Source organism: Zea mays, chromosome 10 (genome assembly GCF_902167145.1).
Source record: "Zea mays cultivar B73 chromosome 10, Zm-B73-REFERENCE-NAM-5.0, whole genome shotgun sequence".
Lineage (NCBI taxonomy): Eukaryota > Viridiplantae > Streptophyta > Magnoliopsida > Poales > Poaceae > Zea > Zea mays.
Window position 1 is genome coordinate 103,924,254 of NC_050105.1, and position 72,089 is coordinate 103,996,342.

At 49.8% G+C, this 72,089-nt stretch overlaps 2 protein-coding genes across 2 annotated transcripts; both read right to left on the reverse strand.

The window, feature by feature from the left end:
* Positions 1-10,082: 10,082 nt before the first annotated feature.
* Positions 10,083-13,184, reverse strand: LOC100284136 (peptidyl-prolyl cis-trans isomerase 1). The gene is made up of 2 exons (NM_001157033.2): positions 12,855-13,184; positions 10,083-10,416 (listed from the first exon to the last, which is right to left on the reverse strand). Exons 1-2 carry the CDS (start codon positions 13,102-13,104, stop codon positions 10,292-10,294), a joined length of 375 nt encoding a protein of 124 aa, NP_001150505.1. The 5' UTR covers positions 13,105-13,184; the 3' UTR covers positions 10,083-10,291.
* A 4,379-nt stretch (positions 13,185-17,563) lies between these two features.
* On the reverse strand, positions 17,564-21,802 carry LOC542174 (arginine/serine-rich splicing factor 1). Its single transcript, NM_001348686.2, has 6 exons — positions 21,649-21,802; positions 21,382-21,533; positions 20,182-20,294; positions 19,808-20,037; positions 18,587-18,805; positions 17,564-17,882 (listed from the first exon to the last, which is right to left on the reverse strand). Exons 2-6 carry the CDS (start codon positions 21,485-21,487, stop codon positions 17,828-17,830), a joined length of 723 nt encoding a protein of 240 aa, NP_001335615.2. The 5' UTR covers positions 21,488-21,533; positions 21,649-21,802; the 3' UTR covers positions 17,564-17,827.
* Between the last annotated feature and the right edge of the window lie 50,287 nt (positions 21,803-72,089).

Sequence of the window (72,089 nt, forward strand, 5' to 3'; positions counted from 1 at the left end):
CATCACTAGCATTATCATCACTAGAAGACTCATACTTAGTGGAGGAGTTGGATTTAACCTTCTTCCGTTTGCCGTCCTTTGCCATGAGGCACTTGTGGCCGACGTTGGGGAAGAGGAGTCCTTTGGTGATGGCGATGTTGGCGGCGTCCTCGTCGTCGGAGGAGTCGCTTGAGCTTTCGTCGGAGTCCCACTCCCGACAAACATGGGCATCGCCGCCCTTCTTCTTGTAGTACCTCTTCTTCTCCTTTCTTCTCCCCTTCTTGTCGTCGCCTCGGTCACTGTCACTAGATATAGGACATTTAGCAATAAAATGACCAGGCTTACCACACTTGTAGCAAACCTTCTTGGAGCGGGACTTGTAGTCTTTCCCCCTCCTTTGCTTGAGGATTTGGCGGAAGCTCTTGATGACGAGTGCCATTTCCTCATTGTCGAGCTTGGAGGCGTCTATTGGTTGTCTACTTGGTGTAGACTCCTCCTTCTTTTCCTCCGTCGCCTTGAATGCGACGGGTTGAGCTTCGGATGTGGAGGGATCATCAAGCTCGTTGATCTTCCTCGAGCCTTCGATCATGCACTCAAAACTTACAAAATTCCCGATAACTTCCTCGGGGGTCATTTTAGTATATCTAGGATTACCACGAATTAATTGAACTTGAGTGGGGTTAAGGAAAATGAGAGATCTTAGAATAACCTTAACCATTTCGTGGTCGTCCCACTTCTTACTCCCGAGGTTGCGCACTTGGTTCACCAAGGTCTTGAGCCGGTTGTACATGTGTTGTGGCTCTTCCCCTTTGCGAAGCCGGAACCGACCGAGCTCCCCCTCGATCGTTTCCCGCTTGGTGATCTTTGTGAGCTCATCTCCCTCGTGCGCGGTTTTGAGCACATCCCAAACCTCCTTGGCGCTCTTCAACCCTTGAACTTTGTTATACTCCTCTCTACTTAAAGAGGCGAGGAGTATTGTTGTCGCTTGAGAGTTGAAGTGCTCGATTTGGGCCACCTCATCCTCATCATAGTCTTTATCCCCTACCGACGGTACCTGTGCACCAAACTCAACAACATCCCATATACTTTTGTGGAGTGAGGTTAGATGAAATCGCATTAAATCACTCCACCTAGCATAATCTTCACCATCAAAAGTTGGTGGTTTGCCTAATGGGACGGAAAGTAAAGGTGCATGTTTAGAAATGCGAGGGTAGTGTAGGGGGATCTTACTAAACTTCTTACGCTCTTGGCATTTAGAAGTTACGGAGGGTGCATCGGAGCCGGAGGTCGATGTTGATGAAGTGTCGGTCTCGTGGTAGACCACCTTCCTCATCCTCTTTTGCTTGTCCCCACTCCGATGCGGTTTGTGGGAAGAAGATTTTTCCTTCTTCTCTTTGTGGTGAGAAGAAGATTTCTTCTCCTTCCCTTTGTTGGAGGAGCTCTTCTTCTTCTCCCTCCTCTTGGTGCGGGACTCTTCCGATGAAGTGCTCCCGTGGCTTGTAGTGGGCTTTTCGCCGGTCTCCATCTCCTTCTTGGCGTGATCTCCCGACATCACTTCGAGCGGTTAGGCTCTAATGAAGCACCGGGCTCTGATACCAATTGATAGTCGCCTAGAGGGGGGTGAATAGGGCGAGACTGAAATTTACAAAAATTAATCACAACTACAAGCCGGGTTAGCGTTAGAAATATAATCGAGTCCGCGAGAGAGGGGCAAAACAAATCGCAAGCAAATAAGAAATGTGACACACGGATTTGTTTTACCGAGGTTCGGTTCTCGCAAACCTACTCCCCGTTGAGGAGGCCACAAAGGCCGGGTCTCTTTCAACCCTTCCCTCTCTCAAACGGTCCCTCGGACCGAGTGAGCTTTCTCTTCTCAATCAAACGGGAACAAACTTCCCCACAAGGACCACCACACAATTGGTGTCTCTTGCCTTGGTTACAATTGAGTTGAACGTAAGAAAGATTGAAAGAAAGCACGATTGCAAAAGCCAAGCGACAAGAGCGACAAATAACACACGGATCACTTTCTCTCTCAAGTCACTAATCACTAATGATCTCTTTTCTCAATTGTGAAACTTGGAGAGATGGAGGCTTTGAATGTGTCTTGGAATGGATTGCTAGCTCTTGTATTGAATGTTGAAGGCTGGAATGCTTGGGTGTAGTGAATGGAGGTGGTTGGGGTTGTATTTATAGCCACCAACCACTTCCTAGTCGTTGCTCCATTCTGCCGACCGCGGACGGTCCGCCCGCCTGGCCCGGACGGTCCGCGCCTGTAGATCAACGGCTGAAAACGCAACGGTCAGCAGTAACGGCTATATCAACGGCTATATTGCATTTAATGTGACGTCAGATGTCAGATAAAGCCAGTCGCGGACGGTCCGGTCGTGCACCCCGGACGGTCCGCGAGGCCGCTATAATTCATTTTTCCGAACCCGTCACCTTCGGGTATTTCGGTTTCTCACCTACCGGACGGTCCGCGCCTGAGGCCGGACGGTCCGCGCGAGGGCTCGGACGGTCCGCGCTTGGCCTTGTTTTTCCAAAAAGCTTCTCCTGTCCGGAATAATCTACGGTATTCCGGACAGTCGATTTAGTATAGTTATAGATGAACCTTTGGCACCTGTAGAACATATAATCTAGAGCAAACTAGTTAGTCCAATTGTTTGTGTTGGGCGATTCAACCACCAAAATTAATTAGGGACTATGTGTAGGCCTAATTCCCTTTCAGTTTTTCTCATAGGAGGAGAACATTTTCTTCTCCCCTGTCATGTGGTTTGTGCACCCGCTATCGATGATCCAACTTGAGCCCCCGGATGCATAAACCTACAAAACAATTTTAGTTCTTGACTTTAGGTACCCAAATGGTTTTGGGTCCTTTGGCATTAGACACAAGAACTTTGGGTATCCAAACACAAGTCTTTGACCCCTTGTGCTTGCCCCCAACATACTTGGCAACTATCTTGCCGGATTTGTTAGTTAACACATAATATGCATCAAAAGTTTTAAATGAAATGCTATGTTCATTTGATGCACTAGGAGTTTTCTTCTTAGGCAACTTGGCACGGGTTGGTTGCCTAGAACTAGATGTCTCACCCTTATACATAAAAGCATGGTTAGGGCCAGAGTGAGACTTCCTAGAATGAATTCTCCTACTTTTGCTCTCGGGATAACCGGCAGGGTATAAAATGTAGCCCTCGTTATCCTGAGGCATGGGAGCCTTGCCCTTAACAAAGTTGGACAATTTCTTAGGAGGGGCATCAAGTTTGACATTGTCCCCCTTTTAGAAGCCAATGCCATCCTTAATGCCAGGGCGTCTCCCACTATAAACCATACTACGAGCAAATTTAAAATTTTCATTTTCAAGTTCATGCTCAGCAATTTTAGCATCTAATTTTGCTATATGATCATTTTGTTGCTTAATTAATACCATATGATCATGAATAGCATCAATATCAACATCTCTACATCTAGTGCAAATAGAAGTATGTTCAACGATAGATGTAGAGGGTTTGCAAGTTTTTAATTCTACAACCTTAGCATGCAATATATCATTTTCACTTCTAAGGTTGGAAATTGTAACATTGCAAACATCTAGTTCTTTAGCCTTAGCAATTAATTTCTCATTCTCAATCCTAAGGCTAGCAAGAGTAACATTTAATTCTTCAATCTTAACAAGTAAATCAACATTATCATCTTTAAGATTGGGAATTGAAACATTATAAGCATTTGAATCAACCTTAGCCACTAAACTAGCATTTTCATTTCTAAGGTTGTTGATAACATCATGGCATGTGCTTAGCTCACTAGTTAATTTCTCACATTTTTCAACTTCTAGAGCATAAACATGCTTTTTGTTTTCCTTGATTAGGAAGTCCTCTTGGGTGTCCAAGAGGTCATCCTTCTCATGGATGGCACTAATTAATTCATTTAACTTTTCCTTTTGTTGCGTGTTTAGGTTGGCAAAAAGGGTACGTAAATTATCTTCCTCATCACTAGCATTATCATCACTAGATGACTCATATTTAGTGGAGGATTTAGATTTAACCTTCTTCTTTTTGATGTCCTTTGCCATGAGGCACTTGTGACCGACGTTGGGGAAGAGAAGGCCTTTGTTGATGGCGATGTTGGCGGCGTCCTCGTCGGAGGAGGAGTCGGAGGAGCTCTCGTCCGAGTCCCACTCGCGGCATACATGGGCGTCGCCACCCTTCTTCTTGTAGTATTTCTTCTTCTCCTTTCTTCTCCCCTTCTTGTCGTCGCCCCTGTCACTGTCACTAGAAATAAGACATTTTGCTATAAAGTGACCGGGCTTACCACACTTGTAGCAAATCTTCTTGGAGCGGGGCTTGTAATCTTTCCCCCTCCTTTGCTTAAGGATTTGGCGGAAGCTCTTGATGACGAGCACCATTTCCTCGTTGTCGAGCTTGGAGGTGTCGATGGGTGTTCTACTCGGTGTAGACTCCTCTTTCTTCTCCTCCGTCGCTTTGAATGCGACCGGTTGTGCTTCGGACATGGAGGGGCCGTCAAGCTCGTTGATCTTGTTTGAGCCCTTGATCATGAACTCAAAGCTTACAAAATTCTCGATTACTTCCTCGGGAGTCATTAGTGTATATCTAGGATTGCCACGAATTAATTGAACTTGAGTAGGGTTAAGGAAAATGAGTGATCTTAGAATAACCTTAACCATTTCGTGGTCATCCCATTTTTTGCTCCCGAGGTTGCGCACTTGATTCACCAAGGTTTTGAGCCGGTTGTACATGTCTTGTGGCTCCTCCCCTTGGCGAAGACGGAAGCGACCGAGCTCCCCCTCGATCGTCTCCCGCTTGGTGATCTTGGTTAGCTCATCTCCCTCGTGCGCGGTTTTGAGCACGTCCCAAACTTCCTTGGCGCTCTTTAATCCTTGCACCTTGTTATACTCCTCTCTACTTAAAGAAGCGAAGAGTATAGTTGTCGCTTGGGAGTTGAAGTGCTCGATTTGGGCCACTTCATCCTCATCATAATCTTCATCCCCTACGGATGGTACCTGTACACCAAACTCAACAACATCCCATATACTTTTGTGGAGTGAGGTTAGATGAAATCGCATTAAATCACTCCACCTAGCATAATATTCACCATCAAATGTTGGTGGTTTGCCTAATGGGACGGAAAGTAAAGGTGTATGTCTAGGAGTGCGAGGATAGCGTAAGGGGATCTTACTAAACTTCTTGCGCTCATGGCACTTAGAAGTAATGGATGGCGCGTCGGAGCCGGAGGTGGAAGGTGATGAAGTGTCGGTTTCGTAGTAGACCACCTTCCTCATCTTCTTTTTCTTGTCGCCACTCCGATGCGACTTGTGGGAAGAGGATTTCTTCTCTTTCCCCTTCCCTTTGTTGCGGGACTCTTCCGATGAAGCTTTCCCGTGGCTTGTAGTGGGCTTGTCACCGGTCCCCATCTCCTTCTTGGCGTGATCTCCTGACATCACTTCGAGCGGTTAGGCTCTAATGAAGCACCGGGCTTCGATACCAATTGAAAGTCGCCTAGAGGGGGGTGAATAGGGCGAATCTGAAATTTACAAACTTAATCACAACTACAAGTCGGGTTAGCGTTAGAAATATAATCGAGTCTGAGAGAGAGGGTGCAAAACAAATCGCAAGCGAATAAAGAGTGTGACACGCGGATTTGTTTTACCGAGGTTTGGTTTTCGCAAACCTACACCCGTTGAGGTGGTCACAAAGACCGGGTCTCTTTCAACCCTTTCCCTCTCTCAAACGGTCACTTAGACCGAGTGAGCTTCTCTTCTCAATCAATTGGAACACGAAGTTCCCGCAAGGACCACCACACGATTGGTGTCTCTTGCCTCAATTTACAAGTGAGTTTGATCTCAAGAAAGAATGAGAAAGAAAAGAAGTGATCCAAGAGCAAGAGCTCAAATGAACACAACAAATCACTCTCTAATCACTAAAGCTTTGTGTGGAGTTGGGAGAGGATTTGATCTCTTTAGTGTGCCTTGTATTGAATGCTAGCTCTTGTAATGTAGTTGGAAGGTGGGAAACTTGGATGACTTGAATGTGGGGTGGTTGGGGGTATTTATAACCCCAACCACCAAACTAGCCGTTTGGTGGAGGCTGTTGTCGCATGGCGCACCGGACTGGTATTTATAACCCCAACCACCAAACTAGCCGTTTGGTGGAGGCTGCTGTCGCATGGCGCACCGGACAAGCCGGTGCGCCAGCCACGTCACCAGGTCGTTGGGTTCCGACCGTTGGAGCTCTGACTTGTGGGCCCGCCTAGCTGTCCCGTGGTGCACCGGACAAGTCCTGTAGACTGTCCGGTGTGCCACCCGCGCGTGCACTGCTCCTCTGCGCGCGCTGGCACGCATTTAATGCGTTGCAGTCGACCGTTGGCGCGAAGTAGTCGTTGCTCCGCTGGCTCACCGGACAGTCTGGTGTGCACCAGACATGTCCGGTGAATTATAGCAGAGCGGAAATCCGAAGCTGGCGAGTTCAGAGTCGCTCTCCTCTGGGGCACCAGACACTGTCCGGTGGTACACCGGACAGTCTGGTGAATTATAGCGAAGCGCCTCTGAAAATTCCCGAAGGTGCAAAGTTTAGCTTGGAGTCCCCTGGTGCACCGGACACTGTCCGGTGGCACACCGGACAGTCCCGCACACCGGACAGTCCGGTGCGCCAGACCAGGGCAGCCTTCGGTTATCCCTTGCTCTTTTTGTTGAACCCTTTTCTTAGTCTTTTTATTGGCTTAGTGTGAACCTTTGGCACCTGTATAACTTATAGACTAGAGCAAACTAGTTAGTCCAATTATTTGTGTTGGGCAATTCAACCACCAAAATCAATTAGGAAATAGGTGTAAGCCTAATTCCCTTTCATGGGCGTCGCCGCGTGTGTGCTCGGGTGGAGGAAGACGGGTGCCGACCGTTGGATCCTTGGCCGACGTATGGGATCAGACCTGTGCGTACCCCTTTGCGCACCTAATCCAAACCGTAGATCTAGGATGGACGGTTGAGGGCGATTTGGCGCTTAATGAAATTAGGACGTGGATCTGGGATCCTGCGGTCGTCGTAGGGTACCGGTTCGTCAAACGGATTGATCTAATTCTCACCGTGAATCTCTAATCCAACGACTTGGATCAGCCCATACCCCTTCGGCTGGGCGATTTTATATAAGAGACCCTAATCTTTTAATAAAACAACCCGCAGTACACCATAGTGTGAGTTCCATTACAGATTAGTCCAGCTTTTCACAGTTTTAACCCTGAGCTCTCGGGTATTTGATACCGCAGTCCATGCCCTTGTTTTAAGTAAATAAGAATCTAGAAAATGATTTATAATACAAAAAATAAATCCAACAATCCTAGAAAATTCATAGCTCGCTCATTTTAACTCTGTTTTAGTCCAATTGCGTCAGCTTTGTAATAAAATTTCCTATGCAGCAATAACAATATTTGTGTCATATCACAGACTTTTATAATGAGATATTCATTTTACCTATGTTCTAACCTTTCTAGATCAAATTTAATCTGTCGATAATTATAACCTGACTAAAATATGCTCTCTAATTAAGATATAACTTGGGTTAGAGATGAATTAAGGTGTTTATTTAGAATATCTTTCTCACATGATTTACGTTAATCCACATAGAATATAATCTTCATATCTATTCACATAGATATTCCGAAAACCATCTCTCTTCAACCATAACTCAGAATTTAGTGGTTCTCGAATCTGCGCTCTCATAGCATCGCGTAGAATATTTTTACGTTGTTTGTTTTCATGTTTGGTGTACTGTTATTTTTATGTACTTCTTGTCTATTTGTATGTATTGCTACAAATAGCGGTGAGGCCACGAGAGTCTGAAGACCAATTTGGTACCTGGGATCTCAAGTCACAGGCAAGTTGTGCCATTGATCACTCTTCTTTACCTAATAATGTTCTTGTTAATCACTGTGACATGCTCAGGTTAATTTGATGGGGCCTAATAGGTTTCCCTAGCATTGTTTATCCCACACCTTGCAAACAAAAGAACTATTTGGGAGATTTTCTATTGCTCTACCTAGTTTTGATCGTGTTCTAATTTTGTTGTTGTTTTAATTATTGTTCATGATAAGATCATTATGTTAATTGGAACATGGAGAACCACCTAGGAAAATAGTGCTACCACAAGGGTGGTATGGGACACCCTTGGCTGACTAATTAGAAAAGCTAGTGGAGGACTACCTTACCCGAAAGGGACAAGGGCGGTAGAGAAGCTGCATATAGGGAGGTTCTCGGGTTGATCATGTTGCGATGGCTTTTTGGACGAGGGATTCCTATATTGCCTATCTCAGAAACCGTATCGGGTTTTCTGAAGCTAGTGAAACTTTGTAAAGGCCTCATAGTGCTACCCTACCTCGTCTCCTCGGCAAAGATGAATGAAAAGTCGTGATCCCTTGGCAAATGGGTAACACGACTTGTGGGTAAAGATGTATAACCTCCGCAGAGTGTAAAACTGGTATATCAGCCGTACTCACGGTCATGAGCGACTCAGATACTCACATGATTAAATTATGGAATTAAACTTAATCTGTCATTTGCATTGCATTGTGGGTGTTATTATTTATTGTGATATCTTATTTAATTGGGTTGGTATCTACTAATACTTAGTAACTATTAATAAAATTTTGACCAACTCTAAAGCAATGCTCAGCTTTAATCATCTCCTTTGGTAAGCCTTACACTTCACATGAGCCCCACTGTAAGTGAGATCATGCACATTATTCCCCACAACTTATTGAGCGATGAACGTATGTGAGCTCACTCATGTTGTACCCACATCCCCCAAGGTCAAGGACAGGTACCACAGGATGAAGAGCATAAAGGACGCCACGATGAGTTCGTGAAAGGTCTAGATCGTCGTCTCCTAGTCAACTATGATTGTTGGATCATTGTCTTCGTATGATGTAACTATTTATTTATTTTGTACATAACTTCTATTATATAGTAAAGATGTGACATTCGTTTCTGTAACATGAGTTATCATATGTGTGAGACTTGATCCCAGCATACATGTGAGTCGCGCCCGGGTTTGGCCCCCTAAATCCGGGTGTGAAAGTAAAATTAATACCAGTTAATTTCTCCAAAAAATACTAAGGGCATGTACAACCCTATTTAAATGGGGTTTCTTAGGAGTCTCTAAGGGGGCTAAGGGAAAAAAATACAAGAGACACGATCTTTGCGAAGAGTTCGTCTCTTCATGCCTCTATATGCATGTTGTCTTTTAGCTGCATTTACAATTTAGAGTCTCAATGTTGTATCATATAGTATTTTAATTGTCCTTTTGTACTTAGAAAACCGAACTAGAGTCTTAGGGTTATACATGCCCTAATGTTATCGATTGAAGACACCCATTGCTATTATTTATTAGTATTGGTTAGTGTCTTTAATCGATACAAATTACTTAACATTAATATCGGTTAAATACACTAATCATTACTAATGCATTGTACGAGGTTAAACCCGATATTGACGCATCTCCTTGGACGAAAGCCTTGTTTTCTAGTAGTGTTACCAAGTGAATGCAAAATTAAAAGAAGCCAACATTTCCTTTAACTGCAAAATTGGCTAATCTCAACAACATAGATGAAACTACTAATCTCAACAAGATCGGCAAAACTGGTAAGCATAAGCTGAATTCACACATACATTTCATAAAATCTTAACATCATGTCTACCGTTTAGCTTTCTACGCATGATCAGCTGGTAAGCTATACTCATTGAAAATTTCATGGGCATCAAATACTATGTCAGCATTTTTTATGATATATGACATTAAATATGAGAGATGTGAAATAAGTTTTTGGAGATAAAATTTTATACATACCATTTTCAAGATATCTGTCTTACATGTGGCCTAGAAAACAACAAAAAATAAAACTATATATTATGTGAGACTATTTTATCATCGTTTCAAACCCTCCTTAGACGATGTGTCAATCGCGCAATAGAAATATTTTTTTTATATTGAGAATAGCCTCAGGTAATATCAAATGTAATTAGCTTTTATTAGGTTGATAAAGACTGATACACAAAGGAACAATCGTCGAGGCCAGGAATTATAATCAGAAGCAGACAAATATACTGTCGCCAGAAAAACTAGGCATTCAGGAGCTCAACGCATCATCATTAATGCAGTTTAAGCATAAATGCTGTTGCAAACGTGTCGTCACACATGATTTATCTTTGCACGGAATGGAACTCAGGCTCCCAGCAGGAATACAAATACAGGTTCTAACAGAACGCCATAAGCACTAACTGAAAGCCTGAGAGGACAGTGTGATCCCCTCCTCAGGCAGTCCGCAGGATGATGTGAACCCCACTGTCAGTGTCCACGATGTCGCTGAGCTCACCAACCTTGAGGGCATATGTGGCGTCCTCGAAGGGTTTCTGCATCTGCCTCCTCCCAAAGGTACCTGTGGTTGAAACATCATGGTTGGAAACATGACATCTTCAATCAGGACTGACTGACCGAACGCAAGCTGACAGTAAATAACAATGGTTGCATGCCGCGGAGCTACTACTGTAAATTGTTTAATGTCTATCCAATTGATATTTTTCTTCCCTCACAAAACCCATGTAACCATCAACATGTGTTCTTTCCATGTATTAATACCAACACACAAAAGAGATGCACACGGATATCATCATTCCATGCAGCACGTTTGCATTTGAACTATTATGCTCATGGTGAACTTGTGAATTAGCTTGACAAAATTTCTTGTTCTTGCGAGTTAAAAAAAAAGAATTTCACCTTCACACATCTTCAATCTGAAGAGTTGTTGCATATCAACTAAACTCTGATTCTCATTAGCCACTACATAATTACTTGTATTACTCCAAACTCTAAAGAATCATCTGTTATTAATCAACAAACTCTTTTGAACGAAAGTGCACAAGAGTAAGGACTCAGGAGGGGAATGCAACACAACCTCACGCACTGTAATTTAATGAAGAAAACAAGCTTTCCCTATGCCTGAGATATATAAAACATATATTACAGCAGCTGAAAGCTATAGCAAAATGAACTTGCATTATGGAACATCAAAATGAGAAAAGAACAATGATGCACAACATGCACAGGCAAATACACAGGGTACACACAAAAGATAATGAAACTAATAATATGAAAGAATTATACTTAAAGGTGTACCAACCAAATGGAATGCCTTTGGAAACTAACCAAAAAATTGGGAAACTTTTAAGTGCTTCTGTATGATTACAGCCATTATCATACTCATTTCGTCTAGCCCTAAGCCCCTAACTAAAGATCCATAGATTGCTATATGCAACAAAACATGGACTGGCAAAGAGCTGCCTTGAATCGCATGAACATATCTTCTAAAAGTTACTCATACTTCTGTTCTCCACAACTAGGTTGAACCAACAACAAGAATGGACAATCTTTTGTGGTAGATAGACCGTGACCAGAAGGCAATGTGATCACTGGTCAAGAAATGATAATTGACAATTTTAATCCGACAGAAAAAAAAGGGTAGTGCCATGAAAACTCAAAATATGCTACAGAAGTAACACTCCATTTGATTATTTATACTTCTTCCATAATATTTATTGAACGGGAACCTATGATAGGCAGTAACTACTACATACATTGTCACCTATGATAGGCGGTAACTACTACATACATTGTCAGATTATCAGTAACTACTACATACATTAGCAGAAAGATATTGATCCATGCAGGAGACACATTGCACAACCACAAGTTTTACCTCCATGCATTGTCAGCTTATCAGCAAATGAGCTTAAACAGTGTATAGTCCATCTCAATGTTTATGTTTAAATTTCTTGAATCAGTGGATGATAAGTTCAGTGAATTGAAAATGTAATCATAACATTAGAAATGCACTAATTACATGACTTCAAATATCATAAACAGTGTTTTCAAATTTTCTTAAAGATAAAAGGGACCACCCCTGTTTTTTCATTACTGAGAACAAAGTAATAAAAGATAATATTGTTTCCAGTTTCAGCATCACCACCATGTGTAGTTTAAACACTAAAATGTGCAGTTGTATCTCCTATATTCTCAGTTGTGGATAATATGTTTCCAGTTTCAGCATCACCACCAACCTATAAACTGTTTAGACTAGAAATATACAAATAATTTCCACAATCTCAATTTGTACCTATGTTGAAATGGACCAGGAGGCCAGGTCGAATTTCCCAAATAATTTCCACAATCCATACTAATATTTTGTACCTACCGAATTTCAAAAGGCTTTGAACTGAGGCACGTTTTTTTCTCACAATCAGTTGACACATCTGAAATTTACTGATGCAACGACAGCAACAAACATGTACCTATTAAATTTTAGCATTGGATAAAACCAACAGAGCTATACTTGCAGCAGCTAGTATCCATTGTAAACACGTTTTACATGGATGCCCTCACCCAGACAGTTTATATCAGCTATGAATTGAATCAGAGTACAATCCGCCTCGCAGTCAAATTACACAGGTGCACACTGCACAGTAAGCTATTCTAGAGCATGCGCAGAATTCAGCAGATTGAAAAGCTAATCAGGCAGCTGTGAGGCTACTCGTTACCAACGCAAAGATTACACAAATCGATGGTTGTATAACTTGTTTTGTTTCTCTATAATGAGAGCAGGTCATAATAGTTTTCTCCGTGAGATGCAAATCATACTTCCATTCAGAGAAATTTTTGTAGTTCTCATCTATCGTTGTATCCCATTCGATAATAATACAATAATCAACAAAGAGACGAAGAAGCTGGATACACGGACGGATCGATTCGAGTAGCCACCAGATCTATCTGGGCACGACAAGAGCGGATAACTGAAAGAGCGGGGGAAGGGATGGATCGTACCTAAGTCCCCACCGCGTCGCGCGGACGAGCAGTCGGAGTGCCGAGCGGCGAGGTCGGCGAAGTTGGCCTGGCCGGAGAGAATCTGGTTGCGGAGGTCCAGGAGGCGCGCTGCGGCGTCGCCGCGCGTGGTGGCGGAGATGATGCGGCCGTCAGGGTCCTTCCAGGAGGCCTTGCGGCGGGAACCCTCGTGCTTGATGAGGATGTGCGACGCCCGCACCGTCTCCTCCACTCCTCCAGCCGCCGACGACATGGTGCGCTCGGTTCGGTGTGTGAGGGAGGACTGAGGGCTTCGTACTAGTGGCGGCTACACAACAAACAAGAACAGCACGGAGATCTGGGGATATATCCGTATTCATGTACCCCGTGCGCAGAATATGCTACCACTAGATTTGTCAGTCATATTCTAAATTAATTTAAAGCAACTTCAAGAGATTAGCCAAAAATTAATCAGTTATACTAATTTAGCTACTCTACAAATACATTTAAAAACAAAGTAGAGTAGTCTAACAGACTAACTCAAAAATCTATATAGCGAGTGAAGTAGCTTATCAAAAAATACAGAGCCAGATGGAAAACTACTAAGTTTAAAGAGACATTTATAGAGTCTATTAGAGCATCTCTAAGTGTTTTTCAAATTTCACTTTAAATTATCATATGGAGAGTCTTTTATATAAAAAGCACTTTCTATATCTTTTCAATATCCAACAACTTTTCTATATCGTGTTTGTTTGCACTCTAGAGATTCATTCATGTTTTCTATCTTTGGCTAGCGAGAAATTCAGGATAGAAGATGACTATATTTAAATAATCATTAAAATAAGTTGTTGCAAGGTATTTTTTATAAAACAATCTCTATTGATAGAAAGAATATAAAAAGTCTTTTCGAGTTGCTCTTAGATACGTTTTTCTTCTAATAATAGCCAAATTTACCTTTACAAAACGATTTACACAGTCTCTTGGAATTGCTCTTAGTATTAATATTTAGATATCTACAAGATTTGTCTTCAACCACCCACATAGTTGTTATCGTTGTCTGCACACTCGCGGACGGCATGTGTCCTATCCGGATGGTCCACCCCTGCAAGATCAATGATCTATGGTTATTTGCAATAGCTATATCAACAAGCTATAAGAGCATTATATGTGTCGCTAGATGTCAGATAAAGAACATCGCAGACAGCCTTCCTTTGATCGTGGTCGGTCCGCGCTTGGCGCTAAAATTCATTTTATTGAACATGTCACCTTCAGGTTGATTAGTTTTGAATAGGCAGACGATCTAAGATTTATAGTCGAACGATCCGTGCAAGGTGCCGGACGGTACTTGATTTAGCTCCAAACAGTTCGTAGTTCATTTTCTCAATTTGACACAGTTCATGCCCGAATTTGATTTCGATGCTTCGGACGATGCACATTAAGGCTCGGATTCACGTATGCTGAAATGTTGAGTTGATCTTGAAGTATTTTCTTATGGACTTGTGATCATATACTCAGTAAACTAGTTAGCTCAAATCGTTGTGGTAGTCATTAAGTACCAAAACTAATATAGAAATGGATTAATACTCATTTCTCTTTCAATGCAATCTTCCCTTTTCGTTGATTGATGCTAACACAAATCAAAGAAATATAACACTTCAGAATTGTAACTAGTTTACAACCTTAAGAGTTCATAAAATACTTAGATTAAGATCAATCTTAAGAGAACATGAGTGTTTTAATTATTTTGGACCACATTTAAACCACTTAATTTTTTATTATGCAAATTTTTGAAATATTTTGAAGAGTTTTCTTACTTTTGACCAAAAGATAATAATTTCATTTTCTTAAGCATTTCTCAAACTTGAAAAATTCTCCCCTTTTTTAAAATGCTTTTGCTTTGGTCAGACACCCTTGTAAATTTCTCCCCCATTTTAGTAAGAGTTCTCCTCTTAGCTGTCAAGAGATTTTTTTTCTCAGAATGAAAAGATACCAAATTTAATATACGAAAAAATTTAAAAACATGGTGGTGGTGCGGTCCTTTTGCTATGCCTAATAATTTCTCCCTTTTGGCATTAAGCACCAAAAACGAAGATAATTTGTATGGCCTTTTCAACATGAATATAGCAATTTAAAACATGAGTTTGAGTAAGGGATCTTTGTACCGATCGAGTGTGCAGTGGAAAACACTTTCCTTGCCCGAAACCTCATTTCATTTTAATTTGAGATTAAGCACAAAATAGATTTGAAATGGCATTAGTCTCAAGGATGCATACGAGTGATGTATACTTGCCAGAGTAATGCACTTAAACTTGTGAGGCCCGAGGAGACAAGTTGTCATACCCAGATTTAAGGGCAAACTCGAGCGCTTCTCAAATATATGCTAGGATCAAGTCTCACACATATGATGACTCAGGGTACAAAAAAACAATGTCATATCTTTATTACATAATAGGGGTTCTATACAAAGTAACTAAATAATTACATCATATGACAACAATTATCCCCCACAACCATAGTGACTGGGAGACGACGTCATAGACCTCTCCGTACTCATCGTAGCATCCTTCATGTTCCTTCGACGGTACCTATTCTTATCTAGTGTAAATATAGCAAGAGTGAGCTCACACATGTTCATCGCTCAACAAGTATGGGAAATAATGTGCATGAGCTCACTTACGATGGGGCCTCATGTGAAGTGTTAGTCTTACCAAGGAAAATGGTTAAAGCTTAGCATTGCTTTTAATAAGTTGGTCAAAATTTTAATTAGCAATTGCTAAGTATAAGTACATACCAATAAGATATCACAATTAATAATAAATCCCACAATGCAATGCAAATGATAAGTTAAGTGTAATTCCATAAGTTAAAAATGTGAGAGTCCCGAGTCGCTCTTGACCGTGAGCACTGCTGATATACCAGTTTTACACTCTGCAGAGATTGTACCCTTTACCCACAAGTCATGTTACTCATTTGCCAAGGGATTGTGACTTCCCATTCATCTCTACCAAGGAGACGAGGTGGGATAGCACTAAGAGATCTTTACAAAGTTCCACTAGTATGAAAAAAACCCTACAGATTTAGGCAGAGGGGGTATATGAATCCCTTGTCTGATAAGCTATCACAACAGTTCGACCCGAAAACCTCCCTATACTTGCACAACTCCTTCCCACTTGCTCCTTTCGAGTAAGGTTCTCATATATCAGCTTTCCTAATTAATCAGTCAAGGGTGTCCCATACCACACTTGTGGTAGCACTTTTGTCTCAGGTTAAGCTCCATGTTCCAATTAACAAAATGATATTATCATGAACAATGATAAATAATCCATCAATATATAATAAAACATGACCATAATTCATAAGTAACATTAACCAAAAAACCAGGTAGAGTAATAACAAGACTATCCAATAATTTATTTGTTTTCAAGGCGTAGGGTAGACAAAACTAGGTAAATTATTAAGTCTCATCAGTTTAATCTAACAGTGTCATGGTGATTAACATAACATTATTGGGTCAAAGAATGTGATCAAGGACACGACTTGGCTTATACTTGCGATTCCAGGTATTCGGGTGCTTCCACAACAATTGGGCTTTAGATTCCTCATCACCTCGCTTCTATGTGTAGCAATATATATAGACAAACATGTAATAGGTGGAAATAACATTACACTAAAGATGGAAAACAAACCACACGATAATATTCTATGCGTCGCTACGAGATCGTAGGTTGAAGGACCATAAAATTCAGAGTTAAAACGTGAAAGATTTGAATTTCCTAAGTTTCTAGGTTTATTTTTTTGTTAAAAATCAATTACCATCTTTTATTTTATATAAATAACTAAATTGTTGGGTTGCGACTAGTATTTTTTGGAAGTTCAAGGTCTGATTCGCAAGAATTCAGGACCTAACTAAAATACTTTACTACTATACCTGGACTACGAGTTGTTTTATTGTTTCGTGAGGTACTCTTTTAGATAAAAGCCACGGCTGAAGTGTTACGAACTCATCTGAGCCGTTGGATCCTAGGTCTTCGGTCAGATTGGATTTCTATGTATTATGAACCGGTACCGATCTGTGGCCGCAAAATCTGAGTTCAATGGCATGGCCGCTCTCCCATTAATCTCGGTTATCCGATCCGAGATCAGTGACCACGATTTAAAACGACAAAGGGGCATCATAGCTCTAATCTCAACCGTTCAAATTGAAATCGTCGGCCCCGGGTTCTTCTTCCTCCTCCCGACCTGGACCGAGCGGTGCATCCTGCCCCATCGTGATGCACACCAACGGGCATGCACAGGCTCCCCCAACGCATCACTCCGAATGCTACCGGGCCCAAAAGAAAGCGAAAGAGATATATAACTCGGAGGGGGTACCTCTCCACCGGTGACGGTGAGTACAGAACTGCCCACGACGGTGCAGACGGTGTCGGCATATGAAGAACTCGGTGACGAAATCCTCTCGCTTTTGATGCTCCTCGGCGCTCGAAAACGGTGCACGCGCATTCCACGCATCCAGCAGATCTCCTTCAGCTAGTCCTTGTGGGCGAAACCCAGGTACTATAAGGACACGGTGTCGGTGATCGCTCTCTCCCCTATTCTGCTCGACCCGACAAGTGCTCTCACCGTGGATATTTCATACCATGGCAAGGTGGCACGGGCGTTTGCTATTTATGCTCCAGAACGACCCAGATGACAACGGAAATCGGGCTAAGCACGGGATCCTTGGCGACATAGCAGCAACGACAAAGGACGGTAAAAGATGTAAAACGAACTCGAGAGCGTCTCAAGAAAAACAAAATGCCAGCATGCATGTGACGATATTGCATGTACTAAACTCCGACAGTCGCATAACATAACATGCCATTTTAAAGACAGGAGTTTAAAGCAATTAAGGTGACACTCCGGTACAGGCACAGTAAGTTCTTCCCGCTGGCTGCAGCCCTGAAAAAGCCCGACACGAGTTGCCGCTAGCATTTATAGCATCATAATATAGTTCTTGATTAGTCATATGCTCTTCGGTTGGCAGGTGGGGATCTTGATCGGTAAGCAGGAGATCTGCAGAATAAACAATTGTGTTCTCATTAGATGAAAGACAAGCCCTAATAAGTAAAAATACTAAAAGAATGCAGCCAGCTGAAAACTGCAAGATAAACAAAAAAGATGAAATGGTTATTCCATAGGATTACCAACCAGGCTTGCTCAAAGAAACCTTAAAAGCTTAAATTGGATACTAAAAATATTCCAGGACTGCACTAGAGCATGTTTGTTTCATCTTTTTGTTAGCTATTGTTAACAAGAAGCTCAAACAAACAGACTAGCTGTTGAGCTACCTTTTAAACTGGAAAGTTGGCTTCTGAGGAAATAAACAAAAGCTGAAAACACCAAGGAGCTTTTCTAGCTTTTGGTATGCTGAGAAGTTAAAAATTTATTACACAAGTCAATAGCAAAATGCTAACGGCCAGAAGCCTAAAGCCAGCTTTTGAACCGGCAAGCCAGAAAGCTGAACAAACATGCCCTAAGCTTGATATCAAAAGTAAATTATGAACCATGATGGAAGTAGGTAACAAAAAAGAAAAATCAAACAAATTTACAAACAAAAACAAAGTGCAAGAGCTAATCACTTAACTTGATGGTACAACAGGAAACTATCAAAGTGTCGTATTAAGAATGTGAAGAGGGCTCCAGAAGCCCTACTATGATCATATGACATGGACAACAAGACAACATGCAAACCAATGAAAATAATCCTAGGGCATTACCTCCGATAGCGGTCACGAACAGGACTTCTGCTCCTGCCATACGAACCATATACAGGACTTGCTGGGCGACCATAGTCTGGACTAGGACGTGATCTGTACGCTGGGCTATCCCCCCGCCTACCATATCCACCACCTCTTCTTGGGCTGTCGTACCTATCACTCCGTTCATCATCATCCCTAAAGGCATACTCAACAGAAATCACCCTATCCAAAAGCATGCTGCAGAAGGGTTGGACACATTAGCATCGTTATTACATATGAGCAGTGCAAACAAGCAAGAAGAAATTTCTACCAACAGTGCAAAAGTGGTATACAACAAAGCTAATGCCATGATTTTAGTGTCTACAATTAAATTAAATGCCATAGACGCATGCAACTTTACATAAAAATTGAATGCCAACTTCTCAACGAGTATAATTCCAGAAAACTCACACACTTCAACAATTACTACAACACCTAAGGGCATGTTCGGAAGCAAAGTATTTCAAAACTATGGTTTTGGAATACTACGGTTTTAAGATGTCATGACACAACCATAGTATTTTTTACATCGCTCTTAGCAATATCTGTTTGGAGAAGTATCTCAAACCATGGTATTTAGTATACATGTGCAAGGCTAGTCATAGACAAAAACTTTGGGTTGTAGTGGAGTTTCAAATACTCCAAAAATACCATGGTATCTACAAAATCATGGTATTCAAAACAGAGTTTTTTACAATGTAGCCAAACACCTCTTGGCAAAAAAATACTAGGTATTCTCCAATACCATAGTTTTTTTTCGAACAACGCAGGAGAGCTGCGTGTCATTTCATTAAGAAGAAACGGAAGTACAAACAAACCTGAGACGCAAAAGAAGCCCCTCACGGAACAACCCGACACAAAGATTACATTTTAAACGCACAAAAACACAACCTCCTGTCTAACAGGGCAAAAGTCAGGACTCAACAGGGGCATGTTGGAGGGAGGCCCTGAAGTCCACTAGCCCCAGCCAAACACCACATCTGCTCCAATACCATAGTTTTACCTCAAAACTCCAAAAATACTTTGCATCCACCCCCCCCCCCAAGCTTTCCTTCATAATTTACAGCAAAAACAAGAACATTTAGAAATTCTACACCCCAAATACAGAGTGAATCGGTGAAGATCAAATTTGTTTATTTTATGAACTTGCTACTGTGAAAACAATTATATAGAATTAAGTTTCCAGAGAAGAGGGCTTACGTAGCATGAGTAGCTTCAAGAGCCTTACGGGCTTCTTCTAGTGTTTCAAACCGGACAAAAGCAAAGTTCTTCCTTATCCTAACACTTGATATGTTCCCAAATGGTGCAAAGTGTCTTTCGATATCACTGACTCTTGTGTCCATTGGATCAAAGTTAATGACAAACAATGTTTTAGTTGGCTTAGTATTTACTTCTGGTTTGTTGCCATCACGTCTAGCAGCTCGATCACCCTACATTAAATAATACCACCAAAAAAAGAATCAGAATCATCAAGTGAACTGATCACAGAATTATAAAGCACAAACATTAGCTAACCAAAGCCTGCTTTACCACTAGGGGTAATGGTAGGGGGTTAAAATAATATAAGGAATTACCCGTGACCACTCTACTGAAAGCCTGCGTCTGCCAGGGCCAAATGGATAACCATCAAGAGCACGTATGGCATCACTGCCATCACGTTCATCCTCAAAGTAGACAAAAGCAAAGCCTACAGTGTAATCATGCAAGTCAGGACAATAAAAATTGAATAACTAATATCCAAACAATCACGAGAATATTTCCACTTTTGTTTTACAATAACAATTCAGCACGTCATTATACCCAAACCTAAAAGAATCAGAAAAGTACTGCACCTGCATAATTCTGATGGCATGAAGAGCACTAGTGTGGTAGACTCCATTCATGATGAGGGCTAAGAATGGTGTTCAACAACTTATATCCAAAGTAAGAAATTATGACCGGAGACATTGAACATGCTTCACCATAAATAGAACTCTCTTGCTTATCAATGTAGTAACATAGCATGTTGTCATGTTGGTGATACTTCTATCGTGACATGGTAAGGCATGATGGTGCTGATGACATAGCATGAATCACAATCCCGCTAAACATGCTCGAGCAGACATAACAGTGGGCATCAGGGCACATGAACAGATGGTTTCAAATGAAAAAAAGGTGGCCAGGTCAGTGAATGGAAGAAATTTCAGGAGTTGAGGAGCCCTGGGGAGCTATGTTTTGCCCTGGTAGTTCCTGCGCCAGAGTAAAAATTAAAACTTCTGTGCCTACTATTACACAAACTGCAACTCCAGTTAGCATGGAGCAGCACACACATGCAAGTCTGTGCTCTTTATGAAGTAGATGTAACACGAGTACAGCACAGCTGCAAAGTATCAGAGTATCTTACTCATTTCAACTTCAATCCCAGTTTAAAAACACATCTATCCAAGTTCTGTACGGCAAAAGATTTCCTAGTGGTATAACGTGTTCAAAACTTAGATGACGAATCATTTCAACAATATCATTAGCTAATCAACCAAGAATAACTGGAACAACTAATACAGCACTATTGGATGATGAATCTTATCAAAACAATTACTGTACAAACGTGCTCATTCCCTCATTTTTTATTTTTTTATACAGAATGGGGGAATTCCCTCACTTTTTTTCCTTCAATTCAATGAAATTCAAACATCAAGATATAACAGCTGACTAGGTACACAATAAGATCAGATCGAACCTAAATCGACCGAACACGACGACAAAACGAGGGGTGGGCAAAAGCAAGGGCGGGCAACCTGACTTCATGTCGATGCGCTCGACCCTGCCATAGCGGTAGAAGAGGTGGTCGAGCTCCGAGTGGCGGGTATCATAGTCTAGGTTCCCCACGAAAACCGGCCTCATCTTGGTCGCCGGCGAGTCAGCGACAAACAAATCCCCCGCAGAAACCCTATTAAGAAACCGAACGGGAAGCGGATCAATCCGGGACTAGGGTTTTGACGAGCAACGAAGGATCCGCTGTGGGGAAGTCGGAAATCCAGAATAGGAGCTGTGGAGAGGAATACCTCCGTCGTCGTCTCGTCGCCCGGACGAGTGGAGACCGGACAGGGAGACAGGCGGCTAGGGTTTCAGACTCAGAGATGCGATGCTTCTCTTCCCTCTTGCAGTTCGGCTACGAGACCAGTTGGGTCGGTGGCTTTACCGTTACGAGTAAGCTGCTAGTCCGACGGCTTACAACAATACTCATGTAAAATTTTTTATTGATTATTTCTACTTTACGTATAATATTTTTTTATTTGGCTAACTGATGTTATTATTTACTTTATGCAATATGTTATGGTACAACACGGCCAATGAAATAAGCGATTAAAAGAGAGTCCACAACGACTGATTGAACGAACAGAGATTATAAAATAATATAATTCTATCATACAGAGACTAAATAAGAGAAAGTTTGTAAACTCAAGTTTCTAAAATAAGTCACATAAACTCAAACTTATAAAAAAGATGGATCAAAATATGGAGTGATTGCTAAAGTCAGTCATCAATAAAAACTGGATGTGCTCCATATAAATTATGTTACTTCGTATCAATTACTAATGTTTAAAACCAATAAATAACCTTTCATTTTACTGTTAGTGTGACAAATCATTGTTGCTCCATCAAATTATCAACCTCAAACACCATGGAGTCCATTGCGCCAATATCGTCTCAGAAACGACATAATGCTTGCAAGAGCCAAAAACGTCGTGTCGTGCTTGGGCTGTAACCTCAGCCCGTAGTACTGGTCCGGCCCGACATGATTATATATTTTTATTTTATAAAAAACATATATATAATTTATATTTAATATTAAAAACATCTTAGCATGATGTTCTACTGGTTAGACAACTTTACCCAATGTCTCCCGCTCTTCTTCCATCAGGGCATGGGTTTGAACCCCCACCTCCTGCACCGTTTTTAACATCTTACGTTGATTTAATCGAATGGGCCGACGGGCTGGTCCGGCACAGTCAGCAGGCCGGCATGACGTGCCTGGGCCAGAGTTGTGGCCCGTGGGCGTCTAGCCCGTACCGGGCGGCCATTTGGCCATCTATAGGCGTGCAACAGAATAAGTTGAAATAACTGAGAGGTTATTTGTAAAAAGATGACGCAGGACAGACCGGCATGACGTGCCTGGGCTAGAGTTGTGGTCCGCGGGCGTCTAGCCCGTACCGGGCGACCGTTTAGCCATCTATAGGCGTGCAACAGAATAATTTGAAATAACTGAGGGGTTATTTGTAAAAAGATGACGTGGGACGACCGTTGAAACTGGTGCTTTAAGTATAGTATAGATTCGTATGGGCTTGTAATGCCCCTGGCGAGGGTTCACCAAACCTGGTGAAAACCGGTCGAGACCGATAACCGGTTTATACCCAGCTTTTGAATTCGAAATAGTTTCAAATCAATAAATCGATCTATAAACCGATTAATCAGCTCCTAGCCTAATAAACCGGTGGCATAAAAATAGAAACTAAGCCATGTGTATTTTTGCAAATAAAACACATTGACGCTCTATAATTTGAACAAAAGATGACCCTAAACATTATCACAGTCCAATAACAACATTTAGCAGTTCAAATACATTGCATGACATTATTTCATAGTTCACAAACAACAACGAAGATACAGATACATGTGTTGAGCACCAAATTGAGGTCGGACGGTCCGCGCGCGCAGAAACGATTAGGGTTCCGAGTTTTTTGCTATGTTTGTTGGCTAGATTCACGGAATTAGTTCGGGGAGTTTGTTTGTAACGGGTCCAGCCCTACTCCTCTATAAATACAGAGGAATACGACCGATTTGTAATCAACAATTGAATCAATAATCAGTTTATCTCGCATTTATTTCTTGTACATTTAGGAGTAGTTCTAGTCTAGTTCTAGTTTAGCCTTCCAATCCTCAAATTCTCAGGTTCTCTTCGACTCTACGTCGATTAGAGAAGTCTAGGTCGGCCTGCCGAGCCTAGACAACACCTAGGATCTCTCCTCCCCGACGGGGTCCCTCCCGGGAGCGAGATCCAGGCGCCGCCGGCGACCTTCGTCGCCCCTTCCTAAATTTCTGGTTCCCCTTCAAAGATATCTAAACATATTTATTCCCAAACACACTATTAACTTTCCTTTATTCATACCTATTTCTTAGCCTACAAAGCACAGATTTAATTTACCCCTTGCTATTTTTGGCATGTTCCCTAGCTATTTACAATCATCGGATCATTGCTGCGGGCTATAACTTCAGTCGAAAACAGGTATGCTTTCTCAAGTAAACACAATGTAGTGTATTCTTTACATACTGTAACTTTTTCCAAAATTCTTCAACAAACTACACATCACCATTTTTTGTAAACGCATCCCTTAACTACATAAATGAAAGAAACCTTTCGGTTTACATGAACTGGTCATGCTAATCCGATATTTAAATTGTTCCATAATCATTTATCATGTTAATAATTATTTGATAGTGTACACAACGCCTCCCACAAAAAAACCAAAACTTTTTCTCTATGTTTCTCAATATCTCTTCATCACATACTCATATAGATGAATGCTAACGAAACTAGCACAATGTTAAGTAGGACGATCCAAGTTTGGGTGGGCATAATCCTTTGGCTCATAGAACATTTGCTGATCTACGCTACTGGTCAGTACTGTCTACCACATAGACATATCTGTTGCTGCTATGACATTCTTCGTAACCAGCTTTCCAACCACATGCTTTGTAAAATAATTAGCTCTGACACTCTTGCTACTACCTCTTATCACCATATTACTGATTTAGTTGAACATAAATGATACTTAGATGCTCTAACCAACACTCCTACTACTACCTCTCATCACCACATTTTTTAGAAATCACAAAACAAAAACTCAACCTGCGGGGGGTAAGACAGCCCCTGAGTATTGTATTAAGAAGAAGATCTTCTCACACGGGTCTAGAAAACCGCCGAACCTCTGCCTCATCCATATATAGCGGCATCAACACAACACATAAATAGTTCTATTCTCTAAAAAAGGTCTACACCTTACACATTACTGAAAGGGAAATGTGCCCTTGGGCCATTTCTAGTATATTTTGGTGATTAAGTGACCAACACATATTGAGTGAGTAATTATATGCCAAATGATGGATGAAGTGCAAATCGACAGGAAGGTATGGTTCTAGACTTAGTACATTGGTTTTTATGTACTAATATATTTGTCTAAGTGCTAGTATCAGAGAAAAGAGAAAGAGAAAAGGACTTGGCTGGAAGCAGCCAAGACTCAGCTCGGTCTGGCACACCAGACTGTCCGGTGCGCTAGGCCAGCTCTGGCGAACTGGCCACTCTCGGGAATTCGCCGGCGGCGTACGGCTATAATTCACTGGACTGTCCGGTGGTGCATCGGACTGTCTGGTGAGCCAACGGCCGCCAGCGCAACGGTCGGCCGCACAATCCGCGCGCGATGCGTGGCCCCAGCCAACGGTCGGCTGGGGGCACCGAACTGTCCGGTGTGCACCGGACAATGTTTGGTGCGCCAACCAGCCCGAAGATCCAACAATCGGCTGCGCCAGGAATGGAAGGAGATCCGCACTGGACATGCTATAGTGGTTGTCCGGTGGTGCACCGGACTGTCCGGTGCGCCACCCGACAGAAGGCAAGAATTGCCTTCCTTGTTGGGATCCAACGGCTCCTAGCTGCCTTGGGGCTATAAAAGGGACCCCTAGGCGCATGGAGGAGTCAACCAAGCATACTTTGAGCATTCTAAATCTTCCACACTCCGTCTCCGCGCACTTGATTGACTTTCTTAGTGATTTGAGCTCCGTTCTAAGTGGTGAACTTGTTGCGATTCATTCGAGCTCAAGTCTTGGCTGTGTGTGTGCGTATTGTTGCGGATTTGTGTGTGTTGCTTCCCTTCCTTACTCTAGTGCTATCACTTTGATCTTTGTTGTAAGGGCGAGAGACTCCAAGTTGTGGAGATTCCTCGCAAACGGGAAAGAGTATAAGAAAGAAAACAACCGTGGTATTCAAGTGGATCATAGGATCACTTGAAAGGGGTTGAGTGCAACCCTCGTCCATTGGGACACCACAACGTGGAGTAGGCAAGTGTTATACTTGGCCGAACCACGAGATAAATCATCGTGTCTCTTGTGCCTGTTTTCTTTGTGATCATTGTGTTTCACAAGAGCTCGGTCCTTAGCCACTTAATTCCATTGTGCTAACACTTAACCAAGTTTTGTGGCTATAAGTTTAAGTTTTTTATAGGATCACCTATTCACCCCCCCCTCTAGGTGTTCTCAATTGGTATCGGAGTCGTTCTCTTCACGCAAGGGACTAATCATCCGAAGAGATGGATCCTAAGGGAAAGGGGATGGTGGTCAACGACAAGACAAAGGAGTCTATCGTCAACGAGCCAAGAGATGATAAGCCCTCAGACTCTGGCTCGAGTCATAAGAAAAGAGACGGAAAGAAGAAGAGGCGCATCAAGAAGATCGTCTACTACGACAGCGACGAGTCTTCTTCTTCCCCAAAAGACGACGACGACGAGAAAAAGAAACCGGTTAACTCAAACTTTTCTTTTGATTATTCTCGTATTCCGTTTAACTCCAACGCTCATTTACTTTCAATTCCACTTGGGAAACCTCCACACTTTGATGGAGAAGACTACTCATTTTGGAGTCACAAAATGCGTAGTCACCTATTCTCTCTCCATCCAAGTATTTGGGATATCGTTGAAAACGGAATGCTTTTTGATAGTACTGACAACCCCGTTTTCATTAATGAGCAAATCCATAAAAATGCACAAGCTACCACTATTTTGCTAGCATCCTTGTGCAGGGACGAGTACCACAAGGTGAGCGGCTTGGATAACGCCAAGCAAATTTGGGACACCCTCAAGATTTCTCATGAGGGGAATGACGCCACCATGATCACCAAGATGGAGTTGGTGGAAGGCGAACTAGGAAGGTTCGCAATGATCAGGGGGAGGAGCCAACCCAAATGTACAACAGGCTCAAGACCCTGGTCAACAAGATCAGGAGCTATGGAAGCACGAGATAGATAGACCACGACGTCATCCGACTTATGCTTAGGTCCTTTACTGTACTTGATCCTCATCTTGTGAACTCTATCCGTGAAAATCCTAGGTACACCAAGATGACACCCGACGAAATACTCGGAAAGTTCGTAAGCGGGCGTATGATGATCAAGGAAGCAAGATACGTTGATGAGGCATTAAATGGTCCAATGCCCATCTACGAGCCTCAAACGGTTGCTCTCAAAGCAACAAGTAGCAGGGAGTCGCTACCTAGCAAGGTGGCACAAGTTGAGGCGGCTGGGCTAAACGAGGATGAAATGGCCCTCATTATCAAGCGCTTCAAGACCACATTGAAGGGACGCAAGGAGTACTCAAACAAGAACAAGGCAAAAGGAAAGCGTTCATGCTTCAAGTGCGGTAAGACATGTCATTTTATTGCTCAATGTCTCGATAATGAAAATGACCAGGGAGACAAAAGACATGGGAAGAGGGAGAAAAAGAAGGCCTACAAGAAGGCGAAGGGCGAGGCGCACCTTGGCAAAGAGTGGGACTCAGATTGTTCTTCGTCCGACTCCGACGACGAAGGACTCGCCGCCTCGGCCTTCAACAAATCGTCGCTCTTCCCCAACGAGCGCCATACTTGCCTAATGGCAAAGGAGAAGAAGGTAAACGCTCGAGAAACTTCTAAGTACTCTACTTCTAGTGATGAGGACTCTAGTGATGATGAAGTAGATTACACTAGCTTGTTCAAAGGATTAGATAGAGCTAAAGTAGAAAAGATTAATGAGTTGATTGATGCATCGAATGAAAAAGATAGACTGCTAGAGAGGCAAGAGGACATTTTGTATGAGGAACATGACAAATTTATTAGTGTTCAAAAGTCTCTTGCCTTAGAGATTAAAAGGAATGAATTACTATCTTCTGAGTTATCTATTTGCAATGTGTCGGGGACCATAATTAGGGGTACCCTCAAGACTCCTAATTCTCAGCTGGTAACCCCCATCAGCACAAAGCTGCAAAGGCCTGATGGGTGCGACTAAGTCAGGGATCGGTCCATTCGAGGGACTCGATCACGCCTCGCCCGAGCCTAGCCTCGGACAAGGGCAGCCGACCCCGGAGGATCTCCGTCTCGCCCGAGGCCCCCCTCCAGCGACGAACATATTTCCCGCTCGCCCGAGGCCTTGTCTTCGCCAAGAAGCAACCCTGACCAAATCGCCGCGCCAACCGACCAAATCGCAGGAGCATTTAATGCAAAGGTGGCCTGACACCTTTATCCTGACGCGCACCCTTCAGTCGGCAGAGCCGAAGTGACCGCAGTCACTTCACCGCTCCACTGACCGGCCTGACAGAAGGACAGCGCCGCCTGCACCGTACCGACTGCAGTGCCACTTGACAGAGTGAGGCTGACAGGCAGTCAGGCCCGGCCTCAGGCACCATAGGAAGCTCCGCTCCGCCCGACCCAGGGCTCGGACTCGGGCTAAGCCCCAGAAGATGGCGAACTCCGCTCCGCCCGACCCAGGGCTCGGACTTGGGCTCAGCCCCTGAAGACGGCGAACTCCGCTCCGCCCGACTCAGGGCTCGGACTCGGGCTAAGCCCCTGAAGATGGCGAACTCCGCTCCGCCCGACCTAGGGCTCGGACTTGGGCTCAGCCCTAGAAGACGACGAACTCCGCTCCGCCCGACCCAGGGCTCGGACTTGGGCTCAGCCCCAGAAGACGACGAACTCCGCTTCGCCCGACACCAGGGCTCAGACTCAGCCCTGGCCTCAGCCGACAGTCTCCACCTCGCCCGACCCAGAGGCTCGGACTCGACCACGGCCACGGAATACAGACTCGACCTCGACCTCGGAGGAGCCTCCACATCGCCCAACCTAGGGCGCGGGCCGTCCACGTCAATAGGAGGCGCCATCATTACCCTACCCCAAGCTGACTCAGGCTACGGGGAACATGACCGGCGTCCCATCTGGCTCGCTCCGCCCGATAGGCAATGACGGCGCCCCGCACACTCCCTGACGACGGCAGCTCTCCGCCCCTTACGGAAGCAAGAGGACGTCAGCAAGGACTCGACATCCCCGACAGCTGTCCTTCCGCTAGGCTCCGGCGCTCCTCCGACGGCCACGACATCACGCGAACCGGGTGCCAAAACCTCTCCGGCTGCCACGATGGCATGTACTTAGGGCGCTAGCTCCCCTTCGCTAGACACGTAGCACTCTGCTATACCCCCCATTGTACACCTGGATCCTCTCCTTACGCCTATAAAAGGAAGGACCAGGGCCCTCTTACAGAGGGTTGGTGAAAGGGAAATGTGCCCTTGGGCCATTTCTAAGTATTTTGGTGTTTAAGTGCCAACACAAGTGCTTTTGTGTTAAACTATGAAAAGGGGTGGACAAAGTGCAAATCATGTCAAAAGGTATGTTTCTAGACTTAGTACATTATTTTATGGACTAATGTATTGTGTCTAAGTGCTGGAAACAGGAAAAATCGAATTGGAAATGAGATGGCTTTGTTCAGCCAAAGTCTGCTCAGTCTGGGAGCACCGGACTGTCCGGTGGTGCACCGGACAGTGTCCAGTGCGCCAGGCTGGCTCGAGCGAACTGGCCGCTCTCGGGAATTCACCGGCGACGTACGGCTACAATTCACCGGACTGTCCGGTGTGCACCGGACTGTCCGGTGAGCCAACGGTCGGCCGGGCCAACGGTCGGCCGCGCGATCTGCGCGGGACACGTGGCCGAGCCAACGGCTAGAAGGGGGCACCGGACTGTCCGGTGTGCACCGGACATGTCCGATGCGCCAACGGCTCTCAGTCTTCCAACGGTCGGCTGCGCCAGTTAAGGAAAGAAATCGGGCACCGGACAGTGTCCGGTGTGCACCGGATAGTGTCCGGTGTGCACCGGACTATCCGGTGCGCCACGCGACAGAAGGCAAGGATTGCCTTCCCAGATTGCTCTCAACGGCTCCTAGCTGCCTTGGGGCTATAAAAGGGACCCCTAGGCGCATGGAGGAGAACACCAAGCATCCTTTGAGCATTATTGATCACTCACACATCGTTCTTGCGCACTTGTTCGACATTCTAGTGATTTGAGCTCCGTTCTAGTGTGCTAGTCATTTGAGCTTAAGTCTGGGTATTGTGTGTGCGTATTTGCTGTGATCTTTGTGTTGTGTGTGAGTTGCTAATCCCTCCCTTGCTCTGTGCTTCCTGTGAACTTCAAGTGTAAGGGCGAGAGGCTCCAAGTTGTGGAGATTCCTCGCAAACGGGATTAAGAAAAGCAAAGAAAAACACTGTGGTATTCAAGTGGGTCTTTGGACCGCTTGAGAGGGGTTGATTGCAACCCTCGTCCGTTGGGACGCCACAACGTGGAGTAGGCAAGCGTTGGTCTTGGCCGAACCACGGGATAACCACCGTGCCATCTCTGTGATTGATATCTTTGTGGTTATTGTGTTTTGTTGAGACTCCTCTCTAGCCACTTGGTGATTATTGTGCTAACACTTAACCAAGTTTTGTGGCTTAAGTTTTAAGTTTTACAGGATCACCTATTCACCCCCCCTCTAGGTTCTCTCAATTGGTATCAGAGTCGTTCTCTTCAAGAAGGGACTAATCGCCCGAAGAGATGTATCCTAAGGGAAAGGGGATGGTGGTCAACAACGAGAAGGAGTCTATCTTCAACGAGCCGAAGGATGACAAGCCTACCGACTCGGGCTCGGGCCACAAGCGCAAAGACGGGAAGAAGAAGAAGACAAGGCGCATCAAGGAGATCGTCTACTACGACAGCGACGAATCTTCCTCTTCCCAAAAGGATGACGACGACTACGAGAAAAAGAAAACGGTCAATTCGAACTTTTCTTTTGATTACTCTCGTGTTCCTCAAAGTACAAATGCTCATCTATTATCTATTCCACTTGGTAAACCTCCTCATTTTGATGGAGAGGACTACGGATTTTGGAGTCACAAAATGCGTAGTCACTTGTTCTCTCTCCATCCTAGTATATGGGAGATTGTAGAGAGTGGAATGCACTTTGATAGTACGGATAGTCCCATGTTCATTAATGAGCAAATTCATAAAAATGCACAAGCTACTACTGTTCTTCTAGCTTCTTTATGCAGGGATGAATACCACAAAGTGAGCGGCTTGGATAACGCCAAGCAAATTTGGGACACCCTCAAGATCTCTCATGAGGGGAATGATGTCACAATGCTCACCAAGATGGAGTTGGTGGAAGGCGAACTCGGGAGATTCGCTATGATAAGGGGAGAAGAGCCAACTCAAACGTACAACCGGCTAAAGACCCTTGTCAACAAGATAAGAAGCTATGGAAGCACGCGATGGACGGACCACGACGTCGTCCGCCTAATGCTAAGGTCTTTTACTGTCCTTGATCCTCATCTTGTAAACAATATTCGTGAGAATCCTAGGTACACCAAGATGACGCCCAAGGAGATACTTGGAAAGTTCGTGAGTGGGCGAATGATGATCAAGGAAGCAAGAAACGTGGACGACGCATTGAATGGTCCAATCAATGAGCCTCAACCTCTTGCTCTCAAGGCAACAAGAAGCAAGGAGACGCTACCTAGCAAGGTGGCACAAATTGAGGCTGCCGGACTTAATGATGAAGAGATGGCTCTCATCATCAAGAGATTCAAGACGGCGCTAAAAGGTCGCAAGGGGCAGCCAAGCAAGACCAAGACAAAGGGGAAGCGCTCATGCTTCAAATGTGGTAAGCTTGGTCATTTTATTGCTAACTGTCCCGACAATGATAGTGATCAGGATCAAGGGAACAAGAGGGAGAAGAAGAAGAACTATAAGAAGGCAAAGGGCGAGGCGCATCTAGGCAAGGAGTGGGATTCAGATTGCTCCTCTTCCGACTCCGACAATGAAGGACTCGCCGCCACCGCCTTCAACAAGTCATCCCTCTTCCCCAACGAGCGTCACACATGCCTTATGGCAAGGGAGAAGAAGGTATGTACTCGAAACTCTACTTATGCTTCTTCAAGTGAGGACGAATCTAGTGATGAGGATGAAATAGATTATTCATGTTTATTTAAGGGCCTAGATAGAACCAAGGTAGATAAAATTAATGAATTGATTGATGCCTTGAATGATAAGAATAGGCTTTTAGAAAAGCAAGAGGATTTGTTGTATGAAGAACATGACAAATTTGTAGAAGCACAAAAATCTCATGCTCTAGAAGTTAAAAGAAATGAAATGATTTCTTGTGAATTATCTTCTTGCCATGAGACAATTTCTAACTTGAGGAGCATTAATGATGATTTGAATGCTAAGTTAGAAATAGCTAGTAAATCAACATCTTGTGTAGAAATTGTTGCAACTTGTAATAGGTGTAAAGATTTTGACATTGATGCTTGTAGTGAACACCAAGTTTCAATTTCCAAATTAAATGATGAAGTGGCTAGTCTTAACGCCCAACTTAAGACTAGCAAAAGTGAATTTGATAAGCTAAAATTTGCAAGGGATGCCTACACGATTGGTAGACACCCCTCAATTAAGGATGGACTTGGCTTCAAGAGGGAAGCCAAGAACTTAACAAGCCATAATGTTCCCATTCCCGCCAAGGAGAAAGGGAAGGCTCCTATGGCAAGTAGTACTAAAAAGAACCATGCTTTTATGTATCATAATAGGAGACATGCTAGAAATGACTATAGAAGTTATGATTCACATGCTTATGATTCACATGCTATGTTTGCTTCTAGTTCCTCTTATATGCATGATAGAGATATGTCTAGGAGTTATGTTCATCATGTGCCTAGAAAGAATATTGTTCATGTTTCTAGGAAAGTTATGAATGGACCCTCTACAATTTACCATGCTTTAAATGCTTCCTTTGCTATTTGTAGAAAGGATAGGAAGATAGTTGCTAGGAAATTAGGGGCAAAATGCAAGGGTGATAAAACTTGCATTTGGGTCCCTAAGACAATTATGACTAACCTCGTAGGACCCAACAAGAGTTGGGTACCTAAGTCCCAAGCCTAAATTTGCCTTGCAGGTTTATGCATCCGGGGGTTCAAGCTGGATTATCGACAACGGATGCACAAACCACATGACGGGGGAGAAGAAGATGTTTACCTCCTACGTCAAGAACAAGGATTCCCAAGATTCAATTATATTCGGTGATGGGAATCAAGGCAAGGTGAAAGGTCTAGGCAAGATTGCAATTTCAAATGAGCATTCTATCTCTAATTTATTTTTAGTTGAGTCCCTTGGATATAATCTGCTATCTGTTAGTCAATTATGTAATATGGGATATAATTGTCTATTTACAAATGTAGATGTGTCTGTCTTTAGAAGAAGTGATGGTTCATTAGCTTTTAAGGGTGTATTAGACGGCAAACTTTATTTAGTTGATTTTGCAAAAGAGGAGGCCGGTCTAGATGCATGCTTAATAGCTAAGACTAGCATGGGCTGGCTGTGGCATCGCCGCTTAGCACATGTGGGGATGAAGAACTTACACAAGCTTCTAAAGGGAGAACACGTGATAGGTCTAACCAATGTTACTTTCGAAAAAGATAGACCTTGTGCAGCTTGTCAAGCAGGTAAACAAGTGGGAGGAGCGCATCACAGCAAGAATGTGATGACCACATCAAGACCCCTGGAGCTGCTACATATGGACCTCTTCGAACCCGTCGCCTATCTAAGCATAGGAGGAAGTAAGTATGGTCTAGTTATTGTTGATGACTTTTCCCGCTTCACTTGGGTGTTCTTTTTGCAGGATAAGTCTAAAACCCAAGGGACCCTCAAGCGCTTCCTAAGGAGAGCTCAAAATGAGTTTGAGCTCAAGGTGAAGAAGATAAGGAGCGACAACGGGTCCGAATTCAAGAACCTTCAAGTGGAGGAGTTCCTTGAGGAGGAAGGGATCAAGCACGAGTTCTCCGCTCCCTACACACCACAACAAAATGGTGTGGTAGAGAGGAAGAACAGGACGCTCATCGATATGGCGAGGACAATGCTTGGAGAGTTCAAGACCCTCGAGTGCTTTTGGTCGGAAGCCGTGAACACGGCTTGCCACGCCATCAACAGGGTCTACCTTCATCGCCTCCTCAAGAAGACGTCGTATGAGCTTCTAACCGGTAACAAACCCAATGTATCCTACTTTCGTGTATTTGGGAGCAAATGCTACATTCTAGTGAAGAAGGGTAGAAATTCTAAGTTTGCTCCCAAAGCTGTAGAAGGGTTTTTGTTAGGTTATGACTCAAATACAAAGGCGTATAGAGTCTTCAACAAATCATCAGGTATGGTTGAAGTCTCTAGCGACGTTGTATTTGATGAGACTAATGGCTCTCCAAGAGAGCAAGTTGTTGATCTTGATGATGTAGATGAAGAAGACGTTCCAACGGCCGCAATACGCACCATGACGATTGGAGAGGTGCGGCCACAGGAACAAAATGAGCGAGATCAACCTTCTTCCTCAACTATGGTGCATCCCCCAACTCAAGACGATGAACAGGTTCATCAACAGGAGGCGTGTGATCAAGGGGGAGCACAAGATGATCATGTGATGGAGGAAGAAGCGCAACCGGCACCTCCAACCCAAGTTCGAGCGATGATTCAAAGGGATCATCCCGTCGATCAAATTATGGGTGATATTAGCAAGGGAGTAACTACTCGATCTCGATTAGTTATTTTTTGTGAGCATTACTCCTTTGTCTCTTCTATTGAGCCTTTCAGGGTAGAAGAGGCTTTGCTAGATCCGGATTGGGTGTTGGCCATGCAAGAGGAGCTCAACAACTTCAAGAGGAATGAAGTTTGGACGCTGGTGCCTCGTCCTAAGCAAAATGTTGTGGGAACCAAGTGGGTGTTCCGCAACAAACAAGACGAGCACGGAGTGGTGACAAGGAACAAGGCTCGACTTGTGGCAAAAGGTTATGCCCAAGTCGCAGGTTTGGACTTTGAGGAGACTATTGCTCCTGTGGCTAGGCTAGAGTCCATTCGTATTTTGCTAGCATATGCCGCTCACCATTCGTTCAGGTTGTTCCAAATGGATGTGAAGAGCGCTTTCCTCAACGGGCCAATCAAGGAGGAGGTGTACGTGGAGCAACCCCCTGGCTTCGAGGATGAACGGCACCCCGACCACGTGTGTAAGCTCTCCAAGGCGCTCTATGGACTTAAGCAAGCCCCAAGAGCATGGTATGAATGCCTTAGAGACTTTCTAATTGCTAATGCTTTCAAGGTTGGAAAAGCCGATCCAACTCTGTTCACTAAGACCTGTGACGGTGATCTTTTTGTATGCCAAATTTATGTCGATGACATAATATTTGGTTCTACTAATAAAAAGTCTTGTGAAGAGTTTAGCAGGGTGATGATGCAGAAATTCGAGATGTCGATGATGGGCGAGTTGAACTACTTCCTTGGGTTCCAAGTGAAACAACTCAAGGACGGCACCTTCATCTCCCAAACGAAGTACACGCAAGACTTGCTAAAGCGGTTTGGGATGAAGGATGCCAAGCCCGCAAAGACTCCGATGGGGACCGACGGACACACTGACCTCAACAAAGGAGGTAAGTCCGTTGATCAAAAGGCATACCAGTCAATGATAGGGTCGTTACTTTACTTATGTGCTAGTAGACCGGATATTATGCTTAGCGTATGCATGTGTGCTAGATTTCAATCCGATCCTAAGGAATGTCACTTAGTGGCAGTGAAGCGAATCCTTAGATATTTAGCTGCTACGCCTTGCTTCGGGCTCTGGTATCCAAAGGGGTCTACCTTTGACTTGATTGGATATTCAGATTCCGACTATGCTGGATGTAAGGTCGATAGGAAGAGTACATCGGGGACGTGCCAATTCTTAGGAAGGTCCCTGGTGTCATGGAATTCTAAGAAACAAACTTCTGTTGCCCTATCCACCGCTGAGGCCGAGTATGTTGCCGCAGGACAGTGTTGCGCGCAACTACTTTGGATGAGGCAAACCCTTAGGTACTTTGGCTACAATCTGAGCAAAGTCCCACTCCTATGTGATAATGAGAGTGCTATCCGCATGGCGGAAAATCCTGTTGAACACAGCCGCACAAAGAACATAGACATCCGGCATCACTTTTTGAGAGACCACCAGCAAAAGGGAGATATCGAAGTGTTCCATGTTAGCTCCGAGAACCAGCTAGCCGATATCTTTACCAAGCCTCTAGATGAGAAGACCTTTTGCAGGTTGCGTAGTGAGCTAAATGTCTTAGATTCGCGGAACCTGGATTGATTTATAGCATACATGTGTTGATGCCTTTGATCATGTTCCTTATGCATTTTGTTGCTTATTGATGGTGCTCAAGTTGTACAAGCATTCCCCAGACCTCACAAGTCCGTTGCAAAGTGATGCACATATTTAGGGGGAGATGTGCTACAACTTGACCCTTTGAGACTAACCATGTGCTTGAGTTTGCTTGTTTTAGTCTCAAAGGAGGTTTGAAAGGGAAAAGGTGGACTTGGACCATGAAAGACTTCCACTGCACTCCGATGAGAGGGTAACTTATTCCAAGTTCATCTCATGTACTCTTATTGCCTTTGTATTCTTATTAAAGATTTTGGTGAGGCAATGGGGTTCTGGGGCCAAGATTCATCCCGTTTTGGTGCTTGATGCCAAAGGGGGAGAAAATAAAGGCCAAAGCGATAAATGGATCAGCTACCACTTGAGAGATTTTGAAAATAGTAGAATAGAGCTTTTGGTTTGTCAAAACTCTTTTATTGTCTCTCTTGTCAAAAGTTGGCTTCTTGTGGGGAGAAATGTTGATTATGGGAAAAAGGGGAGTTTTTGAAAAGTTTTTGAAATCCTGAATCAATTTCTCTTGGAATGACTCTCTTTATGTCTTAACATGTGTGTTTGACTTAGAGATAGAAATTTGAGTTTGATTTGCAAAAACAAACCAAGTGGTGGCAAAGAGTGATCCATATATGCCAAATTTGATTCAAAACAAGTTTGAGTTTTCATTTGCATTGATATTGCACTTGTTCTAGTTGCTTTATGTTGTGTTGGCATAAATCACCAAAAAGGGGGAGGTTGACAGGGAAATGTGCCCTTGGGCCATTTCTAAGTATTTTGGTGTTTAAGTGCCAACACAAGTGCTTTTGTGTTAAACTATGAAAAGGGGTGGACAAAGTGCAAATCATGTCAAAAGGTATGTTTCTAGACTTAGTACATTATTTTATGGACTAATGTATTGTGTCTAAGTGCTGGAAACAGGAAAAATCGAATTGAAAATGAGATGGCTTTGTTCAGCCAAAGTCTGCTCAGTCTGGGAGCACCGGACTGTCCGGTGGTGCACCGGACAGTGTCCGGTGCGCCAGGCTGGCTCGAGCGAACTGGCCGCTCTCGGGAATTCACCGACGACGTACGGCTATAATTCACCGGACTGTCCGGTGAGCCAACGGTCGGCCGGGCCAACGGTCGGCCGCGCGATCTACGCGGGACACGTGGCCGAGCCAACGGCTAGAAGGGGGCACCGGACTGTCCGGTGTGCACCGGACATGTCCGGTGCGCCAACGGCTCTCAGTCTGCCAACGGTCGGCTGCGCCAGTTAAGGAAAGAAATCGAGCACCGGACTGTCCGGTGCGCCACGCGACAGAAGGCAAGGATTGCCTTCCCAGATTGCTCTCAACGACTCCTAGCTGCCTTGGGGCTATAAAAGGGACCCCTAGGCGCATGGAGGAGAACACCAAGCATCCTTTGAGCATTATTGATCACTCACACATCGTTCTTGCGCACTTGTTCGACATTCTAGTGATTTGAGCTCCGTTCTAGTGTGCTAGTCATTTGAGCTTAAGTCTGGGTATTGTGTGTGCGTATTTGCTGTGATCTTTATGTTGTGTGTGAGTTGCTAATCCCTCCCTTGCTCCGTGCTTCCTGTGAACTTCAAGTGTAAGGGCGAGAGGCTCCAAGTTGTGGAGATTCCTCGCAAACGGGATTAAGAAAAGCAAAGAAAAACACCGTGGTATTCAAGTGGGTCTTTGGACCGCTTGAGAGGGGTTGATTGCAACCCTCGTCCGTTGGGACGCCACAACGTGGAGTAGGCAAGCGTTGGTCTTGGCCGAACCACAGGATAACCACCGTGCCATCTCTGTGATTGATATCTTTGTGGTTATTGTGTTTTGTTGAGACTCCTCTCTAGCCACTTGGTGATTATTGTGCTAACACTTAACCAAGTTTTGTGGCTTAAGTTTTAAGTTTTACAGGATCACCTATTCACCCCCCCTCTAGGTTCTCTCAGTTGGCCGCGCGGGGACGAGGACGAGATAGGCGCTCGCGTGAGGCCGCTCGCTCCCTCTCCCGCGTGGACGCTTGTAACCCCCTACTGCAAGCGCACCCGACCTGGGCGCGGGACGAACACGAAGGCCGCGGGATTTCCCCCTCTCTCACGCCCGCCTCCGGCGACCTCACTTGCCCCCTTCGCGCTCGGCCTCGCGCCGACCCATCTGGGCTGGGGCACGCGACGACATTTCACTCGTCGGCCCAGGGACCCCCCGGTCTCGAAACGCCGACAGTTGGCGCGCCAGGTAGGGGCCTGCTGCGTGTTGACGAACAGCTTCCCGTCAAGCTCCAGATGGGCAGTCTCCAGCAACCTCTCCGGCCCAGGACGGTGCTCCGTTTCGGGAGTCTTGAGTTCATGTCCCTCGACGGCAGCTACGACATGATACTCCTTCCACCGCCGTGCGACAGCGACAATGGCGACCGACAGCCCGCCCGCCGGCGGTGGAATCGACGACGTCTTCCCCGCGTGGTGGAAGAACAACATTCGAGCTCACCCCGTCCTCTCCCCCGCTGACGGAGGAGGGGGCGGGGCAACCAAGGCCAAGCAGGAGGCAGCGCCTCGTCGGCTGTCGAGCGAGTCGACGGCGCCAGCGCCCCAACGGGGGGCGCGTCGGGCATCGACCTCGCGTTTGAGACGAAGACGAGCGCTGTCTCCCCGCGACACGCCAGTTCCGAGCAAACGGACGACGCCAGCACGCTCGCGAAAGGCTTGCTGGACGTCACCCTCGTACCTGAGACGACGGTGCAGTCAGTCCCCGACGTGACTTCATCACCGCCCGTCGACCGAGAGGTACCGACCGATTCCCATCTCACGCCTTTCGGATTCAGCCTCGACCCGCCAAGCGGCTTCACTTTGGCGGACGCTCTCGTAGGGGCGAGTCCAAACCCTCTGGGGTATCGTATGCGGTCACCCTGGGACCGGCTGACGGACGTCTCGACCTACGGGCCCTCGGGGTCTGAGGAAGATGACGAGCCCGACTTCTGTTGGGATTTCTCTGGACTTGGCGACCCTAGTGCCATGCGGGACTTCATGACCGCATGCGACTACTGCCTTTCCGACTGTTCCGACGGTAGCCGCAGCCTCAGCGACGAGGACTGCGGCCCAAGCCGCGAATGTTTCCACGTCGATCTAGGGGGTCCCTCCGAAGGCAACCATCTCGGTATGCCGGAGGACGGTGATCTCCCTAGACCGGTGCCTCGCGTTGACATCCCACGGGAGCTAGTTGTGGTCCCCGTTCAGGCGGGGGGCCATGACCCACAGCTCGAGCAAATCCGCGGGGTGCAGGCCAGGCTCGACGAGAGAGCATGAGCGCTTGAGCCGATCCGCCGGGACGTCGGGCAGGAATGGGCGGGCCAACCTCCGGCTGGAGAAATGCGTCATCTACCCCAGGGCTTCCAGCACCGCATCGCCGACGATGTCAGGGTCAGGCCGCCACCCGCATCCAGTGGGGTCGGCCAGAACCTGGCTGCAGCAGCAATGCTTCTCCGTGCGATGCCAGAGCCATCAACCGCCGAGGGGCGGCGAATCCAGGGAGAGCTCAAGAATCTCCTGGAAGGCGCCGCGGTCCGACGGGCCGAGAGCTCCACCTCCCGAAGGCAGGGGTACCCCTCGGAACATCATACCGCGACTTCCCGATTCATGCGGGAAGCCTCGGTCCACTCCGGGCGCACGTGCAACACAGCGCCTGCGGCCCCGGGTCGCCTCGGCAACGAGCTCCATCACCGCGACCGTCGGGCCCACCTCGACGAGAGGGTGCGCCGAGGCTACCACCCCAGGCGCGGAGGATGCTACGACAGCGGGGAGGATCGGAGTCCCTCACCCGAACCACCCGGTCCGCAGGCTTTCAGCCGGGCCATACGACGGGCGCCGTTCCCGACCAGGTTCTGACCCCCGACTACTATCACAAAGTACTCGGGGGAGACGAGACCGGAGCTGTGGCTCGCGGACTACCGGCTGGCCTGCCAACTGGGTGGAACGGACAATGACAACCTCATCATCCGCAACCTCCCCCTGTTCCTCTCCGACACCGCTCACGCCTGGTTGGAGCACCTGCCTCCGGGGCAGATCTCCAACTGGGACGACCTGGTCCAAGCCTTCCCCGGCAATTTCTAGGGCACGTACGTGCGCCCCGGGAATTCCTGGGACCTCCGAAGCTGCCGACAGAAGCCGGGAGAGTCTCTCCGGGACTACATCCGGCGATTCTCGAAGCAGCGCACCGAGCTGCCCAACATCACCGACTCGGATGTCATCGGCGCGTTCCTCGCCGGCACCACCTGCCGCGACCTGGTGAGCAAGCTGGGTCGCAAAACCCCCACCAGGGCGAGCAAGCTGATGGACATTGCCACCAAGTTCGCCTCTGGCCAGGAGGCGGTCGAGGCTATCTTCCGGAAGGACAAGCAGCCCCAGGGCCGCCCACCGGAAGATGCCCCCGAGGCGTCAACTCAGCGCGGCGCCAAGAAAAAGGGCAAGAAGAAGTCGCAAGCGAAACGAGACGCCGCCGACGCGGACCTTGTCGCCGCCGCCGAGTACAAGAACCCTAGGAAACCCCCCGGAGGTGCCAACCTCTTCGACAAGATGCTCAAGGAGTCGTGCCCCTATCACCAGGGGCCCGTTAAGCACACCCTTGAGGAGTGCGTCATGCTTCGGCGCCACTTCCACAGGGCCGGGCCACCCGCGGAGGGTGGCAGGGCCCGCGACGACGACAAGAAGGAAGATCACCAGGCAGGAGAGTTCCCCGAGGTCTACGACTGCTTCATGATCTACGGTGGGCAAGCGGTGAACGCCTCGGCTCGGCACCATAAGCAAGAGCGTCGGGAGGTCTGTTCGGTGAAGGTGGCGGCGCCAGTCTACCTAGACTGGTCCAACAAGCCCATCACCTTCGACCAAGCCGACCACCCCGACCACGTGCCGAGCCCGGGAAAATACCCGCTCGTTGTCGACCCTGTCGTCGGCGACGTCATGCTCACCAAGGTCCTCATGGACGGAGGCAGCAGCCTCAACATCATCTACGCCGAGACCCTCGGGCTCCTGCGTGTCGATCTGTCCTCGGTCCGGGCAGGCGCTGCGCCTTTCCATGGGATCATCCCCGGGAAGCGCGTCCAGCCCCTCGGACAGCTCGACCTTCCCGTCTGCTTCGGAACGCCCTCCAACTTCCGAAGGGAGACCCTGACGTTCGAGGTGGTCGGGTTCCGAGGAACCTACCACACGGTACTAGGAAGGCCATGCTACGCGAAGTTCATGGCCGTCCCCAACTACACCTACCTCAAGCTCAAGATGCCGGGCCCCAACGGGGTCATCACCGTTGGCCCCACGTACAAACACGCGTTCGAATGCGACGTGGAGTGCGTGGAGTACGCCGAGGCCCTCGCCGAGTCGGAGGCCCTCATCGCCGACCTGGAGAGCCTCTCTAAGGAGGTGCCAGACGTGAAGCGTCATGCCGACAACTTCGAGCCAGCGGAGACGGTTAAGTCCGTCCCCCTCGACCCCAGCAGCGACGCCTCCAAGCAAGTCCGGATCGGCTCCGAGCTCGATCCCAAATAGGAAGCAGTGCTCGTCGACTTCCTCCGCGCGAACGCCGATGTCTTCGCGTGGAGTCCCTCGGACATGCCCGGCATACCGAGGGATGTCGCCGAGCACTCGCTGGATATCCGAGCCGGAGCCCGACCCGTCAAGCAGCCTCTGCGCCGATTCGACGAGGAAAAGCGCAGAGCCATAGGCGAGGAGATCCACAAGCTAATGGCGGCAGGGTTCATCAAAGAGGTATTCCATCCCGAATGGCTTGCCAACCCTGTGCTTGTGAGAAAGAAAGGAGGGAAATGGCGGATGTGTGTAGACTACACTGGTCTAAACAAAGCATGTCCGAAGGTTCCCTACCCTCTGCCTCGCATCGATCAAATCGTGGATTCCACTGTTGGGTGCGAAACCCTGTTTTTCCTCGATGCCTACTCAGGGTATCACCAAATCAGGATGAAAGAGTCCGACCAGCTCGCGACTTCTTTCATCACACCCTTCGGCATGTACTGCTATGTCACCATGCCGTTCGGCTTGAGGAATGCGGGCGCGACAAACCATCGGTGCATGAACCATGTGTTCGGCGAACACATTGGCCGGACGGTCGAGGCCTACGTCGATGACATCGTAGCCAAGACGAGGAAAGCCTCCGACCTCCTTTCCGACCTTGAAGTGACATTCCGATGTCTCAAGGCGAAAGGCGTGAAGCTCAATCCCGAAAAGTGTGTCTTCGGGGTACCCCGAGGCATGCTCTTGGGGTTCATCGTCTCCAAACGGGGCATCGAAGCCAACCCGGAGAAGATCGCAACCATCACCAGCATGGGGCCCATCAAGGACTTGAAGGGCGTACAGAGGGTCATGGGATGTCTCGCGGCTCTGAGCCGCTTCATCTCACGCCTCGGCGAAAGAGGTTTGCCTCTGTACCGCCTCTTAAGGAAGGCCGAGTGCTTCACTTGGACCCCCGAGGCCAAGGAAGCCCTCGGGAACCTAAAGGCGCTCCTCACGAATGCACCTATCTTGGTGCCCCCAGCTGCCGGAGAAGACCTCTTGATCTACGTCGCCGCGACCACCTAGGTGGTTAGCGCCGCGATTGTGGTTGAGAGGCAAGAAGAGGGGCATGCATTGCCCGTTCAGAGGCCAGTCTACTTCGTCAGCGAGGTACTGTCCGAAACCAAGATCCGCTACCCACAAGTTCAGAAGCTGCTGTACGCGGTGATCCTGACGCGGCGGAAGCTGCGACACTATTTCGAGTCCCATCCGGTAACGGTGGTGTCATCCTTCCCCCTGGGGAAGATCATCCAGTGCCGAGAGGCCTCAGGTAGAAACGCAAAGTGGGCGGTGGAAATCATGGGCGAAGCAATCTCGTTCACCCCTCGAAAGGCCATCAAGTCCCAGGTCCTGGCGGACTTCGTGGCTGAATGGGTCGACACCCAACTCCCAACAGCTCCAATCCAACCGGAGCTCTGGACCATGTTCTTCGACGGGTCGTTGATGAAGACAGGAGCCAGCGCAGGCCTACTCTTCATCTCGCCCCTCGGGAAGCACCTACGCTACGTGCTACGCCTCCATTTTATGGCGTCCAACAATGTGGCTAAGTACGAGGCTCTGGTCAACGGGTTGCGGATCGCCATCGAGCTAGGGGTCTGACGCCTCGACGCTCGCGGTGACTCGCAGCTCGTCATCGACCAAGTCATGAAGAACTCCCACTGCCGCGACTCGAAGATGGAGGCCTACTGCGATGAGGTTCGACGCCTGGAAGACAAGTTCTACGAGCTCGAGCTCAACCACATCGCCCGGCGCTACAACGAGACTGCGGACGAGCTGGCTAAAATAGCCTCGGGGCAAACAACGGTTCCCCCGGACGTCTTCTCCCGAGACCTGCATCAACCCTCCATCAAGATCAACGACACGCTCGAGCCCGAGGTATCTCGGCTCAGTCCGAGGCATCCTCGGCACGGCCCGAGGCACCCTCGGCACCCGAGGGTGAGGCACTGCGCGTCGAGGAGGAGCGTAGCGGGGTCACGCCTAATCAAAACTGGCAGACCCCGTACCTGAAATATCTCCACCGAGGAGAGCTACCCCTCGACCGAGCCGATGCTCGGCGGTTGGCGCGACGCGCCAAGTCGTTCGTCTTGCTGAGAGATGGGAAGGAGCTCTACCACCGCAGCCCCTCAGGCATCCTCCAGCGATGCATCTCCATCGCCAAAGGTCAGGAACTCCTACGAGAGATACACTCGGGGGCTTGCGGCCATCACGCAGCGCCTCGAGCCCTTGTCGAAAACGCTTTCCGGCAAGGTTTCTACTGGCCGACGGCGGTGGCCGACGCCATTAGAATTGTCCGCACCTGCGAAGGGTGTCAGTTCTACGCAAGGCAGACCCACCTGCCTGCTCAGGCTCTGCAGACCATACCCATCACCTGGCCTTTTGCCGTGTGGGGTCTGGACCTCGTCGGCCCCTTGCAGAAGGCACCCGGGGGCTACACGCACCTGTTGGTCGCCATCGACAAATTCTCCAAGTGGATCGAGGTCCGACCCCTAAACAGCATCAGGTCCGAGCAGGCGGTGGCGTTCTTCACCAACATCATCCATCGTTTTGGGGTCCCGAACTCCATCATCACCGACAATGGCACCCAGTTCACCGGCAGAAAGTTCCTGGACTTCTGCGAGGATCACCACATCCGAGTGGACTGGGCCGCCGTGGCTCACCCCATGACGAATGGGCAAGTAGAGCGTGCCAACGGCATGATTCTACAAGGACTCAAGCCTCGGATCTACAATGACCTCAACAAGTTCGGCAAGCGATGGATGAAGGAACTCCCCTCGGTGGTCTGGAGCCTGAGGACAACGCCGAGCCGAGCCACGGGCTTCACGCCGTTCTTTCTAGTCTATGGGGTCGAGGCCATCTTGCCCACTGACTTAGAATACGGTTCCCCGAGGACGAAGGTCTACGCCGACCAAAGCAACCAAGCTAGTCGAGAAGACTCGCTGGACCAGCTGGAAGAGGCTCGGGACAAGGCCCTACTACACTCAGCACGGTACCCGCAGTCCCTGCGACGCTACCATGCCCGAGGGGTCCGGTCCCGAGACCTCCAGGTGGGCGACCTGGTGCTTCGGCTGCGACAGGACACCCGAGGGCGGCACAAGCTCATGCCTCCCTGGGAAGGGCCGTTCGTCATCGCCAAAGTTCTGAAGCCTGGAACGTACAAGCTGGCCAGCAGCCAAGGCAAGGTCTACAGCAACGCTTGGAACATCCAACAGCTACGTCGCTTCTATCCTTAAGATGTTTTCAAGTTGTTCATATACCTCGCTCCTACGTAAAGTTTATTCGTCAAGGAAGGGTCAGCCTTGCCTCGGCAAAGCCCGACCCTCCCTCGGGGGCTAAAAGGGGGGGAACCCCCTCTGCGTTGAATTTTTTCCTCGAAAAAAGATCCTTTCTGCCAGAATGTCTTTCGTGCTTTTCGACCACTTCGAAAGTGGATCCTGAAAACGACGGAGTACACGTAAGCAGCCAAGGCTGACCGAGCCGAGGGACTCCTACGCCTCCGGGATACGGATACCTCACTCATCGCCTTCTGCGATAAGTAACTCACGCTCGGATAAGTGATTCCGCGGACCGAACAAGTCTTCACGTTCGAAAGCTCCTCTGCCGAAGCGGTTCTTCGGGCCTTCTCGACTGCATCGGTGACAGAACCCCATGGACAGGCAAGAGCGCGCGTAAGCGGCAAGGCCGACCGAGCTGAGGGATTCCTACGCCTCCGGGATACGGATACCTCACTCATCACCTTCCGTGAAAAGCAACTCTCGCTCGCACAGACAATTCTGTTACCGACGAAAAAGTCCAGATACTCGAAACAAGAGGAAAAGAAGCGCAGCTTTACAACACGGCGAGGGTGTGTTTGGGCCTCGGCGGCCGCAGAAAACACACACTACAAGATAATCCGATCCTGCAGGCTCGGATCTGGACAGTTGAAGGGAGCCGCAGCACCCTCGGCGTCAACAACACCTTCGGCGAGGTCCGACCTAGCCTCGGACGGCGACGCAGTCCGAGGATCTCCACTCTGAAGGACGACTTCATCATCACGCCCGGGCCATCGCCGCCCGGGTCTCCTCCGAAAGTCCGGCCCGAGCGAGCGGCTCGGCTGGTCACCCCGAGGCCTCTGTCAGCTATCCTCCGAGGACATCAGCCCGGCCCGAGGCCTCGGCAGATCAATTCCGGCGTCGGTCCCGCTAACGGACGACCCGGCCAGGCTCCGGCCGACCAAGTCTTCTTTTTCGAGCCAACTCTGCCTCTGTCCGTGCTGACACCGCTACCCCTGGCCTCGGCTCATCGAAGAGCGGCCGAGGGGTTCCTTTAACTAGGCAAGAGAAGCCTCGGACAACAAGGCTGACCGAGCCGAGGGACTCCTACGCCTCCGGGATACGGATACCTCACTCGTCATCTTTACACGGGGCGACTCACGCTTGGTGAAGCGGTTCAGACAACCAACAGGCGAGTCTTAGTGCTCGAAAATGAGGAAAAACACGGCTCCGTGCCAAAAATACATACATGTTCAGGCCTCGACAGCCACAATGAACAAAAACACTGGCATCCAAAGTGCCATTACAAACGGAACTCCGGTTCCACCTCCGCAGGTACGAACAACCCCAGTCGATGGGGGGGGGGGGCTGCGGAGCAATAGAAGACCGACGGGCAGCTCGCCGTCGCCCGCTCCGGCAGCAACGACAACGACCCCCGCTTCGGGTGGCCGAACTGCAGCAGCGAGGGCCTCAGGGCGGACGCTGCCGCAACTTTGCCCTCGCCCACGCCGACGCTCGAGGGGCGAGGACAAGTACAAAGAGCCGGAGGCCCGAAGCGCGGATGGTGGTGGTGATCCCGTCAGCAACGGGGACTTCTCGAGCCGCCTCCACCTCGGCACCGACGACAGGGGCCGTCAGCCCTCCGGCAGATCCCCACTCAGATCCTCCCGGACGAGTGGGGCGCCGACCTCCGCGTGGAGGCGCCGTACCGGTGCAAAGGCAGGACCGCCCCTGAACACGAACGCCGCCCTGGCAGCGCGCAATATCTTGGGCGGTCCTCCCGTGCACACGGCGCGGCAACCGCCTTCCGGCAGGAGGGGGCACCGGGAGCCAAGCCAACGAGCCCGACGCGCTGAGGTGGACGATGCCCACCGTCGACCAGCCCCGCGTTGTCGAAGTCCGACCCGCCCACAGGGCCAGTGAGCGCCCTCTCCCTCGAACACCGAAGGAGAGGCCGACCCACGAACCCGCGCGGGAGGTAGAGCTCCGGCTCAGCCCGGCCTCCACCCTAGCGAGGATGATGAACATCCTTAAAGCTGAGGGTGGGACCAAGATCGCAGCCCGACTTGCTTCTCCCCACCCAGGGGCTGGTGGTCACCGTCTCGGGTAACCGCCGGCGGAGGGGTGCAGCCGGGCTGCCTGATGAAAATCCTTGAAGCCGAACGATGGCTGAAAGGTACCAACTCCCACGGAGTTGCGTTCCCCCAACGACAAGGCAGAAGGGCTGCGGGCATCCTCCATCCGGGGGCTTGGAAGGTGGAAAGACACGATGCATAAGGGAGCACGAAGATATGGTCGCCTTTCAAGGGGGTCACCCACCTTTTAAAGGCGACTCTCCCTACTTGCGTCCCCAGCCGTCGTGGGCTGAGTCTTCTCCAACACGCTCCAAGGTCCTCCCCCTACGGCACGGGGGCTGGGTCCCACACGTCACGCAAGCCGGCCCAGAGCAGAAGAAGCCAAACCGCCGCGCGCGGTGCATGCAACCGCCCAGCGGTTACAAGCGGCCCTCCACTTTTGCCCAGACCAGCGGGCGGAAGGGCGGGCACCCATGCAGGCGGCCTGCAACCGCGCCAAGTGGGCGCACTTCTCCGACTTCCAACACACCCAGCATGGAGGCCCAGGCGCACGCGTCATGCAACCGGCGCGCCGGATGCTGCGTGCGAGCAACTGCATCGCCACCCGCGCCACTGCCACGCCTCCTCGACTGTGGAACCAGTACCGCGACTCGAGGCAACCCTACGCACGACCCAACAGCGCCAGCCTGGCGTGACGGTCAATGCGGCCAAAAATGGGCCGGCAGTAATGGCGGTGGCAGGCGGGCAGGAGCAGCGGTCACGTCATCAGCCAGGCTTACGTCCCATCTGGGGTCAGCGAGAGAACCCTCTCTCACGGCGTGAAGACGACGCGCCCGTGTTCCGTTCCTCGAACGGCTCGCGCATGCGCAACGGCCGCCCCGCGAACCGCACGCCCCGTCGCATTAACTCCGTGGCAGGAAAGGCGGTGCCTCTGGCAGGGGAAGAGAGCGACGTTTCGCCTTCGCCATAATGACCGCGTCAAAAAAAAGGTACGCCACGTCGTTCAATTTCATACCCTTTTCCTTTTCCTCTTTCTCTCTCTTACAACAGGGACCGGGAAAGGGGGACACCCCAAAAAGGATCCTTCCCCGTGAAGGAACCAGGCTCCGAGCCTCCCTACTGATCAGAGGTTCGAAGGCTGGCCCCTCGGAGGGGTTCAACAGCCGCCTCAGAGCGCGTGGGCTCCACACCCACTACTGGTCAGAGGTTCGAAGGCCGGCCCCTCGGAAGGGTTCAACGACCGCCTCAGGCTACTCGGGCTCCGCGCCCACTACTGATCAGGGGTTCGAAGGCTGGCCCTCGAAGGGTTGACAGCCGCCTCAGACACAGAGCGAGGGATGACCATGGGTACGTTCGATACATAACCAAGGCTCGGGCTGCGCTCCTGAGGTACCCTAGGACATTTCCGAGACCAGCGGGAACGATCTTGTAACGGAATCCCATCAGAGGGAGGCATCAAGCCCTCGGACCCCGTCGACAGGGGACCGGGTCCGGCAGATCACCCGCAGGTACTTTTGGGCGCGCCTCTGGGCCTCTAGCTGACCCCTAGCGAATGGGGCACGGATGTCCGCTCGGATTACCCGCCAGCAGCTCACCGGAGACACCATGTTCGGCGCCCACCGAGGGCAACGTGGCGCTTTCCCCCCTCCTCCTTGCGGAAAGGCGACACAGGGGCGTATGTAAAAAAGTCGAGTCTGTCCCTGATCGTCCTCTCGCCCTGTGCAGAGGCTCGGGGGCTGCTCTCGCAATTCTGGCTCCGGCCAAACCATTGACAGCGTCAACATACCAGCCCGAGAACTTGGAATCCGACCGTGCACCCGGGCTACGGCCAACTCGCATGAGGGAACGACCAGACCAGCCAAAGCATTACGCGAGGCATTAAGACCTCGGAGGAGTCAAACCACTCCTCCGAGGCCTCGGGGGCTACACCCGGCGGGTGCGCTCGCGCGCACCCACCGGAACAAAACGCAACCGAGAAAGGCTGGTCCCCTTGCAAAAAAGTGCGACAAAAGCCTCCAAGCGAGTGCTAACACTCCCTTCGAGGCTCGGGGGCTACTGTCGGGGACCATAATTAGGGGTACCCTCAAGACTCCTAATTCTCAGCTGGTAACCCCCATCAGCACAAAGCTGCAAAGGCCTGATGGGTGCGACTAAGTCAGGGATCGGTCCATTCGAGGGACTCGATCACGCCTCGCCTGAGCCTAGCCTCGGACAAGGGAAGCCGATCCCAGAGGATTTCCGGCTCGCCCGAGGCCTTGTCTTCGCCAAGAAGCAACCCTGACCAAATCGCGGCGCCAACCGACCAAATCGCAGGAGCATTTAATGCAAAGGTGGCCTGACACCTTTATCCTGACGCGCGCCCTTCAGTCGGCAGAGCCGAAGTGACCGCAGTCACTTCGCCGCTCCACTGACCGGCCTGACAGAAGGACAGCGCCGCCTGCACCGTATCGACTGCAGTGCCACTTGACAGAGTGAGGCTGACAGGCAGTCAGGCCCCGCCTCAGGCACCATAGGAAGCTCCGCTCCGCCCGACCCAGGGCTCGGACTCGGGCTAAGTCCCGGAAGACAGCGAACTCCGCTCCGCCCGACCCAGGGCTCGGACTTGGGCTCAGCCCCTGAAGACGGCGAACTCCGCTCCGGCCGACTCAGGGCTCGGACTCGGGCTAAGCCCCTGAAGATGGCGAACTCCGCTCCGCCCGACCCAGGGCTCGGACTTGGGCTCAGCCCCAGAAGATGACGAACTCCGCTCCGCCCGACCCAGGGCTTGGACTTGGGCTCAGCCCCAGAAGACGACGAACTCCACTTCGCCCGACCCCAGGGCTCGGACTCAGCCCTGGCCTCAGCCGACAGTCTCCGCCTCGCCCGACCCAGAGGCTCGGACTCGACCACGGCCACGGAAGACAGACTCGACCTCGACCTCGGAGGAGCCTCCACATCGCCCAACCTAGGGCGTGGGCCGGCCACGTCAACAGGAGGCGCCATCATTACCCTACCCCAAGCTGACTCAGGCTACGGGGAACAAGACCGGCGTCCCATCTGGCTCGCTCCGCCCGATAGGCAATGATGGCGCCCCGCACACTCCCTGACGACGGCAGCTCTCCGCCCCCTTACGGAAGCAAGAGGACGTCAGCAAGGACTCGACAGCCCCGACAGCTGTCCTTCCGCAGGCTCCGGCGCTCCTCCGACGGCCACGACATCACACGAACCAGGTGCCAAAACCTCTCCGGCTGCCATGATGGCATGTACTTAGGGCGCTAGCTCCCCTCCGCTAGACACGTAGCACTCTGCTATACCCCCCTTTGTACACCTGGATCCTCTCCTTACGCCTATAAAAGGAAGGACTAGGGCCCTCTTACAGAGGGTTGGCCGCGCGGGGACGAGGACGAGACAGGCGCTCGCGTGAGGCCGCTCGCTCCCTCTCCCGCGTGGACGCTTGTAACCCCCTACTGCAAGCGCACCTGACCTGGGCGCGGGACGAACACGAAGGCCGCAGGATTTCCACCTCTCTCACGCCCGCCTCCGGCGACCTCACTTCCCCCCTTCGCGCTCGGCCTCGCGCCGACCCATCTGGGCTAGGGCACGCGGCGACATTTCACTCGTCGGCCCAGGGACCCCCGGTCTTGAAACGCCGACACAATGAATCTATTTCTAGCTTGAAGATTTTGAATGATGATTTAAATGCTAAGCTAGAAGTAGTTAATAAATCTAGTCCTTGTGTAGAGCACGTTGTGATTTGTAATAGGTGTAAGGATTTCAATATAGATGCATGTGTTGAGCACCTTACTTCTATTGCAAAATTAAATGATGAAGTGGCAAGTCTTAATGCCCAACTTAATACTTGCAAAAGTGACTTTGATAAATTAAAATTTGCTAGGGATGCCTACACTGTTGGTAGACACCTCTCAATTAAGGATGGGCTTGGCTTTTGAAGGGAAGCCAAGAACTTAACAAGTCAAAGGGCTCCCATTCTCAACAAGGAGAAAGGGAAGGCTCCTATGACTAGTAGTAGTCAAAAGAATCATGCATTTTATTTATGATAGAAAATTTTCTAGGAATGCTCATTATAATAGGAGTTATAATGCTTATGATTCACATGCCATGATTGTTTCAAGTTCTTCCTTTATGCATAGTAGAAATATGCCTAGAAACAATGTTGTTCATCATGTGCCTAGGAAAATGCAAAATGAATCTGCTACTATTTTTCATGCCTGCAACACTAATTTTGTACTCTCATATAAAAATAAGAAAGTGGTTGCTAGGAAATTGGGGGCCAAATGCAAGGGAGACAAGACTTGCATTTGGGTCCATAAGGCTATTGTTACTAACCTTGTAGGACCCAACAAGAGTTGGGTACCTAAAACCCAAGCCTAATTTGTCTTGCAGGTTTATGCATCCGGGGGCTCAAGCTGGATTATCGACAGCGGATGCACAAACCACATGACAGGGGAGAAGAAGATGTTCACCTCCTACGTCAAGAACAAAGATTCCCAAGATTTGATCATCTTTGGAGATGGGAACCAAGGCAAGGTTAAAGGTCTAGGAAAGATAGCTATTTGATCTGAGCATTCCATATCTAATGTGTTCTTAGTTGAATCGCTCGGGTATAACTTGTTGTCAGTTAGTCAACTATGTAATATGGGTTACAATTGCTTATTTACCAATGTAGATGTGTCTGTCCTTAGAAGGAGTGATGGTTCATTAGCTTTTAAGGGTATACTAGACGACAAACTCTATTTAGTTGATTTTTCGAAGGAGGAGGTCGATCTAGATGCATGCTTAATCGCTAAGACTAGCATGGGCTGGCTGTGGCATCGCCGTCTAGCACATGTTGGGATGAAGAACCTTCATAAACTTCTAAAGGGAGAACATGTGTTAGGACTAACCAATGTAACTTTCGAAAAAGATAGACCTTGTGCAGCTTGTCAAGCAGGTAAACAGGTGGGAAGTACTCATCACAGCAAGAATTTGATGACCACATCAAGACCTCTGGAGCTACTTTACATGGACCTCTTCAGACCCGTTGCCTACCTCAGCATCGGGGGAAGTAAGTATGGTCTTGTTATTGTTGATGATTTTTTCCCGCTTCACTTGGGTATTCTTTTTGCAGGATAAAGTAGAAACCCAAGGGACCCTTAAGCGCTTCCTAAGGAGAGCTCAAAATGAATTTGAGCTCAAGGTGAAAAAGATAAGAAGCGACAACGGGTCCGAGTTCAAGAACCTTCAAGTGGAGGAGTATCTTGAGGAGGAAGGAATCAATCACAAGTTCTCCGCCCCCTACACACCACAACAAAATGGCGTGGTAGAGAGGAAGAACAGGACGCTCATAGACATGGTGAGGACGATGCTTGGAGAATTCAAGACGCCCGAGCGGTTTTGGTCAGAAGCTGTGAACACGGCTTGCCACGCCATAAACCGGGTCTACCTTCATCGCCTCCTCAAGAAGACGTCGTACGAACTTCTAACCGGTAACAAACCCAATGTGTCATACTTTCGTGTATTTGGGAGTAAATGTTATATTCTAGTGAAGAAAGGTAGAAATTCTAAATTTGCTCCCAAAGCTGTAGAAGGTTTTTTGCTAGGTTATGACTCAAATACAAAGGCGTATAGAGTCTTCAACAAATCATCAGGTTTGGTTGAAGTATCTAGCGACGTTGTATTTGATGAGACTAATGGCTCTCCAAGAGAGCAAGTTGATCTTGATGATGTAGATGAAGATGATGTTCCAACGGCCGCAATACGCACCATGGCGATTGGAGATGTGCGACCACAGGAACAAAAAGAGCAAGATCAACCTTCTTCCTCAATAATGGTGCACCCCCCAACTCAAGATGATGAACAAATTCATCAAAAAGAGGCGTGTGATCAAGGGGGAGCACAAGATGATCAAGTTATGGAGGAAGAAGCACCACAGCCCCCTCCAACTCAAGTCCGAGCGACGATTCAAAGGAATCACCCCGTCGACTAGATTTTGGGTGAAATAAGCAAGGGAGTAACTACTCGCTCTAGATTAGCTAATTTTTGTGAGCATTACTCGTTTGTCTCTTCTATTGAGCCTTTCAGGGTAGAAGAGGCCTTACTAGATCCGGACTGGGTGTTGGCTATGCAGGAAGAGCTCAATAACTTCAAGCGAAATGAAGTTTGGACCCTGTTGCCACGTCCAAAGCAAAATATTGTGGGAACCAAGTGGGTGTTCCGCAACAAGCAAGACGAGCACGGAGTGGTGACAATAAACAAGGCTCGACTTGTGGCAAAAGGTTATGCCCAAGTCGCAGGTTTGGATTTTGAGGAGACTTTTGCTCCTGTGGCTAGGCTAGAGTCTATTCGCATTTTGTTAGCCTATGCCGCTCACCATTCTTTCAGGTTGTTTCAAATGGATGTGAAGAGCGCTTTCCTCAATGGGCTAATCAAGGAGGAGGTGTATGTGGAACAACCCCCTAGCTTTGAGGATGAACGGTACCCCGACCATGTGTGTAAGCTCTCTAAGGCGCTCTATGGACTTAAGCAAGCACCAAGAGCATGGTATGAATGCCTTAGAGATTTTCTAATTGCTAATGCTTTCAAGGTTGGGAAAGCCGATCCAACTCTTTTTACTAAGACTTGTGATGGTGATCTATTTGTATGCCAAATTTAAGTCGATGACATAATATTTGGTTCTACTAACCAAAAGTCTTGTGAAGTGTTTAGTAGGGTGATGACACAGAAATTCGAGATGTCGATGATGGGCGAGTTAAACTACTTCCTTGGGTTCCAAGTGAAGCAACTCAAGGACGACACCTTCATCTCCCAAATGAAGTACACGCAAGACTTGATCAAGCAGTTTGGGATGAAGGACACCAAGCCCGCAAAGACACCAATGGGAACTAACGAACACGTCGACCTCAACAAAGGAGGTAAGTCCGTTGATCAAAAGGCATACCAGTCTATGATAGGTTCTTTGCTTTATTTATGTGCTAGTAGACCGGATATTATGCTAAGCGTATGCATGTGTGCTAGATTTCAATCCGACCCAAGGGAGTGTCACCTTGTGGCCGTTAAGCGAATACTTAGATATTTAGTTGCTACGCCTTGCTTCGGGATCTGGTATCTAAAGGGGTCAACCTTTGACTTGATTGGATATTCAGACTCCGATTATGCTGGATGCAAGGTTGATAGGAAGAGTACATCAGAGACGTGCCAATTCCTAGGAAGGTCCCTGGTGTCTTGGAGTTCTAAGAAATAAACTTTTGTTGCCCTATCCACCGCTGAGGCCGAGTACGTTGCCGCAGGACAGTGCTGCGTGCAACTACTTTGGATGAGGCAAACCCTCTGGGACTTTGGCTACAATCTGAGCAAAGTCCCACTCCTATGTGATAATGAGAGTGTTATCCGCATGGTGGACAATCCTGTTGAACACAGCCGCACAAAGCACATAGACATCCGACATCACTTTTTGTGAGACCACCAGCAAAATGGAGATATCGAAGTGTTTTATGTTAGCACCGAGAACCAGCTAGCCGATATCTTTACCAAGCCTTTAGATGAGAAGACCTTTTGCAGGCTGCGTAGTGAGCTAAATGTCTTAGATTCACATAACTTGGATTGATCTATAGCATACATGTGTTTTATGTCTTTGATCATGTTCCTTCATGCATTTTGTTGTTTACTTATGGTGCTCAAGTTGTGCAAGCAATCCCCGGACCTCAAAAGTCCATGTGTGAGTGATGCACATATTTAGGGGGAGATGTGCTATAACTTGACCTTTTGAGACTAACCATGTGCTTGAGTTTACTCAATTTAGTCTCAAAGGTGGATTGAAAGGGAAAAGTGAACTTGGACCATGCAAGACTTCCACTGCACTCCGATGAGAGGGTAATTTACTCCAAGTTCATCTCCATACTCATATTGCCTTTTTGCTCTTAGTTGACAATTTTGGTGAGGCAATGGGGTTAAAGGGCCAAGATTGATCCTGTTTTGGTGCTTAATGCCAAAGGGGGAGAAAATAAGGCCAAAGCAAATGGATCAGCTACCACTTGTGAAATTTTTGAAAAAAAGTAGAGTAGAACTTTTGATTTGTCAAAATAACTCTTACTATCAAAATGTGGGGAGAATGTTTGATTATGGGAAAAAGGGAGAGTTTTTGGCTCTTAATCATTCTTACTCTTGGATTATCTCTTTTTGTGTCTAAACATGTGTGTTTAACTTAGAGATAGGAAAATGAACTTGATTTGCAAAAACAAACCAAGTGGTGGCGAAGAACGATCCAAATATGTCAAATCGTGTCAAAGACTATTTCTGTTCTCAATTGCATTGATCTTGCACTTCAATTTGTTGCTTTTTGATGTGTTGGCATAAATCACCAAAAAGGGGGAGATTAAAAGGGAAATGTGTCCTTAGGTCATTTCTAGTATATTTTGGTGATTAAGTGACCAACACATATTGAGTGAGTAATTATATGCCAAATGATGGATGAAGTGCAAATCGACAAGAAGGTATGGTTCTAGACTTAGTACATTGGTTTTTATGTACTAATATATTTGTCTAAGTGCTAGTATCAGAGAAAAGAGAAAGAGAAAAGGACTTGGCTGGAAGCCGCCAAGACTCAGCTCGGTCTGGCACATCGGACTGTCCGGTGGTGCACCGGACAGTGTCCGGTGCGTCAGGCCAGCTCTGGCGAACTGGCCACTCTCGGGAATTCATCGGTGGCGTACGGCTATAATTCACCGGACTGTCCGGTGAGCCAACGACCGCCAGCGCAATGGTCGGTCACGCAATCCGCGCGCGACGCGTGGCCCCAGCCAACGGTCGGCTGGAGGCACCGGAATGTCCGGTGTGCACCGGACAGTGTCCGGTGCGCCAACCAGCCCGAAGATCCAACGGTTGGCTGCGCCAGGAATGAAAGGAGATCCGCACCGGACATGCTACAGTGGCTGTCCGGTGGTGCACCGGACTGTCCGGTGCGCCACCCGACAGAAGGCAAGAATTGCCTTCCTTGTTGGGATCCAACGGCTCCTAGCTGCCTTGGGGCTATAAAAGGGACCCTTAGGCGCATGGAGGAGTCAACCAAGCATACTTTGAGCATTCTAAATCTTCCACACTCCGTCTCCGCGCACTTGATTGACTTTCTTAGTGATTTGAGCTCCGTTCTAAGTGGTGAACTTGTTGCGATTCATTCGAGCTCAAGTCTTGGCTGTGTGTGTGCGTATTGCTGTGGATTTGTGTGTGTTGCTTCCCTCCCTTACTCTAGTGCTATCACTTTGATCTTTGTTGTAAGGGCGAGAGACTCCAAGTTGTGGAGATTCCTCGCAAACGGGAAAGAGTATAAGAAAGAAAACAACCGTGGTATTCAAGTGGATCATAGGATAACTTGAAAGGGGTTGAGTGCAACCCTCGTCCATTGGGACGCCACAACGTGGAGCAGGCAAGTGTTATACTTGGCCGAACCACGGGATAAATCATCGTGTCTCTTGTGCCTGTTTTCTTTGTGATCATTGTGTTTCACAAGAGCTCGGTCCTTAGCCACTTAATTTCATTGTGCTAACACTTAACCAAGTTTTGTGGCTATAAGTTTAAGTTTTTTACAGGATCACCTATTCACCCCCCCTCTAGGTGCTCTCAATTACTGCTACTCACTATCCACCCAAACTCATAAATTTTATACCTATCAACATAAACAGACACTACGAACACGTGTTGTTCTATTACCATTTAGTGAAATCAACATGTAACTTTAAACTTTAATGCATATAAATAATATGCAACATGTGCTGCCAGGTATATATGTACAAACATAGGTGTGTTCTAACCATAAAATCTTTTTTATTGGCACAACAATAATTCTTTATGACAGATACAAACTCAAATTTCTAGCATCCAATGCAACAGCCGTAGCGCAAATGTTAGAATTGCCACTCGAAATCTTGTCTCTTTGTTAAAATTTCCATGTGTCTATGGATTATGTGTTCACCTATTTGGACTTAATATGAGTTTTGCAACTAATAAGGTTGCTGCCCTATGAAAATGACCAAACTGCTCAGAGTGAAAGATTGTCTGCAACATCTGCTCTCTTACCAGCATCTTTAGTTGTTTTGACTTATAAATTAGTCACACCGTTAGTAAAGGTTCAGCGTGCTCTGATCTATTGTATTTTTTTATATATAAGAGCGATGAGCAAATCTACTGGGAAGATTCAGAATCTTGAAGCATAGAACTGTACACCAGAGCTCGAGCTTGAGAAAAAAAAGTTCATCACAGATATATGATGTAGTAGCTTACATTGGTAAACATATGAACACATGTATACATATGTATTTGGAATACATGTACATATACATTTAATAGATAATGTGCTGGTATAGAATGAACAATCTGCTGCTATATATATAATTAAATTTGTGCATCACATACCAAATATGCATGTGATTGTTTAGCCTTTTTTTAAAAAAGAATGTCTCCATATTATATTTACTGTGATGTGATATATAAATCTATTTGTGTATAGTTTGCTATACCAAATGTGGTAGCATATATAATCTCATATATGCACACATGTTGATATTTAGTACCAAAATTTGTTTACAATGGATTAAAAACCACTTGCTAACCTGTTTTCTAACTGCTTTTGCATGTTGTCCCATCACGCTCAGTGAATGCATCTACAATCTTCCAACGATTGCAACAGGTATGTTTAGATAACATAAACGCCTTGGACCCGTCCACCATGTTTATTGTTTGCCTGTTCATATATATCAATACTGGCTTATTTTTTTCTTGCTCTATTCTCATAGATACTCTATACTAAGTATACATATTTAACCCTTAACTATGTTACCTGAAATATGATTGAAACAGTGTACCACCAGTATTTTTGCGTAGAGAGCAAGGTAAACCTTTTCTTGATCCTCCCATATCAATCGATGTACTTGCATTTGAGCATGATGCTTTGTTCTTCGAATTGTGGATTGTTATTGATCTCAATTGGCTAGAAAATGTTGAATACCTATAGTTGTGATGTGTTTTGTGATGATGGTACTGTAGGTGCATCTACATTGCCGCCCCTGCCAAATAGACAGTGAACAATGACAATTATTGTTATATCATATGAGGTACTATACTTCTCTGAAAAAGAGGTTGATAACACACTATAATTTGCTGATGTAGATTAATGGTGAATCACTATATCCTAAATGGCTAGATAAAGATAGGTAGCACAATAGAGAAAAGAGCAACCTAATTAATTTAGGGGTCCTACTAACAACCCCTCTCAACCTTACCTGAAAACAAGTAGAGATCCTTCGCAACTAAACCATACCTTGCATACTCAAGTTACTCCTTCCATAATCTTCAGAGCTGAATTATACATTGGTGCTTTCATTGTCCTATGATTTGATAACATCTATTAAGTTGGCAATTAAAAGAACTATAATCTCTTAGCAAACCTTTTTTTATTCTTTGCACTTGAATTTCATCAGATGTTTTTTTTAATAAATGGGAACCTGCACATCAGTTTTCAGCTTTCGTAACGATATGACTTCTAGAGTACTTTAAATGCTAGATTTTAAACTATGAGCTATCACGGAACTGCCTAACCCAACTAAACGAATCTACCCATCTATTCTACCTTTTTGCATAAATATTCTACTTACATTACATACGAATTAGTTGCTTAGAAAGATATAATATTTTTTTATCACCGTGTTCTTCGTACTGCAATCATTTAGTACCATTTTTTGGCACTTACGTTCAAGTCTAAACACAAACATAGAAAATCTATATCATGTTGATGGAGTTGCTTTTTTTATTTCTTGATAGTACAGAAAAAGGTCCATATACATCGAACAAAGCATCTACTTTTAAATTGCTAGAAGAATCACCTTCTACTACTACAGAGAAATTATCAACAAAAGTAGCCTCAGATGTAAGTTGTTTTCTACAATTTTTTCCAGTATATATAGCTCACTCAACATATTTTTGTGAATATTTACATTTCTAATACCTTGCAAATTGCAAAAAAAACTCACATATCCAATACAGGGGAAGAAATTACAGTTTGCATTTTCTTTCTACTCCATTGCCTAATGATTGGTCAGATTAATAAAACTATACATTTCATTTCATAGGGTTAAACATGGATCCCTGCACATCAACAATTGTACCAGCTAGAAGACCAGTAGACCACCGTGAATAATAGATGCAAACGCATGAGAACAACACAATCTCTCATCTTTTGTTATCGAGCCTAGCATTTTGTAACCAAATACCAAACACAATGAATGCATTTGTAAGTAACCCTTCAGTCCTACTACTACCTGCTACAGACAACTGCAGGTGCAGTGCTATTGCTTATATTGGTTTTGGATGATGACCTAATTAGACATGGCATCAAAGGCACATATATTAGCGTTTTGTAACTTAGTAAAATTCATGGATATGTAGTAGAATGCAGGAATTTTAGAGCAAACATACGTGAATTTTATAGAAATAATTTCATTTTTACATGAAAAACATTTTACAGGAATCAGTTCATTTTTACATGAAAAACATACGAAAAACGAAAAATTGTCGTCTCCCAGAGAAGACCTAGCCTTTACATCGTGCTACATGCTACCTGGAAATAACTAATCATTCGTATATATCATTTCTTATTTTTTATATATTTTGATAAGATCATAAACGAACACACAACGCGCGCAAGACGTGCGTTAGACACTAGTAGCCAACGAAAATAGTAGCAAGCAATAGCGATCAGCTATTTGAGACTAGCAATCAGGTGATTTTTTCCTAATCCCCGCTGGAAGCCCCAAATTATCTTTCTCAAGCAGTGCATATGCTTTTTGATTTGTAGACTAGTTTCGTTCTTCACTTTATATATATATTTTGTTTACCATAGAGGCACAGACAGTTCCTGCGATGGAGCTATTCTCCAAAAGAAAATTGTTGCCGTCTAATGATGAAGGAACTTCACAAAGAAATCAATGTAACACCCCAGGTGTTACTTAGGGTTTTCACCTAGGACTACACAAGTAAGCCCATCATCACATGTGACTTAAGTTGGGAAAAGTACACCAAAGTTGGAGCTCAAGATCCTAAGTAAGTGCAACCCACCTTGGAAGTCATACCTTGGCTTGTTATACACATATAATGGGGAGAATTGCCCAAACCCTAATTCAAACCCCTTTGGACAAGTGGAGCACTAGAAATAAGCATGAATAAAAGGGTATGAAAACCACATGATCATGACTTGGGCCAATTATAAAAGATGTAGTACACTTAATACCCTACAAATGATAGTAAGAAAGTGACCCCAAAAAGTATTCAGAAAAACCCCAAAAGATTCACCAAAGGGGTGAGCACAAAAGAAAAATCAGAATTCTTCTAAGTCCAAAACCACCCCCTTTCCAAAGATCAAACATGTTCACCTTGATCCCAAACTTAAAACCAATTGGCCCAATTGACAAAGTGGCACCAAAATACCTCTAGAACACCCTGGAGAAGTTTTAACCAAACCCAAAGTCGTTTGACACGACTTGGCACAAGTTTTGTCTCGGTTTGTGTCGGGGACCATAATTAGGGGTACCCTCAAGACGCCTAATTCTCAGCTGGTAACCCCCATCAGCATAAAGCTGCAAAGGCCTGATGGGTACGATTAAGTCAGGGATCAGTCCACACGAGTGACTCGATCACGCTTCACCCGAGCCTAGCCTCGGCCAAGGGCAGCCGACCTCGAGAGACTTCCGTCTCGCCCGAGGCCCCCTTTTTATGGCGGACACATCACCGACTCGCCCGAGGCCTTGGCTTCGCTCAGAAGCAACCTTGACTAAATCGCCACACCGACTGACCAAATTGCAGGGGCATTTAACGCAAAGGTGGCCTGACACCTTTATCCTGACACGCGCCCCCGGCAGAGCCGAAGTGACCGCCGTCACTCCACCGCTCCACTAGCCAGTCTGACAGAAGGACAGCGCCGCCTGCGCCACCCCGACTGCAGTGCCACTCGACAGAGTGAGTCTGACAGGCAGTCTGGCCTTGCCAAAGGCGCCACAGCGAACTCCGCTCCGCCCGACCCCAGGGCTCGGACTCGGGCTAAGACCCGGAAGACGGCGAACTCCGCTCCGCCCGACCCCAGGGCTCGGACTCGGGCTAAGACCCGGAAGACGGCGAACTCCGCTCCGCCCGACCCCAGGGCTCGGACTCGGGCTAAGACCCGGAAGACGGCGAACTCCGCTCCGCCCGACCCCAGGGCTCGGACTCGGGCTAAGACCCGGAAGACGGCGAACTCCGCTCCGCCCGACCCCAGGGCTCGGACTCGGGCTAAGACCCGGAAGACGGCGAACTCCGCTCCGCCCGACCCCAGGGCTCGGACTCGGGCTAAGACCCGGAAGACGACGAAACTCCGCTTCGCCCGACCCCAGGGCTCGGACTCCGCCCTGGCCTCGGCCGAACGACTTCCGCCTCGCCCGACCCCTTGGCTCGGGCTCGGCCACGGCAACAGAAGGCAGACTCAACCTCGGCTTCGGAGGAACCCCCACGTCGCCCTGCCTAGGGCACAGACCGCCACGTCAACAGGAGGCGCCATCATCATCCTACCCCGAATCGACTCGGGTCACGGAGAACAAGACCGGCGTCTCATCCGGCCAGCTCCGCCGGAGGGGCAATGATGGCGCTCCACAAGCTCTATGACGACGGCGGCCCCCAGCTCTCTTACGGAAGCAGGACGACGTCAGCGGGGACTCGACCGCTCCAACAGCTGTCCCTCCGCCAGGCTCCGCCGCACCTCCGACAGCCACGACATCACGCCAGCAGGGTGCCCCGATCTCTCCGGCTGCCACATTGGCATGTACCTAGGGCGCTAGCTCTCCCTCCGCTAGACACATAGCACTCTGCTACACCCCCCATTGTACACCTGGATCCTCTCCTTACGACTATAAAAGGGAGGACCAGGGCCTTCTCAGAGAAGGTTGGCCGCGCGGGACCGAGGACGGAACAGGCGCTCTCTTGGGGCCGCTCGCTTCCCTCACCCGCGTGGACGCTTGTAACCCCCGTACTGCAAGCGCACCCGACCTGGGCGCGGGACGAACACGAAGGCCGCGGGACTTCCACCTCTCTCACGCTCGACTCCGGCCACCTCGCCTCTCCCCCCTTCGCGCTCGCCCACGCGCTCGACCCATCTGGGCTGGGGCACGCAGCACACTCACTCGTCGGCTTAGGGACCCCCCTGTCTCGAAACGCCGACAGTTGGCGCGCCAGGTAGGGGCCTGCTGCGTGCTGACGAACAGCTCCCTGTCAAGCTCCAGATGGGCAGTCTCCAGCAACCTCACCGGCCCGGGACGGTGCTTCGTCTCGGGACTCTTGAGTTCATGTCCTTTGACGGCAGCTACGACATGATACTTCTTCCACCGCCGCACGACTACGAAAATGGCGGCCGACAACCCGCCCGCCGGCGGCGGGATCGACGACGTCTTCCCCGCGTGGTGGAGGAGCAACATTCGGGCTCGCTCCGTTCTCTCCCCCGCCAACGGAGGAGGAGGCGAGGCCGTCAAGGCCAGGCGGGAGGCCGCGCTTCGTCGGCCGTCGAGCGAATCGACGCCCCCGACGCCCCGACGGAAGGCACGCCGGACGTCGACCTCGCGTTCAAGACGGAGGCAAGCGCCGTCCCCCCGCGGCACGCCGACCCCGAGCAAGAAGACGACGCCGGCGCGCTCGCGGAAAGCCTGCAGGACGTCGCCCTCGAACCAGAGATGACGGCGCAACCAGTCCCCGATGTGACTACGTCGCTCCTCGTCGACCAAAAGGTAACGACTAACTCCCATCTTGCGTCATTTCGACTCGGCCTCAACCCGCCAAACGACCTCGTTTTGGCGGGCGCTCTCATTGAGGCGAGTGCAACCCCACTGAGGTTCCGTATGCGGTCGCCTTGGGACCGACTGACGGACGTCTCGACCTACGGGCCCTCTGGGTCCGAGGAAGACGACAATCCCAGCATAGGTTGGGATTTCTCCGGACTTGGCAACCCCAGTGCCGTGCGGGACTTCATGACTGCATGTGACTACTGCCTATCCGACTGTTCCGATGGAAGCCGCAGCCTTGGCGACGAGAGCTGCGGCCCAAGCCGCGAATGTTTCCACATCGAGCTAGGGGATCCCTCCGAAGGCAACCATCTTGGCATGCCGGAGGACGGTGATCTCCCTAGGCCAGCGCCTCGCGCCGACGTCCCACGGGAGCTAGCTGTGGTCCCCGCTCCGGCGGGGGGTTACGACCCACAACTCGAGCAAGTCCGTGAGGCGCAGGCCAGGCTCAACGAGGGAACAGGAGCGCTTGAGCCGATCCGTCGGGACGTCGGACAGGCATGGGTGGGCCAACCCCTGGCTGGAGAAATACGTCATCTGCCCCAAGGTCTCCAGCACCGCGTCGCCAACGATGTCAGGATCAGGCCGCCGCCCGCATCCAGCGGGGTTGGTCAGAACCTGGCAACCGCAGCAATGCTCATCCGCGCGATGCCGGAGCCGTCAACCACCGAGGGTCGGCGAATCCAGGGAGAACTCAAGAATCTCCTGGAAGGCGCTGCGGCCCGGCGGGCCGAGAGCACTGCCTCCCGAAGGCAAGGTTATCCCTCGGAACCTCATGCCGCGACTTCCCGATTCATGCGGGAAGCCTCGGTCTACACCGGGCGCACGCGCAACACCGCGCCTGCGGCCCCGGGCCACCTCGGCAACGAGCACCATCGACGCGACCGTCGGGCTCACCTCGACGAAAGGGTGCGCCGAGGCTACCACCCCAGGCGTGGGGGGCGCTACGACAGCGGGGAGGATCGGAGTCCCTCGCCCGAACCACCCGGTCCGCAGGCCTTCAGTCGGGCCATCCGACGGGCGCCATTCCCGACCCGGTTCCGACCCCCGACTACTATCACGAAGTACTCAGGGGAAACGAGACCGGAACTGTGGCTCGCGGACTACCGCCTTGCCTGCCAACTGGGTGGAACGGACGACGACAACCTCATCATCCGTAACCTCCCCCTGTTCCTCTCCGACACTGCTCGCGCCTGGTTGGAACACCTGCCTCCGGGGCAAATTTCCAACTGGGACGACTTGGTCCAAGCCTTCGCTGGCAATTTCCAGGGCACATACGTGCGCCCCGGGAATTCCTGGGACCTTCGAAGCTGCCGGCAACAGCCGGGGGAGTCGCTCCGGGACTACATCCGGCGATTCTCGAAGCAGCGCACCGAGCTGCCCAACATCACCGACTCGGATGTCATCGGCGCGTTCCTCGCCGGCACCACTTGCCGCGACCTGGTGAGCAAGCTGGGTCGCAAAACCCCCACCAGGGCGAGCGAGCTGATGGACATCGCCACCAAGTTCGCCTCTGGCCAGGAGGCGGTCGAGGCTATCTTCCGAAAGGACAAGCAGCCCCAGGGCCGCCCATCGGAAGAGGCTCTCGAGGCGTCTGCTCCGCGCGGCGCCAAGAAGAAAGGCAAGAAGAAGTCGCAATCGAAACGCGACGCCGCTGACGCGGACCTTGTCGCCGCCGCCGAGTATAAGAACCCTCGGAAGCCCCCCGGAGGTGCAAACCTCTTCGACAAGATGCTCAAGGAGCCGTGCCCCTACCATCAGGGGCCCGTCAAGCACACCCTCGAGGAGTGCGTTATGCTTCGGCGTCATTTCCACAGGGCCGGGCCACCCGCCGAGGGTGGCAGGGCCCGCGACGACGACAAGAACGAAGATCACCCAGCAGGAGAGTTCCCCGAGGTCCGCGACTGCTTCATGATCTATGGAGGGCATGCGGCGAATACCTCGGCTCGGCACCGCAAGCAAGAGCGCCGGGAGGTCTGATCGGTGAAGGTGGCGGCGCCAGTCTACCTAGACTGGTCCGACAAGCCCATCACTTTCGACCGGGCCGACCACCCCGACCATGTGCCGAGCCCGGGGAAATACCCGCTCGTCGTCGACCCCGTCATCGGCGATGTCAGGCTCACCAAGGTCCTGATGGATGGGGGCAGCTGCCTCAACATCATCTACGCCGAGACCCTCAAGCTCCTGCACGTCGATCTGTCCTCCGTCCGAGCAGGCGCTGCGCCCTTCCACGGGATCATCCCTGGAAAGCGCGTCCAGCCCCTCGGGCGACTCGACCTCCCCGTCTGCTTCGGGACACCCTCCAACTTCCGAAGGGAGACCCTGACGTTCGAGGTGGTCGGGTTCCGAGGAACCTACCACGCCGTGCTAGGGAGGCCTTGCTACGCGAAGTTCATGGCCGTCCCCAACTACACCTACCTGAAGCTCAAGATGCCGGGCCCCAACGGGGTCATCACCGTCGGCCCCACGTACAAACACGCGTTCGAATGCGACGTGGAGTGCGTGGAGTACGCCGAGGCCCTCGCCGAGTCCGAGGCCCTCATCGCCGACCTGGAGAACCTCTCCAAGGAGGTGCCAGACGTGAAGCGCCACGCCGGCAACTTCGAGCCAGCGGAGACGGTCAAGGCCGTCCCTCTCGACCCCAGTGGCGACACCACCAAGCAGGTCCGGATCGGTTCCGGGCTCGACCCCAAATAGGAAGCAGTGCTCGTCGACTTTCTCCGTGCAAACGCCGACGTCTTTGCGTGGAGTCCCTCGGACATGCCCGGCATACCGAGGGATGTCGCCGAGCACTCGCTGGATATTCGGGCCGGAGCCCGACCCGTCAGGCAGCCTCTGCGCCGATTCGACGAGGAGAAGCGCAGAGCGATTGGCGAAGAGATCCACAAGCTAATGGCAGCAGGGTTCATCAAAGAGGTATTCCATCCCGAATGGCTTGCCAACCCTGTGCTTGTGAGGAAGAAAGGGGGGAAATGGCGGATGTGTGTAGACTACACTGGTCTCAACAAAGCATGTCCGAAGGTTCCCTACCCTCTGCCTCGCCTCGACCAAATCGTGGATTCCACCGCTGGGTGCGAAACCCTGTCCTTCCTCGATGCCTACTCAGGGTATCACCAGATCCGGATGAAAGAGTCTGACCAGCTCGCGACTTCTTTCATCACGCCGTTCGGCATGTACTGCTATGTCACCATGCCGTTCGGATTGAGGAATGCGGGCGCGACGTACCAGCGGTGCATGAACCATGTGTTCGGCGAACACATCGGTCGCACAGTCGAGGCCTACGTCGATGACATCGTAGTCAAGACAAGGAAGGCTTCCGACCTCCTCTCCAACCTTGAAGTGACATTCCGGTGTCTCAAGGCGAAAGGAGTCAAGCTTAATCCTGAGAAGTGTGTCTTCGGGGTGCCCCGAGGCATGCTCCTAGGGTTCATCGTCTCCGAGCGAGGCATCGAAGCCAACCCGGAGAAGATCGCGGCCATCACCAGCATGGGACCCATCAAGGACTTAAAAGGGGTACAGAGGGTCATGGGATGTCTCGCGGCCCTGAGCCGCTTCATCTCACGCCTCGGCGAAAGAGATCTGCCTCTGTACCGTCTCTTAAGGAAGGCCGAGTGTTTCGCTTGGACCCCTGAGGCCGAGGAAGCCCTCGGCAACCTTAAGGCGCTCCTTACAAAGGCGCCTGTCTTGGTGCCCCCGGCGGACGGAGAAGCCCTTTTGGTCTACGTCGCTGCGACCACTCAGGTGGTTAGCGCCGCGATTGTGGTCGAAAGGCAAGAGGAAGGGCATGCATTGCCCGTTCAGAGGCCGGTCTACTTCATCAGCGAAGTGCTGTCCGAGACTAAGATCTGCTACCCACAAGTTCAAAAGCTGCTGTATGCAGTGATCCTGACGAGGCGGAAGCTGCGACACTACTTCGAGTCTCATCCGGTAACTGTGGTGTCATCCTTCCCCCTGGGGGAGATCATCCAGTGCCGAGAGGCCTCGGGCAGGATCGCGAAGTGGGCGGTGGAAATCATGGGCGAAACGATCTCGTTCGCCCCTCGGAAGGCCATCAAGTCCCAGGTGTTGGCGGATTTCGTGGCCGAATGGGTCGACACCCAGCTGCCAACGACTCCGATCCAACCGGAGCTCTGGACCATGTTTTTCGACGGGTCGCTGATGAAGACAGGGGCCGGCGCGGGCCTGCTCTTCATCTCGCCCCTCGGAAAGCACTTGCGCTACGTGCTGCGCCTCCATTTCCCGGCGTCCAACAATGTGGCCGAGTACGAAGCTCTGGTCAACGGATTGCGGATCGCCATCGAGCTAGGGGTCAGACGCCTCGACGCCCGCGGTGATTCGCAGCTCGTCATCGACCAAGTCATGAAGAACTCCCACTGCCGCGACCCGAAGATGGAGGCCTACTGCGACGAGGTTCGGCGCCTGGAAGACAAGTTCTTCGGGCTCGAGCTCAACCACATCGCTCGGCGCTACAACGAAACCGCAGACGAGCTGGCTAAGATAGCCTCGGGGCGAACGACAGTCCCCCTGGACGTCTTCTCCCGGGATCTGCATCAGCCCTCCGTCAAGCTCGACGACGCGCCCGAGCCCGAGGTACCCTCGGCTCAGCCCGAGGTACCCTCGGCACAGCCCGAGGTACCCTCGGCCCCCGAGGGCGAGGCACTGAACGTCGAGGAAGGGCAGAGCGGGGCCACGCCAGATCAAGATTGGCAGGCCCCGTACCTGCAATATCTCCGTCGAGGAGAGCTACCCCTCGACCAAGTCGAGGCTCGGCGAGTAGCGCGACGCGCCAAGTCATTCGTCTTGCTGGGCGACGAAGAGGAGCTCTACCATCGCAGCCCCTCGGGCATCCTCCAGCGATGCATCTCCATCGCCGAAGGTCGGGAACTGCTGCAAGAAGTGCACTCGGGGGCTTGCGGCCACCACGCAGCGCCCCGAGCCCTTGTCGGAAATGCTTTCCGGCAAGGCTTCTACTGGCCAACGGCGGTGGCTGACGCCACTAGAATTGTCCGCACCTGCGAAGGGTGCCAATTCTATGCGAAGCGGACACACCTGCCCGCTCAGGCTCTGCAGACAATACCCATCACCTGGCCCTTCGCTGTATGGGGTCTGGACCTCGTCGGTCCCTTGCAGAAGGCGCCCGGGGGCTACACGCACCTGCTGGTCGCCATCGACAAATTCTCCAAGTGGATCGAGGTCCGACCTCTGAACAGCATCAGGTCCGAGCAGGCGGTGGCGTTCTTCACCAACATCATCCATCGCTTCGGGGTCCCGAACTCCATCATCACCGACAACGGCACCCAGTTCACCGGCAAAAAATTCTTGGATTTTTGCGAGGATCACCATATCCGGGTGGACTGGGCCGCCGTGGCTCATCCCATGTCGAATGGGCAAGTAGAGCGTGCCAACGGCATGATTCTACAAGGGCTCAAGCCTCGGATCTACAACGACCTCAACAAGTTCGACAAGCGATGGATGAAGGAACTCCCCTCGGTGGTCTGGAGCCTAAGGACGACGCCGAGTCGTGCCACGGGCTTCACGCCGTTTTTCCTGGTCTACGGGACTGAAGCTATCTTGCCCACTGACCTGGAATACGGCTCCCCGAGGGCGAGGGCCTACACCGAACAAAGCAACCAAGCTAGCCGAGAGGAATCGCTGGACCAGCTTGAGGAAGCTCGGGACAGGGCCTTACTACACTCGGCGCGGTACCAACAGTCCCTGCGACGCTACCACGCCCGAGGGGTCCGGTCCCGAGAACTCCAGGTGGGCGACCTGGTGCTTCGGCTACGACAAGACGCCCGAGGGAGGCACAAGCTCACGCCCCCCTGGGAAGGGCCATTCGTCATCGCCAAAGTTCTGAAGCCCGGAACATACAAGCTGGCCAACAATCAAGGCGAGATCTACGGCAACGCTTGGAACATCAAACAGCTACGTCGCTTCTACCCTTAAGATGTTTTCAAGTTGTTCATATACCTCGCACCTACGCAAAGTTTAGTCGTCAAGGAAGGGTCGGCCTAGCCTCGGCAAAGCCTGACCCTCCCTCGGGGGCTAAAAGGGGGGAGACCCCCTCTGCGTCGAATTTTTCCTCGAAAAAGGATCTCTTTTTAGCAGGATTTCTTTCGTGCTTCTTGACTACTTCGGAAAGCGGATCCTGGAAACGACGAGGTACACGTAAGCAGCCAAGGCTGACCGAGCCGAGGGACTCCTACGCCTCCGGGATACGTATACCTCACTCATCACCTTCTGCGATAAGTAACTTGCGCTCGGATAAAGCGACTCCGTGGACCGAACAAGTCATCACGTTCGGAAGCTCTCCTGCCGAAGCAGTCCTTCAAGCTTTCTCGACTAAGTCGGGGACAGGGCCTCATGGACGGGTGAAAGTACGCGTAAGCGGCAAGGCCGACCGAGCCGAGGGATTCCCACGCCTCTGGGATACGGATACCTCACTCGTCCCTTCCGCGAAAAGCAACTCTCGCTCACACAAACATCCCTGTTACCGACAGAGTCTAGATGCTCGAAACAAGGGAAAAAAAGACGCAGCTTCGCAAGCGCGGCGAGGGTGTGTTTTTCTGGCCTCGGCGGCCGCGGAAAGCACACGCTACAAGATGATCTGATCCTGCAGGCTCAGGTCTTCACGCTGAAGGGAGCCGTAGCACCCTCGGCATCGACGACGTCTTCAGCAAAATCCGACCCGACCTCGGGCGGCGACGCGGTCCAGGGGCTCCTCCGGGAATCCGGCCCGAGCAGGCGGCTCAACCGGTAACCCCTGGGGCCTCGGTCAATCGACTCCCAAGGGCGCCAGCCCGACCCGAGGCCTCGACTGATCGACTTTAGCGTCGGCTCCGCTGACGGACAACACGGCTAGGCTCCGGCCAACCAGGTTCCCATTCTCGAGCCAACTCCGCCTCTGTTCATACTGATATCGCTACCCCTGGCCTCGGTCCACCGAAGGGCGGCCGAGGGGTCTCTTTAACTAAGCTAGAGGAGCCCCAGACAACAAGGCCGAACGGGCCGAGGGATTCCTACGCCTCCGGGATACGGATACCTCACCCGTCACCTTGACACAGGGCGACTCATGCTTGGTAAAGCGGTTCAGATAATCAACAGGAGAGACTTAGTGCTCGAAAATGAGGAAAAAACACGGCTCCATGCCGAAACTACATACATGTTCAGGCCCCGACAGCCGCAATGAACAAAAAACACTGGCATTCGAAGTGCCATTACGAACGGAACTCCGGTTCCCCCCTCCGCAGGTACGAACGACCCCACTCCATGGGGAAGGCCTGCGGAGCCACAGAAGACCGACGGCCGGCTCGCCGCCGCCCATCCTGACTACGGCGACAGTGGGCCGGCGCTGCTGCGATCTTGCCCTCGCCCCCGCCGACGCTCGAGGGGCGAGGACAAGCACGCCGGCGCGGTGGCCCGGGGCACGGGTGGTGGCAGTGATCCCGTCGGTGACGAGGACTTCTCGAGCCGCCTCCGCCTCGGCACCGATGGCAGGGGACACCAGCCCCCCGGCAGATCCCCACTCAAATCCTCCCAGACGAGTGGGGCGCCGGCCTCTGCGCAAGGGCGCCGTCCCAGTGCAAAAGCAGGACCACCCCAGAACACGAACGCCGCCCTAACGGCGCGCGGAATCGCGGGTGGTCCTCCCGTGCACACGATGCGGCGGTCACCCTCCGGCAGGGGGGGCCGCCGGAAGCCCGGCCGACGACTCCGACACGCTGGAGGTGACGACGCCCGCCGTCGATCAGCCCCACGTTGTCTAAGTCCGCGCCGTCCGCAGGGCCAGCGAGCGCCTCCACCCCCAAACGCCGTGGGAGAGGGCGACCCGCGGACCCGCGCGGAAGGTAGAGCGCCGGCTCAGCGTGGCTCCCACCCCAGCGGGGATGATGAACATCCTTGAAGCTGAGGGTGGGACCAAGATCGCAGCCCGGCTTGCTCTTCCCCACCCAGAAACCGGCGGTCACCATCCTGGGTGATCGTCGGCATGGGGGTACGGCCGGGCCGGCTGATGAAAATCCTTGAAGCCGAACGATGGCTGAAAGGTACCAACTCCCATGGAGTTGCGTTCCTCCAACGAGGAGGCGGAAAGGCGGCGGATACCCCCCATCCGGGGGCTTGGAAGATGGGAAGACACGACGCTTAAGGGAGGGAGAAGACATGGTTGCCTTCCGAAAGGAGTCTCCCTCCTTTTAAAGGCAACTCTCCCTACGTGCGCCCCCAGGTGCCACGGGCTGAGTCTTCTCCAACACGCTCCAAGGCCCTCCCCTGCGACTCGGGGGCTGGGTCTCGCATGTCATGCAAGCTGGCTCAGGGCAGAAGAAGCCAAACCGCCGCGCGTGGTGCGCACGACCGTCCAGCGGTTACAAGCGACCCCCCATTTTCGCCCAGACCAACGGGCAGAAGGGGCGGGCAGCCATGCAGGCAGCATGCAACCGCGCCAGATGGGCGCGCTTCTCCGACTTCTGACACGCCAGTTTGGGAACCCAGGCCCACGCGTCGAGCAACCGGCGCGCCAGTTACTGCATGCAAGCAACCGCACCGCCACTTGTGCCACCGTCGCGCCTCTTCGGTTGCGGAGCCAATGCCGCGACTCGAGGCGACCCAACAGCGCCAGCCTGGCGCGTCGGTCAAAGCGACCGAAAGTGGGCCGGCAGTAATAGCGGTGGCAGGCGGGCGGGCGCAGCGGTCACGTCCTCAGCCAGGCTCACGTCCCATCCCGGGACAGCAAGAGAGCCTTCTCTCACGGTGTGGAGACGGTGCACCCGTGACCCGTTCCTCGAACGGATCGCACACGCGCAACAGCCGCCCCGCCAACCACTCGCCCCGTCGCATTTACTCCACGGCGGGACAGGCGGCGTCTCTGACGGGAGGAGCGCGCGACGCTTCACCTTCGCCATAATAACCGCGTCAGAAAAGGTACGCCACGTCGACCGATTTCATATCCTTTTCCGTTTTCCTCTTTCTCTATCTCTTGCAACAGGGACCGGGAAAGGGGGATACCCCGAAAGGGATCCTTCTCCGCGAAGGAACCGGGCTCCGAGCCCCCCGTTACTGATCAGGGGTTCGAAGGCTGGCCCTCCGAAGGGTTCAACAGTCGCCTCAGATCGCGTGGGCCCGACACCCACTACTGGTCAGGGGTTCGAAGGCCAGCCCCCCGAAGGGCTCCATGGCCGCCTCAGGCTACTCGGGCTCCGCGCCCATTACTGATCAGGGGTTCGAAGGCTGGCCCCCGAAGGGTTCACAGTCGCCTCAGACACCGAGCGAGGGATGACCAGGGGTACGTTCGATACATAACCGAGGCTCGGGCTGCGCTCCCGAGGTACCCTAGGACATTTCCGAGACCAGCGGGAACGATCTTGTAACGAAATCCCATCGGAGGGAGGCATCGAGCCCTCGGACCCCGTCGCCAGGGGACCGGGTCCGGCAAATCACCCGCAGGTACTTTTGGGCGTGCCTCTGGGCCCCTAGCCGACCCCCAACGAACGGGGCACGGACGTCCACTC

Excerpts from the sequence above, each read along its gene's own strand:
- LOC100284136 (NM_001157033.2), bottom strand. The coding sequence starts at position 13,104 with ATGTCGTCGGCGGCTGGAGGAGTGGAGGAGACGGTGCGGGCGTCGCAC. Across the intron at positions 10,417-12,854 it reads GCGACGCGGTGGGGACTTAG|GTACCTTTGGGAGGAGGCAG; the intron begins GTACGATCCATC and ends TTTCAACCACAG.
- LOC542174 (NM_001348686.2), bottom strand. The coding sequence starts at position 21,487 with ATGAGGCCGGTTTTCGTGGGGAACCTAGACTATGATACCCGCCACTCG. Across the intron at positions 20,038-20,181 it reads TTTCAGTAGAGTGGTCACGG|GGTGATCGAGCTGCTAGACG; the intron begins GTAATTCCTTAT and ends TATTTAATGTAG. Across the intron at positions 18,806-19,807 it reads CTTGAAGCTACTCATGCTAC|CATGCTTTTGGATAGGGTGA; the intron begins GTAAGCCCTCTT and ends ACCCTTCTGCAG.